The sequence below is a fragment of the Xenopus tropicalis genome, chromosome 4 (genome assembly GCF_000004195.4).
Source record: "Xenopus tropicalis strain Nigerian chromosome 4, UCB_Xtro_10.0, whole genome shotgun sequence".
Taxonomy (NCBI): Eukaryota; Metazoa; Chordata; class Amphibia; order Anura; family Pipidae; genus Xenopus; species Xenopus tropicalis.
Window position 1 is genome coordinate 72,863,059 of NC_030680.2, and position 72,089 is coordinate 72,935,147.

Below are 72,089 nucleotides of genomic sequence, written 5' to 3' on the forward strand. Positions count from 1 at the left end.
TTTCACCCAGTTTCAAGTTAAACTTAAACACATTATTGTTTTCCAAGAGTGCCAATGCTCCTAAAATGGCTGCTGGAGCAACTTCTGTTTGAGAAAAATAAAGAGGATTCATGGAAACGAACGTCCGTTTAAAATCGAAATATAGCAATGCTTCAACTCGAAAAAGTCTGGATTTTCGAACATAAACTCGAAATTTTTGCACTAATAAGTCAAGCATTATCGTGACATTTTATGAATACAGCAATGATCAAGTTTAATTCTAATTTATACCATCATCGAGTTTATAAGACTTTCAAGGCCAGAAAATGAATTTTAGTAAATGGGCCTTAAGTTAAGTTTTGTCAGCATTACTACTGTTTCTGCAGTCACTATTCGTAATGGTCCTGGAGCTTATTTAACATTAGGTTAGTTTAGACCTGGATCTTGCACACTTTTGCCCTCAGACCTGCCTCAGTCTTTCACTTGTAGTCTAGATAAGTGTTTATTCACATTTGTATTGTCCTACTTTTACTATTTGCCATTACTGCATTTATCCCAATATCAGTCATGGTCTCAAAGATGATTCACAATTTAGATGCCTTGGTTGTGATTGAATGTGACAGAGGACCTACTAGTCTTGACTTTGGATTTAGTCAATTGATTTTCAGTCTCGATTTAAACCAATTAAATAGCAATACATTAGTAATTTTGACATTATTTGGCATTCAACAATAAAATAAGTACAGGTATGGGATCCCTTATCCGGAAACCCGTTATCCAGAAAGCTCCGAATTACGGAAAGCCCGTCTCCCATAGACTCCATTTTAATCAAATAATTCAGAATTTTAAAACTGATAGTAGTAATAAAACAGGACCATGTAATTGATCCAAACTAATATATAAATAATCCTTATTGGGGGCAGAACAATCCTATTGGGTTTAATTAACGTTTTATTGATATTTTAGTAGACTTACGGTATGGAGATCCAAATTACGGAAAGACCCCTTATCCGGAATACCCTCGGCCCCAAGCATTCTGGATAACAGGTCCTATACCTGTACTAATAGATGTGGGGGACAGTTTCATTCAACCAATAATGTGATGGTCTGACATAATGATCTCACATGGCTAACATTAAATATAAACAGATTATTGTACAGCACATAATTACCTTATAATTTACCCTCTTTGTTTAACGCCAGCACTTATCCGCTTGTTATGATTCCATTTGAATTATGTGCAAAGGTTCTCTGTTGTAAGTTAACAATAAACGTGATATAAAGAACTGTATTTGTGTTAAATTGGTCAGACTTTTCTTTGTTGAAAATGTATTTAAATACACATGAGCTTTATTCTACCCACACATATACTCCTAATGAAATAAAAGAAGCTATACCTTATAAGCATAGCATTACAGGGCACTCAGACCTCAACACTGGGAGCAGTTTGAGTAACCCAGGCACTAATTATACCAACTTTACCAATCAATTGCCATAACATTTACACTTTGTAACTTCTGATCCCTGCTGGACTGTAGATTCAGTTGGTGTTGTATGTATATATAATCTGCCATTTCAGATTAGGCGAAAAGTCTAGCTTTAGAAACATTTCTTACTTTTTCACTCATTGAAAAGGCTTTACGTTTAACCTGCTTTTTCTTTCACAAACTTGGAATCTTCTCTTTTCCAAGGTCAGTTCTCAAGATTCTCAAGATGGCTTGCTATGCTTCTGCATTCTTACATTGCTGTTTCTTTCTGTTTTATATTATATATATATGTATATATATTTATCAATCCAAATGGTGTCCGCACTCCAAGGCTCAATATTCTGCGGGGTGCATAGCCAAAATTATGTCTGTATAGAAAATAATTATCTGTGGCCAGCACACCCTTCAATGTTTCATCAAAAAAATTTTTATTGTAGATATATTGTTAAAACCAACGTTTCGGTCCTTATTAGGACCTTTCTCAAGGATCCTTGAGAAAGGTCCTAATAAGGACCGAAACGTTGGTTTTAACAATATATCTACAATAAAAAATTTTTTGATGAAACATTGAAGGGTGTGCTGGCCACAGATAATTATTTTATATATATATATATATATATATATATATATATATATATATATATATATATTTATACTGTATATATATGTCTATAACTAAAGTTATTCCTTTCTCTTGTGAGCATTTGGAACATAATGAGGCAATCTACAAGAGTTTTCAGCCCTGCTAGTGTACTTTTAATATCTATGATGCCCTGATACACACAATGGGACAAGCACAACCTTTAGGATCATTCTGCTGTCATTTCAAGATTTTTAGGTGACCAAGTAAGGAGGTCCATCCTCTTACATATATATGCAAAGGTTTTGACTGCTGTTGATTTGTAGCAAAACAGCACAGCAATATTTGCTCAGTTCCTTTTCTCAAACCTGACATTCTTTTTCCTTAGCAGATAATTAGCCCCAGTTGAAGCAGAAATGTCAGATTAAGATAACAAAACCAGATTTATTTTGCTTGGAAACAAATTTCCTGCAGCAGTGTTACAGCGCGCCCACTGTTACACATACCACCTTAACAGATTTTGCTAGAGGATTTATGAAAACATATTAATTAATAGAAGCAAGTCATAAAGTTTTTTCCCTTCCCACCTCCATCCCCCCCACCACCAAAAAGAGTAATAATCAGCCAGCTGCTGGCAAGATCCTTTGCACTGGAAAGAATTCCTTCCGACACATTGGCTCCCGCTGCTGCTGGCACAGCTACTGCTGCTGTATAATAGTTAATTATCACTTTTGACAAGATACATAGAGTGCATATTATTTAATTTCACATAACAAGGACATTTTTTTTTCCTTTTGACTTGCCAGCAGAAAAAGTAAGTAGTCATGGAAACAGTTGAACAGGTACTGTAATTTTTTTTTATTGAGATGATGTTACAGACTTCCTATAGAACTAGGCCCTTTCTGCCATTTTATCTCTATACTTTACTAACTTCATTTTGGTCCAAACAAAATAAGCATGGAACTGTGCTACAATCATGACATTATTTGGCCAAGTGTGTCCCTGTATGCTTTTATATACAGTATGTTATTGCCATATTGGTAATTTGTAGAGTATAATCATAATTCACTGGATTTATACCTATATTAGTGGAATGCATTAAACTGACGTCCAGGATCCGGTTGTTGCTGGAGAGGGATTCTAACAAGTTAAACAACTGAGAGGGGGGTGCAGTTTAATTAACCAACCGTACATGGGAACAATGCCCATTGCCAAGTGAATCAGAGCCTGCTGTTAATTATATCAAGGCAATGCGTGAATAAAGGAGCTGGTTTGTTCTTACTGATTATTTTGCACATATATTGAAACATCCACAATGCGTTATTACTTAAGTATTGTCAGTTTGGACATATTTTATGTTGCTTTATACAGCTCCATGCATTGGGTTTATTTGTAAACATAAGTGCTAACAGTTGCCAATAGCAACCAACAAGCAGTTAGCTTTAACCAGTCTACAAGTTAGGGAGAAAAAAAAGATTTTATTGGTTATTATGTGAGAAAGCACTGGCACTACTTACCAGCTAAGTAAATGAATAAATGAATAAGCCCCAATAAGGTTGTGTTCATAAAGCATACTTCTCATATATCTTTCTTGCACTGACATTTTTGAAAAATCTTATTATAAGCAAAGAATTTAGCAATCATTTTTTAATCACAAGCCTCTTATTAGGGTACTGTAGTTCCTAACCACATAAAGCAAGCCAGGACAAGTTGTTGCTAAACCATAAAACATAAGCACCTGCCATGTTTAGAGAATAAAAAAAGGTTACCAGAGTGAACCAACCTCTAGCACATAAAGGCCATCACCCAAACCTGTTTTCAATTATAGAATATTTTTTTTTTGTCTCTTTAGAGCATAAGTAAATGTTTTTGGAGTTTAAAGATGTGAACAAGTTCAACATTTAGCGCATAGTAAAACCAATGTCCGTCAAGTTCAACTTCTTCAAATGAACCCCAGTGCCAATACACATTCATATCTGTCTATATACTCACATTACACTATATATACCAGTATCTATACTATACTAGCCTTGGATATAATGCTTGTTCAAGAAAGAAGAGTAAAAAGAGTTCTTTTTGTGAAACCATAAGAAAATATTATTTGTAGGCACAGTCCTTGCTGCTCATATTTATGCATAACTAGGCAATTTCTCTTGGAACGTGGACCACTGTCGCTCACAGTCATGTTATAACTTGTGTAATGATCTCCATATGTCATTATTAGTAGGAAGGTTACAGTAACCACTGCAGTCTTATTACATAAATAATCTATGAAGAAACCAACACTGTTGGTTCTTCTCTAAAATAAGACACTGCATTACAATACTAATCCATCCAGGTCCCTAACAATAGCATCTCAAATCCATCATATTTCCCTCAGTCCCAGCGATGCCTCGGAACAGATTGCAGTATCCATTTTCTACGCACTTAATTAAAATTATAAATCAAAATCTGATACTGCGTGGATTTGCTGGTGGGGCCAGGAAGAGCAAATGAGAACAATAATTGGCCATTGCATCGGCTTGTGCTCCTGTCATTTTCTACAAGTGTTTTATGCTGCATGAATTAGCTGAAATAAAACAGCAACTGAGAGAAGGTAAAAAAAAAAAAAAAAAAAAAAAAGGAAAGGAAAGTGGCCTTCGGCTGTGCCATTTCACTGCTCTTATCAAAAGTTAGGCTTTCGGGATGCCTCTGGAAATTCATCAAGGTTCCTTATCACCTCTGAGATTTGGACGTGACTCAAGGCCGGCTCTCCAGATTTTATTAAGTACACACGACTTTTAACAGAATCATTCACTAGCACCTGCAGTGTTTTATGTCTGTAATAAAAACGGAGGTAGATCTAATTTGTAAGAGCATAATTTATGGTGGGTTGTAATTGGATTCACTTTTTAAAAATTAGCTGAGAAATTTGGCAGCAGCAGATGCATAAGAGGCATTATACATTCCAGCCATAAAGCTAATAATTTAATAAGTGTCACACCAAATGATTCATTCATAAACAAAGAGGGGAAGTGCAGGAAAAGTCTACAAGTGGTATTTGGGGAATGGTGTATCCCCCAGAGGACTTATTACCTATGCGAACACTGGCAATAATACAACAGACAAAAAGACTGATAAAATCTCCATGGCCACTTACTATAAGATTAGAACTGAAAAAAAAAAAAGTGCAGCTCATGTATTGTCTGTTTTAAGCAGTGCGTATATTTGTGGTTTTAACGTTATCAAAGGGATGAAAGCCACTGTAAAAATGATACGCTATTAAAATTCTCCTCTATAGCACTTTCCGTTTGTTTTTCTCTGAACTGGCAAAGAGATACATTTTTCTGTGACAGCTCCTGCAGCTATAAAGGATCACTGCAGGGCAGGCAGTTCAAGGTGCAATTCATTATGCAGGGGCTTCTTTAATTAGAAGTCTTTCTGAATGTGCCCTCCATCCCTTTCATGTTATGCTACGTGCTGTGGTAGTTTAAGTAGAACCCCAAGGTATCCTGTTCTGTCAGTGATCTGAGAGGCACACAATACTTGCAATAATGTTAAATTGTTAATGAACTAGCAGCTTAACATTTTTATCTGTATAAATCCCAACTGTAAATTGATCCTATTATCACATAATTGTTTCATTTAATACACAAGATAAAACAGCACAGTGTTATCTTCTGTCAAATAAGAGCAGGGCTGCCATCAGAAACTTTGGGGCCCATACAAGTTATGGTATGGTGGCCCCCCTACATTAATACAAGCACACAGTACCAAAATTTTACACTACACAAATGATTGATATGTAGGTAGGTATTTTTTTTTTTATCCAGTTACTATGATATAACCTAACAAATCAGCTTACTAAAAAGCAAGTACAACTATAGAGGAAACAGAGCCTGCAAATACTGGGGGTGGGGCTAGGAATTATAGGTGGTCCCATGGGACAGATAAAAAGCTGCTATGTATGTTTATAGAAAAATCTCTTGTTTTCAAAGGTAAGGGGCCCAATGATCTTGCTGTGGGGCACAATAACCAGTCATTCCACTGCTGAAAAGTTCATGTAGTCAATAGCTCATATAATTCATAAATAAAAAGCTCATAAACTGATCCCAATATAAAAAGCTGATGCTACCCTATAATAAATACTTCATATAAATAGTTTCAATAGAGTCAGTCAGTTCATTGGGGGGGGGGGGGTCACTGGAGCTTGCCCTAAGTATACCCTGTCAACCAGCCAATCAGATCAATGAAATGCAAACAAAGCAGGAGAGGGACGGCATTCACAGTACCATTTCAGTGTGAACTTGCTTTTTTGGCTGCCTTCAAGCTGGTGTCCAATCCCCTTCAAAGAAAGAGCAGTGAGTGTTTTAGAAGTGCTGATCCACAGCTTAAGTTGTCTGTAGCTTTAAAACTAAACAATTAAAATAATAAGCATCTATTCAGTAAATACTGCCGTTTTATATTTTTTACCTTGAGCCACTATTTATGCCACTACTTATGATTTGCACCAGCTCTTCTGAGAAACGCCATCTCTCTATGCAGCCAGTTCCCAGGCTTCCCCCCCCCCCCCTCCTCCAGAACAAAGGAACTGATGAATGTAATTGAATTATAAGGGGGTTTATTTATTTAAGGTAGTACATTGGCAAGCAAAAATTGTAATGCAGGGACATGGGAGATAATTTTCAAAAGGGCAGTGTGGGCATAGTATAATAGCTGCCCCACCTTCTATGTGTTTCTGTACCTGGGAGTGTGGCTGATATGTAAACTTCTCTAGCATTGGGAAGCAGGAGCAGCAGTGCTAGAGCAGCAATATTACATGGTTACAAGTGATTTGAGAAAATATGGGAGTGTACTGTATGTTCCACAGGACACATTTAAAGAGCACCTGATTTGTGTGATAGATTATTTGTACCCAGTTATACACTGTAGTTATACATGATCCCCCATTTACTGGGTGCTTACCGGACATAAATGCCATCTGCTCTTAAAACTTGGTTGCCGCCACTAAGCCGTACGTGTTGTGATTCCCACACATGATAAAGATATAACTTGTGATTCTACATCACTCATCCCAAAAAGTATACAGAACTATATAAGAATTAAATAACAAATTTACACATCACAATTTCAATATGTATGTAAAATTAAATGAGATATTAACCTGTACAACCTTGCATTTGGATATCTTATGTTGGACGCGCCTCATTTTCCAGCCCATACCTTGTGTTTATTAATATGGTAGTCATGTAAGCACTTGTGAGTGTCCTTTTATTAAATAATTTGATTATTGAAACTTAGCAGTAGCTGCTGCATTTTAAACCCTAGGCTTATACTTGAGTCAATAAGTTTTTCCAGTTTTCTTAGGTAAAATTAGGTACCTCGGCTTACTCGGATCGGCTTATACTCGAGTATATACGGTACTTATTTTTTACCTTTCCTTGTCCTTTAAGGAGTAGTAATGTTTTCATTTGTGTTCCCCCAGAAACTATATTATGTCCCATGATATTACACAAATTTTAGCTCAATTGAAAACTATAAATAATACATTTTATTTTTCCACTGTTCATGGCTTGTTGGCAGGATATGGAACATCAGTTAGAGAATGAATGCACAGACAGGGAAACAGTTCTCCAGTCAGTAATGATCAGTAGATGAACCATGCCCATCTTTGCACTGACACAGGTCAACCATAAGGAAGAAATAGTAAATATATGTGTTAATCATTTTGCTTTAAAATTTAGGATAGAGCAAATTTGAATTACAGCTATACATCAATGGAAACATATGACAAGCCTACAAATACACATTTCTACTAAGCAAAGGTTTTGTGTACATTTTAACTTAAGATGTTTAAAGCTTTAATTAAATAATTATATATTTAATTAAAAAAAGCTTTGTGAAAAAGGATTTGCAAGTTGCAGTTTACCTTTATAGGGATGTGCAAACCTTAATTTACACATATTAATGTTTATGCGCATGCTATGAGAAAAGTGAGAGCAGAAAAACTCACTGGTCACATGGGGTTGTTTCAGAGTCATATTCTGGCAATACTTAAAAACAAAGCACTTAAAGAGACTGAAACAACCCTTAAGGTCCAGTACTTACACAGTGATGTTTTATTAGACAAATGTTTTAGTTTAAAAAGCCTGTATTACAATAAAAATAAATGTAAAAAATATTTGAGCCACTAATCAAAAAATCCATGTAACCACCCATAGTCATGAACGGTTATGCCTGCATAGTCAGATAAAAAGCTGCTCAGCTTCTGCCTGGTCTTCCAAACAGTTCGGATGCTCTGAAAAGGGCACAATAAAAGACTGACATTTAAAAATGGCTAAAATCCAGGAGTAAAAAAAAAAAACAAAGATGAAAAAAAAGCAGTGGAGCTAATTCTCATACTAAAAGTCTCTATTATATTAAATGAAGATATATGTTTGGCTGAAAGTGTAATCCCTTTATTGTGTATTGGTTGTGAAAAGTTTACAGATGTTGGCAATAGTGTATTGGTTGTGAAAAGTTTACAGACGTTGGCAATAATGAAGTTAAATACACAACCTCACAAATTTACAAGCGAATCTCTGGAACTACTTTTTATGTACATGTGCAATTTATGGCATTAAAGTGAATTAAGTCAATGCCTTTTGACATACAGCCAAGCAAAAGACAAAATTAAATTGATGTCCCAGTTGTTCAAGAAAGCATCAGCAATGCAGAAGTGCAAGTTTTTTGGGATATCAGAAGAGGAACGTTCCAAAGCTTCCTTTGCCATTTCTTTTAAACTGGTTCCCAACTATGGAAACAAATATCTCTTGGGACGTTAGGTTGTTATCATCTGCTGTTACAATTCCCAATGTGCTCAGCCTCTTCTTGTGTAGCTGGGTTTTTCTTCTTGTGTTAGCAACCAGTTCAGTAGCGATGACCTGATTCCCTTCAGATTCTTCACAGTCAACTGCATATTCACATTCAACCTCCACTTTAGCAAAGGTCGGATTACTTTTATCTTCTTCTAAAAGATCAGACTGCCCAATTGCCTTGTCTTCTACACCTATAGCTTCATTTAGGTTTGGTTGCAATATATTAGAATTAGCTTCTTCCTCTATCATGTTGGTATCAAGAAGTTCACCTGTACAATAAAATGAAACGCTCAGCATGTACAACGTTTTGTAACTATATGACTCCATATACCACATAAAGAAATTGCTAATGAACTGTTTCTCAGATCACAAAGGAAATGTTTAATGCATGGGTTTTAAATATGTATTCTGAAATTCAAGACTCTGATGCAATTGATGCACAGCATGCTTGAAGCAGGTTAATTACTACAAAACCCAATTAGCAAACAAATGTTTAAATGTCCACCAGAAGTTGTGTAATTTTTCTGTTGACTATTTTTTGGACAAAAAGAATGACCCTTAGGCAAGCTGACTCTATTGGCAAAGCTGATAATTGGTCAATACTGGTAGAAACCAATACAAAAATGCGATGAATATTGCTAGTGAAATTTTTAACTGACCCAAATAACAAATTTAGTTACCTTTTAGTTCCTCATTATGCGAGTTCTTCTCAAAGTCTGGAGATGGTTTTACCAAGACAACTGCATAGCCTTCGTTATTATGTATGACATTATTCTCCATGATTATTTTAGGGATCTCATAAACGACATCAATAAAGTCCTAAAAGCAAAGAATAAATATCCATTGTTGTGCTGTGCAAAATCCCTTGTTCAAAAGCCTTCTTTGTAGCCCTCTACATTTTAAATGCTTTAATATTAATAAATATATTCAAATGCTAAAATTAAACCCATACCTTAATAAGAATGCCATCTCTGCAGTGGTGTATGCCATTTCCGATTAAGGTGCACTTACTGCCAGGGTAGATTTCCATTCCAGCACCCTGCAATATGATGATAAAAGGTATGTAAGTATATAAGTAAGCGAATAGATTGTAATAGTCTAAAAGCCATTTTATGGGATATCGACAGTAAGTGTCGTTGTCTTAGATCTAACATTACCACATTGGTCATACGTAACTATGTACTAAAAAAAAAAATTCTGCACTAAAATGGCACTGACTGTCATTGCTTTTTTGTGATAGAAAATAAAGGTGTTATGAATAAACTTTTCAGTATGCTTCATGCATTGCCTCCTCTTAACTGTCACCCTGCTTTGCAGTCATGTGTGGTTTCATTCCCACATAAAGCAGTTTACCCAGACACTGAAAAGCCACAGAATAAGTAGTAGAATGAACTTGACAGGTATATAATATGAAGAAATAAGAGTACCCCTTGCTTAGCAATGTAACAGACTAGGATTACACATGAGTGCATGTATATGAATGGTCAATACCTTCGCTCCATATAAATCACTGTACTTCATCAATAACTCTGCAGACTTCTTCACAGTGATTCCAGTAGTTTCACACTGCAACACGCAGTTGTCCAGCTCTGTCTTTCCACTATGGATAGCTTTGAGGGTAAAAGGTTTAAAAAAAAAAAAAAAAAAAAAAGACAATTTGTTAGACATCTATGAACTACTGGATTAAAAAACCAAAGCCACTAATCATTTAAAAATGATTATTATTAAAACATTAAAATCCTTGCCATTTAAGGTCCTTTGTATCAATGTAAAAAACTTGAGATGTATATGTGTAAAATCCAAAGTTCTTTGCATGCTGTTTATAATTTTGCCGTAGAAGTATTTGCCCAATGCGTTTACATTACGTATCGGATCCCCAATGTTCCTCTATGAGGGGGCTGCCATATTTGTGCAGCAGGAGTCCATTATCATTAGAAGCTATAACTGACAGGCTGAGAAGGGACAGTCAGGTTGGCAAAACAATCAGGTGTAGGAACTTCAAGTAACAGTTACTTAAAAAAAACAGCCCTATCAGTACATTCATATTTTGAAGAGTAGTTTTTTTAGTGTCAGTATCACTTTAAAAGGGATACTGCAATGATTTTTATGGCAACAAATTTATTTTTTTAGCTGTAATATTTGTGTGTAGGCAGTCACCTCAGTGCATTGTACCTGAGTCTGAGCTTTTAGAAAGAGCCAGCGCTACACATTAGAACTGCTTTCAGGTAACCTATTATTTCTCCTACTCCCATGTAACTGGAAGAGTCCCAAGCCAGACTTGGATTTCTTACTATTGAGTGCTATTCTGATATCTACTGGGAGCTGCTATCTTGCTACCTTTCCAATGTTCTGCTGATCGGCTGCTGGGGGGAAAGGGAGGAGAGGGGATATTACTCCAACTTGCAGAAGGATCCTGCCGGCGAAGCTCTATTAACTAACTGATGAGTTTTTAAAAAACATGTTTGCCCATGACATTACTCCTTTAACATATGTCCACCAGAGAAAGTCATCGTTTTAGTGATGGTTTCACCACCATCACCAGGAAAACAACTAAATAATACTAGTATCAATTTCAGTGGCAATAATAAGAAAACATTACTTAAATGAGAACTAAACCTTAAAATAGCTATAAATGTTTTGAGATAAATATTTTATATACTGAAATTGCTGCACCAGCCTTATGCTTGAGCATCTCTAAAGGAATGAAATCAACAGTAATGATCCAGGCCTTTAAGTTGTCACAGGAGCTCCCCATCTTGGATTTTGTTATAAGTGTCAGTGACACTGCGCGTGCTCTGTGGACTCTGGGCAGCTGTTGAGAAGTTAAGCTTAGGGGTTGGCTAAATACACTAGTTTCAGACCTGATTTAATAACTAATCAGCCTTGTATGTTGACTTTTACATTCTATCATTTGTGTCCACAAATAGGGGCAAGGGGAGGCAAGTCCCCCTGGAATTTTGCAAATCTCAAAGAATAGTGTAGGCAGGGCAAAGCTGCATATTAACCCATGCATTCTATATATACAGTATATTGTGAGTCGGTCCCTAAGCTCAGTAGCACAGAGAATGTGTAGTGAATCAGCAGAAAAGTAGATGGGGAGCTACTGGGGGCATATTTGGGGGCACAGATCTTCATTACTAAAGGGCTGTGGGTTGCCTTGGGCTGGAACAGAAGCCAACAACATAATATGCAACATTTCTACCCTACATCTTTGCTAAGCTTTAGATCTTTAAAATTATTATAGGGCTCCAGAGAAATCCTATAATAGCAGCGATACTGGCAACTTACTGACGTCCCTCTTTTAATCAAAGAGCAACATAACCACACAGGTTAGTTTCCCAGTATAAAAATATGAAATTTAATTTCAATCTATAAGTTAAATGGTACTGGCATCTCCCAGTGTAAAAAGAAAAAAAAAAAAGTCATTCACAGAATGTGCTTAAATACAACAATAAAATGGTGTGCAGGTTTTTTTTTTCTTTTTATTTTAATGGCTGCTACTGTGACCTGGTCTGTTGCTCTGTTTTGTGGTTCTCTGGATGCAGTACACACTGATGGCTTCATGCCTGGCACACTTTGCTTTATAGCCTGCTCAGAGGCAGGGATGGAGAATAGCCCTAAAAATCAACCTCCCAAAACATTCAGAGATTGGTGACAAAAACCATAAATCCAATTAAAAGCATAAAAGCTTCCTTAAATAACATAGCAAAACTGCTACCAGAAAGTAAAATTAAGGCCTGTGGTGACACAGGGTGGATACATGACAGGACAAAATACTCTGCCAGTTGTTAGTTCTTTTTCCCATTTCCTTAATGAGTGCAAGCAATGCAATCCATTCTGCAAACGAAATATTCTTTTGTTTGCCCCTGCACAAGAGCGAGAGGTCCAAACAATTTCAGGACTTGATTCATCACCCCTGATAGGTACAAGGCATCTAATAGGCCCTCTAGGTAAACCCATTTCACAGACCCTGGAGAGGACCATACACCACTGCTAATAGACTGGCATCCATAGCCATGGCAAGGGGGAGAACACCTGCCCAAGGAATGAAGGAAAACTTGTGTCACTTAACCACAGAACAAAAGCAACATAAGGAATGAGCCATCGAGCCTTGATGAAAGCACTTGAAGCATGTTAATCCAGTGGATTCGGCTGTCTTTAAATTACTTTGTAGCGGTGAATAATGACCATATTAGCGGTGACTATTTTCAGGGTATATTTACAGGGTAAATATGCTAAACTAGGGCTTAATATCAGCGTTCTCTCCAGGGCATTTTTGCCAGGCAACTCACCTGGAACTTTTTTGTGGCCATCCTGCCCCTCCTCCACCAACACCTCGCCCAGAAAAAAGCCTGTAGGACTGCACAATATATTTTTGGAAGCGCACGGTCCTACTAGGTTTTAAAAAGAATGGTTCTATAACATGCAGGCTGAGGAGGGAGAGAATAGGTTAACGGGATGTTTTTTTTTTCTGGGGAAAAACTGAATATATATTTTAAATGATCAACTCCTCTAACTAGTCAGGCAAGGTGGCTGCATAGCTTTGTTATGATTTTATTTCCAAGTGTGGAAATTTTGCTAACTGTACAATTCTTGTAATGGACAGAAATGTTTATAGTAAAGAAAGCTATTATATAAAATGCATATGGCCTTGCAAAACACTTTCATTTTAAGTGCTTTTTTTTAGGAATTGAGGATACCATTTTTAAAAGTGCCCTGGAAAATTAACTTCAATGTACAAAAATGCTTTCATCAATTTAATGGATAGCAAAGAATTGTCAAACACGGACACCCTCTGATTAACTGCAGAACAACCCAAGTGTTGTATAGATTATTCCAGAAGCAGTAAAGTCTGCCCTAGGGACCGGTTGGTATAAAAAAAAAAAAAAAAAATTCCTGCTTCAAAAAAGTGTCAGTTTCTTCCTTTGAAGATGCTGCATAGTAATTTACTATGGCCTCGGTAGTTAATGAAAAGAAAATAGCTTTTACTGTTCTGAACCTGGAGTAAGTAAAACCAACAATAGGTTAAGATATCTGAGAACATACCAAACATTATATGTAGTTATTGCTACAATATTCATTTTTATCCAAGCCTGAATGAAGACTTTATTCTCTTCTCAGTCATGCTGTTCACAGCTTCTGCTAATAAGGGACTTGTTAAAACAGGGAGCAGTGGTACTGAGAAAAGGGGTTTAAGAACAGAGTTATATGCTTTGGATTTACAAGATATTAGTTTTCAAAACAGAAACAATGTGTTTATTCTCAGACCAGTGTAACAAACATTCTAAAGGGAATGTTAAAAAAAAAATGACCCTGCACAGGATGTTTTTAGTAGGGAATTTTAATATATCAGATAATTTATATCACAGTATATAATAGTCCCATGAAGTACAGCACTCAACAGGTTATAAAATGTGAGAGAGATACTGCTATACCATATAAATATGACAACAAACACCACAGGCCTACTATAAGCTTCAAGGGGTGGTTCAACTTTAAGTTAACTTTTATTATCCTGTAAAATGTCCTGTTTTGTTGTTTTTGTTTTTTACAGTTTTTGAATTACTTGCCTTGCTCTTCTACATCATTTCAGGTTTTAAATTGGGACTTCCAGTGTCTCATTTAAAGCACTTTCTGGTTGCTAAGGTAAACAAGACCATAACCACCATATAGTTGCTGAAACAAGACGCTAAATAACTGAAAAACTACAAAAAAATGAAATAATCACTCTCTACATCATACTAAAAGTTAGTTTGAGGTTGAACACCCTCCTGTAATGGAGAACAATCATAAGAATGAAAAGTAAAACAAGCTTAATTAGATAAAAACAAACCTGCAAAAAAATAAATAAATAATGTTACTTTTCACTATCCCCATCTAAGCATTCTGCAATAGAGATTTTTGCTATCATGATACTGTAGCTTTCCCTATCGAGAGAAGAATATATGTGGCAATTTATATTGAACTCAAAAAATTAATTGTACTCACTGATAATGCCTTCCACTGCCTCATGCTGTACAAACTTTACATTGGAGATTTTGATATGAGCCCCATTGCAGTCCACAAAACTATCCCCTTTGCCCCTTTTTTCTATGACAACATCATCTGGGAGGCCATATCCTGTAGATAAAAAAAAAAATTAAAGTTATCAGCAAACAAAAGCTAAATACCAAAACCAATAGTTTATTATTTAAGAGGAAAAGACTAAAGATATTTGTCTGCATGTTTCAGTACCACATTAAAATCTTTATAATCTGTAACATAATATATTAAGGCAAACTAAGCTGTTAAAGGATAATGATTTAACACATTTTTAAAACAGTGTGACTAGACTCCATTTGCATTACCTTCTATCTCTATTGAGTCCATAATGTTGATCAAACCATATATAGTGTAAAGGCCAGGACAGATTATGACAAGATCTCCCTCATAGCACGCGTTCACTGCCTCCAGAGGATCTCTATGGAACTGAGCAGGGGGAAAAAATAAATTATAGTTATAGGAAATATCTAGCCGAATCTATATTTTAAAACTTCTATTAAACTTGACAAATGACAAACGGAAAGGCTGCTTGGGTGGGTTAAGCAATGAAAAAAGCAAGAAATAACTTGGTTTTCGCTACTAGTGACTTATTTTTTTGTGGAACTGGGAATAAAAATATAATGAATGGCTTGTTGATAGTTTCTCTTCTAATTACTTAATAATATAATTAATGAATCTTGCCCACAAATGTGACTTGACAGTACAGTACCATGTATTCTTCTATTTAAAGAATCCTGGCAAAAATGAAAATATTTTATTCCCTATGGCAAGATAGGATAATCCTTATTCATCAGACATAAAGCAAGTGATTTCTATAAGAAAAGTTATGTGCTGTGAAGGCAATCTGCAGATGTAGGAAGAGAACATCATGTGCAGGTAGAAATTAGTATAGCAAATGCTTAGAGATTTTTAGAAACTGAAAATCAAATTTCAGAAAAACTCCAGGTTGAGAAAACTAGTGAAAAACATGTCATTTGGTGAAAACCACATGATAGCTAGACTAGTCCACACTTTATTATGAAACCTGCATTTTTTTTATAGCATATTATGTATAAACATATACCTCTGGTAAAATACAAGAAAATATTGGCTCCAATGTTTAATTTGATTTTTTACTTAAGATCTGTTTTAAAATCTGCTGTAAATTCAGTATTATCTAGGAATTCAATAATTCTGAAACACTTACTTGTTAAATAATTGTTAGGTTCAAAAAGGAAACTAGTACAAAAAAAACGGAGTTAACCTGAATTTCCAAATCTTTGTTCCCAGACTCTGGCTGAAGTCTTTCCCTTGTTAGACACTGCAGTGTGGTGATGGACATACTTGTGGATACAACATGAATTACCTTCCCACCAGTGGGTCTGGGCCCTTTGGCTTGTACATTGTACGATCCAGAATTTCTCTGGTAACAAAAAAGATATCTGCAAGCAAGTGAAAGAAAAAAAAAAATCAAACTCCAGAAAACAGGCTTATGATATATACCTTGAAAAAAAATCAAACAAAAATACCTCAGAAGTGGGTTTTCAATTAATTTCAGCTTCCTTTTCAGATTTTCCATTTCATCATCCATCTTCATCCCCTCAACCATGGACACATTGTCAAGCTCAGATTCCGAATCAGAGTCTTTATTGGATAAATTGTTTCGGAGGTTGGTGAATTGCATATAAACTTCTTCGCACTGCAACAGAAGGCTGCGGTACTCTGCCACAAGGCCTGATGGTATACGGTCTTCAAGGATGTCATAATGCCTACAAAACCAAAATGATATATCCAGGCATTAGTTGTCTGCATTATAGGACTAGAAGTTCCACTAACAAACATTTCAAAAAGTCATTTTATTTTAAACAGATGCAAGATTGTTGACAAAACAATTGCAGATTTGACACTGAATGAATTAATCTTTAATTGATAAGTACAGTTTCAAAGCAGTATATATTATGTGACTTAGTGACGTGATGATTGACCTTATGAATCTAAATAAATTTTTGGATAGCAGTTGCAAACTACCAGTTGGAAACTACAAGTACCCTTGTCAGATGGGGACACATACTATTTAAAAGAAAAAAAAAAAGAGATAAATTTAAGTCAGATTTTCAGAACGGAGATAAATTCAAACAATCCTGTATAAAGCACATTAGATGCCTAATAAAATAGAATTACTATTTTTGTAAAGGAGGAATTCAGCCACGAAACTCCTTTATTATATCCATCTCACCAGCTCACAGTCTACCCTCTAACAACACAGAATGGTACACAAAAGGCTCTTGCTGTAATTTATCATGCCAGCATCCACCTCCTATCATCTTAAGAAGGTTGGAGATGTGTATGTGTCTCACAAATACTGTGACAAGAAAAGTTATCTTTGATACAAGAGTCCTCCTTCCTTCTGCTTTGCCATCTGTTGGACTGTGCACACATCTTTTTGACAAATGCCTTTTGTCATTTGCAGATTTAGGTTTTCCCAGCCTGGTATAATTTTCGATGGGTGTTGAAAACACTGAATGGACTAAAACTGTCAAAGCAGGTTTCACTGCAGAGAAACAAAACTACTTAAACATTAAAGCCTCTCTCTGCAAGAGAGAACTGCAAACACGCTGCATCCATAAATAATAGAATTATAGTCAAATAGATTAAAGAAACATATAGTTAGGAATATGGTAGAGAGCCACATTCATTTATTTCATTATGGGAAAGTGAGAAATAGGGTAACCACTACTAGAGGTACTACATGGGCTAAATATGACAAACAGGGAAACCAAATCTATTCCATGTTTGATCTTTGGGAGGCAGATAATTATTGGATAGATTAAGAGTGGGCAGATATTCACCCAGCATAATGGATTCCTGCTTACATAACAGCCATAACAAAAGGGGAAGGGGAGAGGGTTGTATACTAGTAATTTAATTATCTACCTCGAAGGACCAAAGATGGAGTAGCTTCAGTTTCAGTTTGCCCTGTTCAAATTAAAGAAATAAATCATAGATTTTTTTATGATTAAACCAATAGGCAAAGAGTATGTTCAGCAGAAGCCCTATTCACTAAACTCATGCTGAACTAGAGGTATACTGTTCATTTAACAGGCACTATCATGCTTTTGTTTTCCTCTTTACTACTCAACAGGTATAACTAGGCACAGCATGCAGATATGAAAACATTGTATATGTTGCACAAAATGTAGTGTTGTTTTCATTTTTTTCTTATAGTTAAGCTGCAACCTCTTAGGTTGAGCATACAGCATTAAAGTTTTCTCTAAGCATTAACTAGAACACTTGTCCTCTGTGCTGTCTTTATTGTTGGACATAATAGGCTCAAATTATTTACCCAGTATTTTAAATTTCACCACTAGATTGTAATTGGTGCTGCATGGAAAACTGTGGGAATGTTACGTATGTCTGTTTTAAGCGCTGGGTCCTTAGAGATAAAACAGAAGTAAAAATAACAACACATACAAGTCAGATAACTAAACATGACATAATTAAGAGTATAATGCTGCAATCTATTAAAGGAATATTGCCTCCTTGTAAGAGCAGGATAAACTTCAAATCTAAGTGCACTAATCTTTTGTTAATATAATATGTTTCTGAAATACTGCAGTGTTCACAGAATATTGTTTTCTTGCTTTTGCCCAACCTCTCTTCTCCCATTTCTGCACATCTTAATTATGATAAGCCACCTAGGTATTGTCACTAGCTCTTTAGCCACCCCCAGTAGACAGCACACTTTGGATGCCTGCCAGCTCCTTGCTCAGTGTCTTCGAGTTGAAAAAAGAAGAAAAAAAAAAAAAACATTTATATAAGTAATTATACACCCCCCAATAGAGTACCATCTTTTTCACCATAACTATTCTGAGAAAGCAGAGTACCACTACAGGGCTGGCAGACACTATCTAGCTCCAGTTAATCTGCTCTTCCAAGCATTTGCTGACACAGAGAATGTATAATTAAAGCTGATTCAGACCTGGATACAACTACGCATGCTCAATGTCAGCAGTTGCTTGTAAGAGAAGATTAGGTGGCATTGTCTACCTATACTAAATAAAATAAGTATCTTTTTTGATGAAATTTTCCTGGTGTGCATCAGCATTTTTTACATATACAAAATAAAATATAATTATATAACTATAGTATGTGTACCATAGCCATATAATTTGTTGAGTTAAAACATACTATACTCTTAGAAGGCAGACTGCTGTGTACCTAAGCCTATAAATGAAAGTCGGGCACTGTAATCAGGCTAAAATGGAGCCAATCCCTACTTATTTGTCTCAATTTTCCCATAGTGATCTATTGGAAATGCCCTGCTTAAAGCAGACTTAATGGCGAAAGGACTCATATGCTCATTTCCTCATATTAAATCACTGGGGCTGTCCTATAATATAACACATATATTTTGGAACAATAAAATATTGATTCCCTTGTAATTATAATGGGTAATTTTGCAGATTTTTCACTTAGTGGTAAATAATGCACCATCTCTTCATCATTGCTCCCAATATAGTGCAGTGCCAGGTGCCACCTTATACTTTAATCAGCAGTTATTTAATATAATTTAAATAACCTAAATTAAAAAATATCTATTTTTATTTCTAAACATTCTTATCATAAGTTAGATACTTATATCAACAGATATAAATAGTTATTCTGTGTGTGTAAGCTTGAAGTGTGCAGACGCATACATACAGTTAATTTATATTTTAGATATTTTAGTGAGACTTTTGTGCAGTGCAGTCTGAAACAATATTTATGTTGATATGTAGTGCCACCCAGTGGCTAAAGATCATTGTATGACTACATATTCTTATTCAGAAGGAATAAAGTATATTAGCCTTGAAAATTTTAACAGGCGAAAGCGTCTTCCTTTACAGATGCATGGGTCCCATTAATATGGTACCTTTACTTTAGCAAGGACAATATGTCCACACTTGTAAATGTAGAAACATTATAGTGAAAGGATAGTAAAATTGGGATTGTTTTGAAGACCTGCAGCCCACTATAAATCATTCAAAAGCGAAATAAGTTGGCTCTGTAGTGTTATACCTGAATGAAAACAGATTTGTTCCATACTCAGTATTACTGACTTACTTATTTTCCCAAAGGTGGAATCAGTAGGCATTGGTGCAGTTCTGTTTGTGTTACTCTGCACCATAATTCTTAACCAGGGTTGTATCTATTGATAATTTTGCTCTTATCTGAAGCTCTCCATGATTCAAAAGAATATTAACTTACAGGCGTAAACGAGGCTCCACGCATCTAACAAAGTAATCAAAATAATCTTCCTCTTCCTCGTCCCAGGGCTGCCAGATCTGCTGGTAGAAAAATCTGCACAAAGAATTGCAATAATTACTTATTTTATTTGGTCTTCAGGTCTGAAAGTTCAAATCTATTAGTCAGGTAAATAGAAAAGGTATTGGTGAAATATACAAGTGGGTAATTATCTGATATCTGGAAAGGAAGTATAATGCTTAATACAGAAAAAAAACAGTATACAATTATTCTAGTTTAAAGGGTAGCGGCAGACGGGGAGATTAGTCAATTTCCCGAAATCGCCCAAACTGTCCTCTCAATGCAACTTCTGGAAATCATAGCAACGTGTATGCCTTCCCACTGGCGATTTACCGTATATAGTCGAGTATAAGCCGATCCAAATATAAGCCGAGGTACCTAATTTTGCCTAAGAAAACTGGAAAAACCTATTGACTCGAATATAAGCCATGGGCAGAAAATGCAGCAGCTTCTAAGTTTCAATAATCAAAATAAATTCCAATAAAATTAGGATCTATCAATCTTTCTGAACAAATAAGTGCAGGGAATGAGTATGCAAGATACCAGCCCCCCCCCCCCCCCCCCCCCCCCCACCACCACCACCACCACTGCCTCTTATAGCAGGGTCACCTGGAGAAGTAATCACTCATTAATACTTGCCTTGCTCCTCAACCTGTCTATCAAAAGGAGCACATCATAAACTGAGAGGATTCAGCTCCCCCTCCCTCTCCCCCTGCCTCCCTTACTCACTTGCTCCTAGCCTCGTCAACTAAAGAGCATGCAGGCTTAATGGTTCCATTACCTGCTCCAAAGAGCTCTCCCCACTCGCCATACAATGAAATAAATAGCAGGTCGGTTTGAGCTTTCCGGTGTATTCCTCCCTGCTTGTAAAAGCTCTCCCTCCCCCCTCCACATTAGACACCGACACAGGAGCTGAAAGCAGGGAGCGTGTGATGTCACGCCAGGGGCAGAGCAAGGAATCAGGAAGGAGCGGTGCGCAGAAGAGAGCACAGGGAATCAGGTAGCAGAGGGTACTAGCTGGATGGACTCGAGTATAAGCCGTGGGTTAATTTTTCAGCACATTTTGGGTGCTGAAAATCTCGGCTTATACTCGAGTATATACAGTACATTCTTGCCGGTGGGATGGCATTGCGGCACTTCCTGTCTGCCACTGCCCTAAAGGAGAAGGAAAGGTAAAATTCCCTGGGGGTGCCAAATGTTAGGCACCCCCCAGTGATTTTAATCACTTACCTTTTACCCCGGGCTGGTGCTCCTGAGAAAACCGTACCAGCCCAGAGTACCTGCGAGCGAGTGTTTCCTCTTCCTTCTGAATCCCGGGGCCCGTGCAAGCGCAGTAGAGTGAAGAAGCTGGATTTTTTGTTAAAGTTCAGCTTTTCACTCTACTGCGCAAAGACAGAAGAAGGAAGAAGAGACACTCGCAGCTACCCAGGGCTGGCGCTGTTTCTTCTAACAGGAACACCAGCCCAGGGTATAAGGTAAGCGATTAAAGTCACTGGGGAGTGCCTAACATTTTGACTTAGCCTTTCCTTCTCCTTTAAGTCACTATGCAATTCACAGGTCTGTTGGCTTCTTCATACTGCACACATACTATACCACACCCTCAGCAAGTTCAGCATACTTTAGGAAATATACAGAGAAGAGTTATTCAAATGGACATTTCTAAGCTACTAACCTGACATGCTCAATAGCTAGTGCCGTCTGGTCATATAACCCAGATTCATCAAAAACAACACGGAGCTCCTGCAAAGGTACCCTCTGATCTTTCACTTCCAGCAAGTCGTTTATACTTTCATGGGTGATGCTACTGACACGGGACTCACACAGGAAAGGCTCACACAGCTGCACAATGGCATTAAGGCTGGAGAATTCTACATCTGTTACCTAGGATTGTGAAGATATCAACACAGTTTATATAAACTTTATGCAGATATAAATTATAGCTGAAAATTACATTTTACATTTCCATTTCTTTTCAAATTAAAATATGTTGATAAAATGATAGCAATCTTAAATTATTACATATAGAAGAATACAATGAAAGCAGTTTCCTGGATAGGTTGAACTGCATGACATTATGGAAGTGACATACTAGAATTTAGTGTTAAGAAGATAAAAAAAAAATAAGTGAATAGTATAAAAAAAGCCGCCTAATTCAAGTTTCTGCCTATGGCAACTTGTGATAAACTTGACCTCCTTATGAGCTGTCCCAGGATAAATGCGGTCCTCCTGCCTATTTATTTAGGTTTTATTATAGATGCAAAATTAATACATCAGTCTACATACATACATTAATGCATACAGTAGACTTCTTAAGGCCAAGATTGTGTTTATAGACGGATAGTCTACTTATTGGGAACAAAGGGTGTAGTGTGTATTTTTTCTGCTTACCAATATTATTATTCACAACACTTCAAATTAACTTCATCAGTTCACCATATGTTGTATATTAACAGTACATGGTATCACACTAAAAAGGGACAGCCCTTCTGATGCTCATTGTTCCACAGAGCCCTCTTGCACTAGGGGTTTTCAGTAAGTTCAGCACATGGTCACGAGGTTCTGCTGACAAAGGTTGCTTGCTGTGATCCTGTCACTGTAGTCCTGTACTGACAGAGTATCTTCAGGTTTGGTACATTATAGAATGGCCCATTCTTAACAACTTTTCAATGGGTATTTTTTTTATTCATTATAGTTTTTGAATTATTTGCCTGGTTCACTGAACCTAACAGGCAAAAAAACTATTGCTCTGTGAGGGTATGATTTTACTGTTATTGTTAATAACAGTAACATATGCCTGTCTCTCTTTTAAACCACTGTCTGGTTGCTAGGTTAAATTATACCCTGTCAACCAGATACCTGCTGCAATAGCAAACTGGAGAGCTACTGAACAAAAAGCTAAATGATTTAAAGACCAATTGCAAACTCTCAGAATAGCACTCTCTATGTCAGTGATTCCCAACCAGGGCTCATGAGCAACATGTTGCTTACCAACCCCATTGGATGTTGCCCCCAAACCAGGTAGTTATTTTTGAATTCCTGAGCAAGTTTTGGTTGAATAAAAAAAAGATTTACTACCAAATAAAGCCTCCTGGTATGCTGATAGTGTGCATAGAGGCTACCAAATACCCAATCTTAGCCCTTATTTGGCACTTCAATGAACTTTTATGATGCTTGTTTTGCTCCCCAAGTCTTTTTACATTTGACTATGGCTCACAAGTAAGAAAGGTTGGGGATCCCTATCTAGCAGCTGGATGAAGCTACAGTTTAGATTAGACCAAGGCTGGCGATTTTCTTCTATGAACCCAAACCATTTATCAAGATACCCTGTTCCTACTAAGGGTAAGAGCTGCACAAAATCTGCCCCTTATGCTAGCTGGCCTAGCAACCCAACAAAGACAGACTTGGCTCTTACCTGGGCACTTCCTCTGAGGTATTCTCCCTCAGGCCCTTGGCTTCACAATACTCCCCAGTCACATCAGCAAATGAGGCATTTGGTGCATTCCTTCCTTTTAATCCATTCAGGCCAATTCCCTCTCTGATTGACCTTGTGGGACCTCCTTCTGCTAGCAGAGGGATCCCCATCCTTTTTTTCACATAAACCACACTCAGATGTAAAAAGTGTTGGTGAGCAAGACAAGCATGAAAAAACATCTTTAGGGTGCTAAATAAGCACTGTGATTGGTTATTTGGTTATGTGAACTGCTAGCCTGCAGGAGGCTCTGCTTTGGAGTAAAACTGTGTCTCAGGTGTGTTTTCAAGACTTGTCTCCAAAGCAGAAATGTAAAAATAAGCTCCTACTTTGAGGCCACTGGAAGGAACATCAATGGGGATGGTGAGAAATATGTTGCTCATAAGCCACTGGTTCAGAAACAGTGAGTTAGCCCATCACTTACTATGGGGATTTAACCAAGACAGGTTTCCATAAACTCAGGGATGAATAAAGAATGCAACTGCAACCGTCCAAGTATTTGTGAACTATATTCTATCGTCAGTGCAGCTGTTTCAGACCCATAGAATCTAAACTAACTGGACACAGGAAGGTGATCTACCAGAATAAAAAGTACAAGATGAAGTGCAAATGAAGTAATATTTTTGCAAATACATGCACAGGAACAGAAATAAAATCTGTATATATTTTATATATATTTAAACCAGATATTATATTTCAATAGGCTGAAAAAGTGTTTTTTTTTTGGCAGTTTCATTTGTTGGGAAGCTGTCAATGGGAACCTTTAAAAGGGCTGACAGGCAGAAATAAAAACCAGAAGTAAGTGAGATTCAGCAATTTTTTTGTCCGATTTAAATTAAAAAAAAAAAAAGATTGGGTTGCCACAAAATTAACTATGGTATGGTTAGCTGAGTAACCTTGTAACAAGGTTGTATAAAACATACCTCTACAAGAACATCAAATACGTCAGTGTGCCAAATTGCCTTCCAGCCAGATGGTTCAATGGCCTTTTCCAAGTATTCTGCTATGAATTCTTTCACCTCAGAGGGTTTACAGTCACCTTGAGAAAAGAAAACATTTTGTAAGCGGTTGTTTAAAGAACACGTCAAAATCGAAATGTATTCATCATATTCTGAATTTGCATTTTTACAAGATCAGACTAGTTACTCTAATTTTACCCACTTATACTGCAGCTTCTGTTGAAAAGGAAATGTGTGTATGCCTGCTGGGCACAGCACAGTAATAATCTGCATAGTTTGGGAACCAGATGTCATTGTGCTTCTACAGTACTGTCACATTATATCCATTTACAGCTTACACCACAGAAACCACAAATTGGCCTAAATGTTTCAAATCACAAGCAATACTTGACTTTCTCAGTCATAATGTATTAAACAGAGGATGATCTGATGAGGTTAGGTACTATTAAATGGAAATGAAAAAAATTGTATGTCATGAGAGCAAAAGATAGAAAAGGCTTTTAAATATGAAAACCAATTATATCTCGCCCTTAATAGATAGGGGCAACAGGATTTTTTTCTTTCTTTCTTTTTTTATTATTATTAATATGTTTGCTAAATTTCTTTACAAACTGTGAAAAATTAGAATATGTAACAATGAAATCTATTTAAAGGACAAGAAAAGTGAACCTTCTATTAACTATTATGTTTATAGGACAGCTTTTCCACTTGGCACAAGCTGCTAGATTGCTTCTGACTGCAAGCATTTCTTGAAGCTTGGAATTCCTAGCTGGAGTCTTAACTGTGACTATACCCGATGGTGCCCATATCTATGCAAGTCGAGTTCAGTGAAGGCCTGCAGTCCTTAGTTACACAGGCCCATTAGTGCCTACTTCTACAGACCATTAAAACCCCAAATACACAAATGAGTAGTTCAGGACAACAAGCCCGGCTTGCAAAAACTGCATTGACATCAGATACAGCCACAGCCGGACTCCAGCAGGGATTCCAAGCTTCAGAGATGCTAGCAACAAAACCAGCATCCAAACTTAATTCTGCAGCCCTTAAGAGAACAAACAAAGGCAAAATGTTGTAGTAGCAATACAATGCATGTGATTTTATCTGAATGCCACTATGTTAGATTGAATTGATAGCTATTCCAACTAACAATAACAGCGAGACTGTACAATATCTTAAAAAACTTATACAGGTATGGGACCTGTTATCCAGAATGCTTGGGACCTGGTGTTTTCCAGATAAGGCTAAAGCCAAAAAACACTACTCGCTACTAATACTTCTCAATCTCTCTGCTGCTTTTGACATTGTGGATCACCCTCTTCTCCTCTAGACTCTCCGCTCTCTTGGCCTTCGTGACACTGCCTTATCCTGGTTTTCATCTTCTCTCAGATCAGTCCTTCAGTGTCTCTTACAATGGTGAATCATCTTCTCCCTTGCCTCTTTCTGTCGGGGTTCCTCAAGGCTCTGTGCTGGGCCCCTTACTATTTTCTCTCTATACCTGCTCACATGGCAAATTAATCAATTCTTTTGGCTTTCAGTACCACCTCTATGCTGACGATACTCAGATCTATCTTTCCTCTCCTGATCTCAAACCAGAGCTTCTAACTCGCGTCTCTTTCTGTCTGTCCGCTATCTCCACTTGGATGTCCCAACGTTACCTTAAATTAAACCTCTCTAAGACTGAACTGGTTCTCTTTCCCACAACCGACGCCCACATTGTTCCCGAGGTATCTATAACGGTTAACAATTCTACCATCACCCCATCTTCCCAGGCCCGGTGCCTTGGGGTAATCCTTGATTCTGCCCTGTCCTTCACTCCTCATATCCAATCACTTATCAAATCATATCACTTTCACCTAAGAAATATCTCCAAAATACGACCATTTATCACCCAAGATGCTGCCAAAATTCTTATTCACGCTCTTAAAATATCTCGCCTAGACTACTGTAACTCCCTATTAATTGGCCTTCCCCTCCAAAGACTGTCCCCACTCCAGTCCATAATGAATACTGCTGCCAGGCTCATACACCTCTCCAACCACTCCTCCTCTGCCATGCCACTCTGCCAATCCCTGCATTGGATTCCCCTACCATCCAGGATAAAATTCAAACTAATGACTCTCACATTTAAAGCAGTTCATAACTCTGCCCCACCCTACATCTCTGAACTCATCTCTAGGTACCATCCAACCCGCTTGTTACGCTCCTCTGCTGACCTGCTCCTCAACTCCTCTCTCATTCCCTCCTCACACACTCGCATTCAAGACTTTGCAAGGGCTGCCCCCCTTCTCTGGAATTCGCTCCCACAAACTCCCACAGGCTTTCTCCCAATCTCTCTGCCTTCAAGAGATCTCTAAAAACACATTTATTTAGAGAAGCTTACCCTAATCTAGTTTAGCAATACCCTGTGCCACACCTCTCACAACTCTGGTCATGCCCATTCCCACACCTTGTGTCTCAACCCTTTCTCCTTGTAGATTGTAAGCTCTTTTGGGCAGGGCCCTCTTCACCTCTTGTATTGGTTATTGATTGCTTTATATGTTACTCTGTATGTCCAATGTATGAAACCCACTTATTGTACAGCACTGCGGAATATGTTGGCACTTTATAAATAAATGTTAATAATAATAATAAGGGATCTTTCCAAAATTTGGATCTCCATGACTTAAGTCTGCTAAAAATCATTTAAATATTAAACTAACCCACTAGGATTGTTTTGCCTCTAGTAAGGATTAATTATATCTTAGTTGGGATCAAGTAAAAGGTACTGTTTTATTATTACAGAGAAAAAGGAAATCATTTTTAAAAATTAGAATTATTTGCTTATAATGGAGTCTATAGGAGATGGCCTTTCCGTAATTCGGAACTTTCTGGATAATGAGCTTCTGGATAAGGGATTCCATACCTGTACACTGGATCTCCAAGGTATTATAGCTATTTATTCTTAAATATCAGTGGTTAAGGATGAATCTGGCTACATATGGATTAAGAATATTGGCTAGCTGACAAAACTGTGCAGCAGGTCACTTATGTGACACAAAGTGGCAAAGGTCCTATTTTCTCTCTTTCTTGCTTTCTATGCAATAGAAGTGGCGAACAAACAAATAAACATTTTTTGTTGCGTGCCTAAAGCCGCATGGATCTTTAAAAAAAAAAAAAAAAATCAGCCCATAAGAAAATATGCATAATATATTAAAATTTAGGATAAAAGTAAATCCATAGATTGAAAAGAAACATACTAGATTTGCCAAATGTATTGTTTTGAGCCAATCTTGGATTTGTTAACTAGAATTTGTCTGATCTGACACTTTAGTAGCTTCAGGCTAAACATGCTGCTTCAAGCAGCTGCTGTTCAAACAGTTAGGAAAGTTAGCAGAGGCAGGAACATTTTGTCTGAAACTACTTTCCCCACTGCACAGCCTCTCTATATTACAGCCTTGCAGATGCGCTTTTCCCTTTTACTGTACTGAAATGCTTTTAGGCATTTACTTTTCAGCATTTGATGTAAATCTATTATCCGAACATCATGTGGACAACAGACACACAGTCTTAGCACTGGGACGTACAATGGACTCCCACTGCAGGAATTGGAAATGAAAAGAACCTTCCCAAATGAGCAACTATGAACAATGTAAGCTAAGCCTTCATCACTTTTCTTCAAACAAGCTTGTCAAATAAAGAAGTTTGGGGACAAGTGGCTAGAAGGCAAAAAAAAAAAAAAAAAAAAAAAAAACATGTTCAATGCTTTAGATGTGCCAAAAAGCTGCTAAATGTAGGAAAAGAAGTACTTTATTTTTGTAACTTAGCAAAGGACATCTAATGAAAAGGATCTATGTGTGCTGCATTCCAAGTAATACAACAATAGGTATGTTACTACAGGTATTTCTGTATTAATAGGCTTTGCAATCATTAAATCTCAAGCTCAGAAGTTAAAAGCACCTAATACTGCACAAATTTATAAAGCAGAGCTACTTACAGTAGATGATTTTTCAGTTGCTTATGAGATTAGCAAAATATAAGGCATTAACAGATATTAAAGGGGAAGGAAAGGAGTTAATCTCAAGCTGCCGGCATACCTTCAGTTCTCTCAATAGTTTTACTTAAGTCTCCCCATATTTCTCCTGTTCAGATGATCAGAAGCCAAACAGGAAGAAAAAATGCTGAGCTGTGTAAAGAAAGTTCCCATAAGGCCTCACTCCTGCACCAAGAGCAAGACCGGTGTACCTGCTCTGTTAGTTAGACTATGAGATAGCTTCCTGCTGATTGGCTCAGATCCACATTACTAAGGGGGGAGGAGTGAGTTCTAAGTATTCTTGAGGGAGGGGGGAGCAGGAGAGGGGAGAGAGCTGCGTGTCTCTGGCAGAGGAAAACAGACACAACGATTCTTTTGACAGAGAACTCAGTGCAGCATTTCTGTAAGTGCTTATGGCTGTATTTACATAGACCTTTCTGATAAAGCTTCCTTAGAAAGGTAAAAACTTTCTCCTTTAATGTAAGATAAGCTATAGAACCCAAATAAGCACTTATTCAGGCCAACATGCCAAATAATTAGCTAAATGCAATTTGGTCAGCCATGTACATGGTCAAAGCAAATAATATTTGACAGCTGATCCTGTGGACTGTACAGTTAGTATGAACCACGTTTATTCTGTCTGAAGTATTGTTCTACATCAGCACTAAGGGGTTGCACATTTGCAGCTCCTAGATCTCTTGTACTTCTACCCAGAGATAAGTAAACGGCCCCATGGACTTTAATACTTTTTATATACTTTATATTTATTGTAGAACACTGTAATTTCTTGACTTTTGTCTATTTGTCTTTGACAAATTGGATGCTGGGGTAATAGCACTGATATACAGTACAGCGATAAAAACTCCTTTTCTAGGTACCGTAGTTATCCAGTAAGTATAGCTGCGCCCACTTGCCAAACAGCAGGGGATGACCATGAACAGAACCTTTTCAGTAGATCCATTCATTATTCAGGTAATAGTAATAACAGTAATCTATAGGTATAATAGGCATGCTATATAAAAACTTGCAGAATTGAATATGATAATATTCTTACCAAGCACATAGTCTTTGTAAGCCTCAAATCTTTCATAGAAAAGGAGGTTGTTGGTTTGGAACAGGTCAGGAAATAGCATGTTTCCAGCTGGAACAGTACGAGCTATGACTTTTCCCAACCTTTTATAGCTGCCATAGTCACTCCCGCTGTCGCCCTCTTCCTGGAACAAGACTAGGGAAAAAAAAAAATTAAAAAACAAAGCTTTTGAGAACATAAAATAACTACATCCACCCTGTGGTCAGTTGGAAGTTCATTAGCAGTGCAGTTTATTGCTTCATCAATATTAGTTCTTCACTAATTGCCCATTATTCAAATTCATTCTACAGAAGTTCAAGGAAAGGAAATGATCTTCACTTCACGGATTCCAAAAAAAAACCTCCTCTGTATGGCAAATGTCATATTGACTAGATAGCATTAATTAATATCTATAAATGTAGTCATTATATTGGCTTAAATATCATCATAAACCATGTTTTAATATATTTTGTCTGTTTGACCTAATGTGAGAATAGTTTCAAATGTAAATCATTTTCTCTTCTAAATGGGCCACAGCTAACAATACAACTGTGGCTCTTAGGCTGATGCCACACCAGGCGTAGGGCTGATTTTTTCGGCAAGCGGAAAAACGCTTGCCGAAAAATCAGCCCTACGCCTGCTACTTGTGCCTGCACCCGAATGAATGGGATACGCTCGGGTGCAGGCACATGTAGCCGATATACGCATGAAAACGCGAGACTTTGCATTCTCACGCGTTTTCATGCGTATATCGGCTACATGTGCCTGCACCCGAGCGTATCTCATTCATTCGGGTGCAGGCACAAGTAGCAGGCGTAGGGCTGATTTTTCGGCAAGCGTTTTTCCGCTTGCCGAAAAAATCAGCCCTACGCCTGGTGTGGCATCAGCCTTAGTTTTCAAGGAAAGATTAAATTAGATAGGTCAAAATGAGGCACAGGTGACAATAGATTTGGCTTTTTTCTCTTCCTTTGCACCTCCAGCCAGTTCTCTGCGCTAGGAGCACTTATATTATTATGTTATTTAGCAATCAAGTTAAACAGTCCTTTGGAGGGCTCATAAACCATTTGGGTTAAAAAAAACAATTAATTTGAAAACTCTGTCACTGGAGTTTGACATCCCAGTTCGATATTAAAGCACCGCCTGAAACAAGGGATACATTTATCAAAGTACGACTGTTTCCGAATACAAGTCTCCTCAACCTTAATGATTTGTTTGTGAAACCACACGGTGACTCTACCTACTGTAAGCTGATCAGAAAACCCTGCACTACACTGATGAGCCTCAAGAAAGGTGAAACCAGTCTGTAGTTGGGAATCTGATCAGCTATTATCCTGGCTTCTGCTTTAAAGGAGAAGGAAAGGCAAAGTCACTTGGGGGTGCCAAAATGTTAGGCACCCCCAAGTGACTTAAATAGCCTACTGTCAAGCCAAGCTGGTCCGACGGGTAATGTCACCCACAAGCACCTCGCACTAGGCTGGAGGCTTAACCTGGAGATGGGACAGGAAGCACAGCAGTGGAGAGAGGCTGGAAGGCCGAACAGCGAAGTACCAAAGGAGTAAACAGAAGGGTAGTCAAATGGATCCGGGTCAAGGGCAGGCAGCAGAGGTTCAAGACGAGGTAACAGGCGTAGGGTCAAATTCGCAGAAATATTCAGAAGTAACAAACGCTAGGCACACCGAAATGATAACCGAGCACTGATGGGCTGTTGCAAAGGCTATTTAAGGCGTCCCGCGGCGTGACGCGGCGTCATGACGCCGGCGCGTGCGTAACGACGCGGGCGTCAAATCGCGCGCACGTTGCGTCAGTCGCGCGCGCGTAATGGCACGGGCGTCAAATCGCGCGCGCATCGCGCACGCCGCTTGCGTGAGTGCGTCAGACACGGCGCCGTTGCGTGCCGGGACGCAAGGCGGCTCGTGCGCTCCACACAGACCCGCCGTACACTAGGACCCGGGACTCGGCGCTGGTGAGTAACCTTACACCTACCTTGTACCCCGGGCTGGTGCCCCTGTTAGGAGAAAACAGCACCTGGGGTACCTGTCGAGAGCGCTTCCTCCTTCCTACTTGCGCTGCTGCCGAATGTCCCGGACAATCGCTTGCGTAGTAGAGTGAAAAGCCGACTTCTCTGTCAAAGTTCGGCTTTTCACTCTACTGCGCATGCGTGCGGCGAGACAGGAACGAGGAAGCACTGGCAGCTACCACGGGCTGGTGCTGTTCTCTCCTAACAGGGGCACCAGCCTTGGGTAAAAGGTAGGCGATTGAAGTCACTTGGGGGTGCCTAACATTTTGGCACCCCCAAGTGATTTTGCCTTTCCTTCTCCTTTAAAACCCAGTGGGTGAGCTTTAACCTATAGGATAAACCCATGTAAATGGGATTTTTTTTTTTCCAAAGAGTTTGGAATTCATTCCCGGAGTTCCTTTTGTTTACTTGTATCTGTATGAGGCAGTCTCCTCAACCTTATTGATTTGTTCCTGAATATAAAAAAAATTGTATTCGTAAATTTTCATACTGTGCGTATTTTTTGCATTTTTTTCTTTAATTTGCACGTCTTTTTCGTACTTTGAGACAAATTTTAGGCGACAATCGCATTTGTTGCGTCCAGTACGAAATTCAGATTCATTAAAGCTTTGTTATCGTGACTTTCCTTGGGCCAGGTTGGAGCCATTGAGTCCTATGGGAGGTTTCCAAAAACATGCACAGAAGGATCAAAGTCAGAAAGGTTTTCCCGCCATTTACAATCGTTTGGATACAAAAATTTTGTGACATTCGGATCACCAATACGATATTATTGTGACTATTACGATTTTTTTTGTAAGCATTTTTGTGACATTTCCGATCATCAGAAATAATTGTATCTAATCCAAGTTTTACCCATTTCAAGATTCAAACTCGTACTTTGATGAATCTGCCCCTAAGAATGAGCTGTGCACTTCCCTAGGTTTAGTTAATGATTTAATCTGACCAGCCTGTGTGGTGTCTCAAACAGTGAAAAGGTTTTGGCGCAAGAAGTAACAAAAACTATAGATTACTTAATTTAAAAATACAGTAATATACAAAAAGTATGTTTGCAAAAAAACAGAAAAAGGAGTATATGCTACAGTGAATTTCCCCACTTAAAAGGCTAGTGTGCTTATGGTTGTGTGCATCTTATAGCCAAAAAACCCAACTATTTGGAACAATAAAGTGGGATTGACCATCCTTCTGCACATAATAAAACAGTAACAAGATTTTTATATGGTTTACCACTTGACCATAAGACCCCTATTTCCAGGAAAGACAGCATCATGGCACAATATAATACATTCCTTAAAACTAACAAATTTTAAAATGCAATCCCACAACACAGAAGTGGTTTAATTCATTCACTTTTTATTACTATTATGGCACCTTAAAACTCAAGAAAAAAAATAAATGTTAAGCATTATGTTCTATACTGATCAATTTCACAATTCTGCCAAACTATTTACAGAGATTATGTCTGTATACATCTTAAGACCCCCTTACATTTCAGCTTTTTTTTTTATAGTGAGTCAAGCTGCATTATTTGTATTTATTGGCTTTCATAGGTTTTAAAGCTATTAATATACTCTGGGGTAAAGGATTTCTGCACTGATGAGTTATAAACAAGGCAATAAATCAAAAATAAGAGAAAACTGTCCTTGAGTAAACTCATTCTGGATATACTTGAAGGGCAAACCTTAGGTTGCGCAACAGTGCAGTTCCTGTACTTTAAATTCAAATATAGTACTTTATCTATAAAATGAACTTTCAGTATGGGTCTTATCAAAATGAACCATATAAGTACATGCAGTGGATCCATAAGCCATCAAAGCAGGGGTAATTTACAAAGTGCATGGCAGAGTACTTTTCTTAATTGCTGCAGGTCTCTGCACTCTAAAGTTGTGCTTGAAGACCTACAGTACATGTTCCCCATCTATACAAAATATCCTGTGTTTATTAGGCATAAGGACTGGGCTGCCTTGCACCCCCAGAAATATGGTTGCTAGATGGCAACTGTGGCAGGCACAAAGCTTTCCGTAAAGAGCAGAAAAGGACCAGAGAGAATGATGGCCCTATATGCAAAACCTAAGTCTAAGAAAGTCTAAGAACTAGGGATTAAGCTTCTCCTGATTGGAAATGCCTGGAACTGTTGAATTAGTTTATAGAGCTGCTACAGCAAAATAGGACAGGGGGGGAAAGTAACACTATTTTTTATGTAAAAATATACAATATAAAAATTTGCCCGGGAACCAGTCAGCTGTTTACAAGTGATCAGTAAATGTTACTTTTTGATTGGCGCTATAAAGCTAAAATTTGCACCTTTAATTATAAAGTCTTCAATGCGTTAAGTGAACGTGAACTACACTGGTAACTGAACTGACTAGTGGCTAGTTCAACATGATTTGACAATGAATAAGATATGTTTGCAAAATATTTTTAAATGAGAAATATTTATGGGTTTTGTTACTTCCTAGATTGAACAAAACAAGCTAAGAAAATTAAAACTAATAAAAATTAGGTTTTCTTTTCTGCAGTGTCCTGGATATTCTGTTGTTAGAGACAGTTAGATATTACCCTAACTATAAAGTGATGCTGACACATTCCTATGAAAATCCATAGGATAATGTCTGTATTACTAAAAAGGTTTCTGTCCCTAAATGATTTCAATATAGCCAGAACACTACTTACTGCTTTACAGCTCTCTAAGCTGTTAGCAGTCAGTAACAAATCAGTGCTTGAGTGGGGCCATATGGGACATGCGTGCTCACAAACTAACTTAACAGTTACATCCCATGTGGCCCCCCTCCTAACTAACTGACTAATTAAGAGGTTAGATAGCTGAAAGCAGGAAGTAGAGTTCTGGCTATTGTGTTAGACATCTGCTCAATCCAGTTTATAGATTACATTTTTGCCAACTAAAGGTGGCCATACACGCACCGATATTATCGTACGAAACCTCGTTTCGTACGATAATCGGTGCGTGTATGGCATGTCGGTGAGTCGACCGATATCGCAGGAAGCTGCCGATATCGGACGACTCGCCGATCGGACAAGTTTGAAAATTTTGATCGGGCGCCATAGAAGGCGCCTGACCAAAATTCTCCCTTCAGAGCTGAATCGGCAGAAGGAGGTAGAAATCCTATTGTTTCTACCTCCTTACCTGCCGATTCAGCCCTGAATGGTGTGTGGCGGATCTGACGATGTTTCGTGCGACCGACGGTCGTACGAAACATCGTGAGATCGCCACGTGTATGGCCAGCTTAAGTATATTAGAAATATTTTTTAATTTTGCATAGTCTATTTTAACCAGTTTCATTTTTACACTGAACTGTTCCTTTAAAGTGATACTGACAGCAAAAAAGTACTTTTCAAAATATGATTCTACATCCAAACATACCTATAGGTCATGCTGACCATTTTTTCATGAAAGTTCTGTTTTTCTAAGTAAATCCTATTAAAGATAGCTGGACCCGACTGTCTGGCAAGCCGACTGTAGCTTCTGAAGCTGTCAGACGTGGAGTAGCTGACGTCAAAAAACTGGGAGGATCCTAACGTTACTTTAAGCAGAGTAACTAAACATGACCATGTGACCTCCCTTCCCAATGCCTGTGAGCCTGCAGCATTTACCCGTGGATGTGTTCCCTCACTGTTTGTGAGTTTGTTTTGCAGCCAATACTTTTTATGGTTCTCTTTCCACTTTCACGCACATTCTTGCAGTCCCTAGCCTGCTTCAAAATGCTCTCCCCCTCCGCAGCATTACACGCACAGAGAATTAGCAGACGCCGTCAATCTTTTAGAGTTGAGGTCCGATTCCAAACACAATACAAGCTTGGAGAACGGTTACTTCAGACTCACTCTGATTGATGGTGTCTGCTAATTCTCTGTGCGTGTAATGCGGAGGGGGAGACCTTTTGAAGCAGACAACGGACAGCAAGAGGGAAGTTTATTTCTGTGTGTGTAACAGAAGGGAGAAGGAGAGCCCCCTAAAGCAGGCAATGTGATTGGTTGATTTTTTTTCCCTTTATTTATTTTTTTTTGATGGAGGCGTTTACATGGCAGTGCAGAAGAAAGCAAACATGGCTGCCTTGTGGAGCAGTAGTTCATCTGCTCCTAATAGTAATGTGAGCAAACTGGAAATTTTTTAAATAACATTTTAGAAGCTCATAACATAAACAGAATAGCGGGTGTAAAAAAAAAAAATGGGTTTAATAGGTGTCAGTATCGCTTTAAGGGTCCTGTTGAAGAATCACACCTACCACAGACCAGCATGACCAAATGAAACAGCATGGCCTCTACAGGTGTTTAATGCTGTTAGAAACATTTTTAGAAACAATATAGTTTTGGAGGGCACACCACAATTACTAGAACTAAGTTACTGTCTTTAAAAGGCAAAAGAAAAGGGTGCAAATGAGACTCTGCTTACTAAACCCGCATGGGGCAAACAGCATTTCAGTACAAATCAGTCAATTGCTCAATGCACACCTATTTAAACCTCAGAAGAAAAAAAAAAGAACAGCAAATGTTTAACATATAATGCTCTTTATATAGTAGATGTTCTGCATACTTTTTTTTAGCCCAAAAGATGTTGCTGCCTAACATTGTAACATTGTATAGCCCTCCTCCCGGTCTGCACCAGTTTGCCTCCAAATACTGGCCCATTCACATTATGTTAAGAAGCAGAGAAGTACATTAAGGTTGAAAGACACCATCTCTCGCAGCAAGTGAATGTAAAAACTTAGCTTGTGCAGTTGAAGCTTTAGATTAATCGCATGAGCATTTTGCCTTCCATGCAATTTCAAGATGGCATACAGCAACACGCTCACTGTTAAACTGGCAGTGCAATAACTAGTCTACAGGCAGGCATTTGCTGTCCAACCACAAGTTAGAAATTGCTCAGGTGGGAAAATATGGCATCCTGTTGTTATTAATGTTATTATGTGGAAACATCTTGTGAGGATAACCTTCCTGCTTCCCGCTAAATGTTTTTTTTTAAGACAGGTAAAGTCAGTGGGGAGGTTGCCAAAGGTTAGTATATAACCAGTTCAGGTGGCCATGACTACTGCTGGGAACCCATGCCCAAAATCTTTTACCCCCATATGTAATAAAAGGCACTAGGTTTGCCCAGGAGCAGTTACCACTAGCAGCCAATAAGATTACTTCTGTTGATTGGGTGCTATGGACTGCTCCTGGGCAAATTTAAAGCCTTTTATTACATAACCCCCTTAGTATGTTATAGAATGTCCAATTGTAAGCAAATTTTCAATTGGTCTCTAATATTTTTTTTTTTGCCTTCTACTTCTCTTTGAAGCTTTCAAATGGGGGTCTCTGACCCCAGCAGCCGGAAACATATTTCTTTGCAAGGCCACAGTTTAATTGTTATTGTTACTTTTTATAACTTATTTTTCTATTCAGGTCCTCTCTTGTTCATTTGGACCCAAGCAACCAGAAAGCTGCTGATGGACAGCTGCTGAACAAAAGTGAAATTAAAAAAAAAAAACTACAAATAAAAAATAAAGACCAATTGCAAGTTGTCTAAGAATATTACTGTCTCCATCATACTAAAAGTTAACTTAAAGGTGAAGAACCCCTTTAAAGGACAATTAAAGGTTAATATAAATTAAAAATAAGTCTAAAGGCATTCTTTTAAGTACTTACTGCATATCTAAATTCCCAGATCCCTGCTTGCTTCTGAGATATGGTGCTGGCAGCCTACAGCAGTGTGAAGACTACAGTGACATCACTGAAATCTCTCTCCCCTTCCTGTAGGCTGCCTTCCTATTCTCCGAGCATGTGTGTAACTTGATCCTGTCTCCTGTTCTGAGCTACACATGCCCACCAGCCAATCAGAAGCGGATCTGCCGGGGGGGGGGGGGGGGGGGGAATGAAGCACATGTGCAGTATGAAGCAAGGAGGGAAAGGAAGGGAGAATACCTTTTTAAAGATGGCTGCCTGTTCAAAAAAACAGATAGAAAATGTGAAGTAAGTGTGACGGGGTACATATTTGATTAGGTGAGCCAAAAGTGTGGCGTTTTTACTAAACAACATTGTCTTTCCCCTCATTAAATTTGTTCAGGTACCTTACACAGACTTTGCAGAGAACTCACAGGAGCATGTGGGTGAAACAGTGAAGTACAGCACAGGCACACACAGGAACTAGACTTGTAGAGAATAAACTTTTACTAAGGGTTAACACAGCAACATAGAACAGCACATTGCAAAATGGTGGCTTAGTCTTCTAGATACTCAGTTACCCAGTGCAAGAGCAGGAAGATCATGTGACTAGCTGCTCTCCCAAACTTAAGGAAGGTGACACTATATTACAGGCGTTATATAAAAGTTAACTAATTGAACTTGTGATTTTAAGTCCAACTTTTTAAAACAACCCTACCCATATTAAAAAAAAAATAATAATAACCTGTATGTAGGGGTAGTAACGAATAAATGGCATCACTACTGTATGTTTTCTAATAGCTGCAGCATTTTATCTAACACCCATGTATGGGGGTACGCTGACAGGTCTTCCCAGGCTTGATTTTGCCATTGAATCGAGGACAGCATTGGCTCATTGATGCAGTCCTCGTTCCGACAGCTCCTATCCCCTTCACTGGAATATGAAAGGCCAAACGATAACGTTAGCACAATATCGCCTGGCCAAGGTGGGCATATCGGGGAAAAGATCTGCTCATTTGTCGAAATGACAAACAAAAGGATCTTATATAGTGTATGGCCACCTTAAATCAAAAGCGATGTAAACAGTTTTTCAAAATTTTGAAAGCTCAGGATAGGGCTGGGCGATGTAACGTTTAATACCGAATACCGGTGTTTTTTTTTTTTAAAACTATATTAATTTTTCAGATACCGCAATACCGGGGTGTCAGGGTACTCACCCGTGCGCGGGCCGGTCTCGCGGGCCGGTCTCGCGGGCCGGTCTCGCGGGCCGGGCCGGTCTCGCGGGCGTCCCGTTGTCCGAGGGATGTTGCGCACGCCCGTCCAGGTGCGCACGTACATGTCAAAGAGCGCACGTCCGTGACGCGCTGACGGCGCCGGTTCTGCGCATGCGTGGGGGGTATTTAAAGCTATCAAACGCCTCCTCCTGTGATATGTTGTCTGCGGCCTTGCCTGATTTACCTTACGACTTTCTGTTGCCGATCCTTCGCTTGACTGACTCTGATTTTCAATACTGCAGTAATTATTCTCTAATTTATTAGGAAATGGGGTTAACACCTAATCAGCAGGAAAACAAAAAGCAAAATGGCACACAGGGCTAACGGGAAATAATTCCTTGTTAGAAAGTCTTTATTTGCGAAAAAGATGCAACGTTTCGAGGCCAATCAGCCTCTTTATCATGCTTGATAAAGAGGCTGATTGGCCTCGAAACGTTGCATCTTTTTCGCAAATAAAGACTTTCTAACAAGGAATTATTTCCCGTTAGCCCTGTGTGCCATTTTGCTTTTTGTTTTCCTGCTGGTTTTCGTGAGGGTGCCGATCCCTCTGGCAATGTGCACCGGGCGGTCAAACTTGGAGAACTAGGGTGAGGCCTCTGTTGTAACTAGTTAACACCTAATCATACATGGAAAAAAAAAATACCTCAAATACCGCGACACCGATATAATTTTGAAAAATACCGTAATATAAATTTTTGGTCATACCGCCCAGCTCTAGCTCAGGACCCGAGGTTTTCCAGATAAGGAGTCTTTCCATAATTTAGATCTCCTTACTTTAAATTCACAAATAATATAAAAAGTAAATAAACCCATTAGGACTGTTTTGCCTCCAATAAGAATTAATTACATCTTAGTTGGGATCAAGTACATGGTAGTTTTGTTATTACAGAGAAAAAAAGAAAAATTTAGATTTGAAATTAGAATTATTTGATTAAAATGGAGTCTATGGGAGATATTCTCCCGTAATTCAGAGCTTTCTGGATTACAGATTTAAAGGAACAGTAACACCAAAAAATGAAAGTGTATAAAAACAATATATTATATACTATTGCTCTGCACTGGTAAAAGTTGTGTATTTTCTTCATAAACACTACTGCAGTTTATATAAATAACCTGCTGTGTAGCCATGGGGGCAGCCATTTAAATTGAAAAAAGGAGAAAAGGCACAGGATACTAAGCAGATAACAGATAAGTAGCACATTCCCATTGTATTCTACACAGTTTATCTGGTATCTTCTTATGTAACCTGTAACCTTTTCTCCTTTTTTCAATTTAAATGGCTGCCCCCATGGCTACACAGCAGCTATTTCTATTAACTATAGTAGTCTTTCTGAAGCAAACACGCAACTTTTACCAGTGCAGGGCAACAGTACATTATATTTTAATTATTTTAAAACATTTTTATTTTTTAGTGTTACTGTTCCTTTAATACCTGCATAGTGCTACACTTTTTTGGTAGCACAAGTGACAAACACCCAAACAGATTTTGCATTAACTTTTCAATTATGTTATCATTTATCTGTATTTTTTGTTGTAACGCTTAGTCAATACTAACTTCATTAGCCTTGAAGTTTACAGCCAGAACTACTTATAATGGCAGGTCATAGAGTCTGCTAGCACAAACCAGCCTCAGACCCACAGAATAAATGCAACCTCAGTCAATGAAGTCATTACATACTGTCCTTTCTTTTCTGCTTTTCAGACAACATTCATTACAATTGTAGCACAGATCCACTTGCACCCACTTTGGCAGAACAGACTGGCAGTGACTAATGTTTTCCTTTCATAAAGATGCTTAAATGGAAACATTTGTCTGGAGGACCTAACATTAATATAACAGAAAGATTCACCATTTCGTTTTATTGCTAAGTTTGTCCTTGACTTCAAGTACATGAATATGCAGTTTGCATCCAGGCTATAGAAATGTCAGGAACGTAACGGAGTATAAATAGACAAGAAATATTAAATACCCTGCAGTGCGGTTAATTTGATGAGAATGGATTTTAAACAAGCACTGCTGCCCTTATTAAAACTGGATTTAGAATGGTTATTACATTAAAGAGTGTAGATTTATATATGTAAAAATGAAATTAGTGGAAGTGTTTGTATATTCCATTAAACAGTTATGTGGCTAGTGTAATGCTAAATACAATTATTTAGTGTAATTCTGATATTGAAGGTTAAATAGTTTGCAGTGGGTGCTCATTGTCAGGCAACACCCTCACACTCCTCTGCAGCATATCAGGCTTGTTTCACGCTGGGTTTTTGACACATAATTTTGCCACAGGTCAACTCTCACTGACTAAAACAGGTGCAGCAAGCAGCACAGTGGGGAAGGAATGGGGAACAACAATAACCTATGGAATATGTTTGTCTGGCAGCTTTCTTAACATCAAAGGGCTCACATACACAGGGAGGGCAAACACTGCAGAGTCCTCTCTCAGATGTCCATGGACAGATAGTAAGATATGTCTGCTATTATAAGGTAATCTACATGGACCATCTAAAAATTAAGTGAAATGCTTCTTTTTTTGCTCTGGAAACAAACAAGTAAGGTCCTTTCTTGTTTTAATGAGTGACACCATGCATGCCTAAAGCTGGCCATACACGCACCGATACTATCGTACGAAACCTCGTTTCGTACGATATTCGTTGCGTGTATGGCATGTCGGCGAGTCGACCGATATCGCAGGAAGCTGCTGATATCGGACGACTCGCCGATCGGCCAGGTTAGAAAATTTTGATCGGCCGCCATAGAAGGCGCCTGACCAAAATCTGCCGTCAGGGCTAAATCGGCAGAAGGAGGTAGAAATCCTATTGTTTCTACCTCCTTATCTGCTGTTTCAGCCCTGACTGTGTGTGGCAGATCTGATAAATCTGGACACGGGGACAAATGCATGTTATGTTATTTTGGGGGCTGTACAGAATAATTTTAGATAATTTTTTTTTAAAAATGTACTTTTTTTTTTTTTCAAGTCTGTGTCCACCCCACAAACTTCTGACTATCATTGCTTCATTCTGAACTTCAGACATTCCTGCCTAAAGACATCATTTAATTAAAAAAATGGCCCAATCCTAATAATTCATGCTGTCAATCTAATTTGTTATTTTATTAAGACCACTGTTTATAATATATTGCTGCCAGTATTATGGTGAAATGTTGAAAACTATGAGCTAACTCTAAAAACACACTAAGGTATAAATTCAGCAACCATGCAGATAAAATTTGTTAGAAAAGTGATAGGTACAACTGTTTGTTGTAGAAATTACATTAAGAAAATCTTAACTCATGGGAAGCAAAGACTTATTAACCACATGCTTTTAGACAGTAAAATTCTGTCTATTAATTTTCTGCTGATTTTTATCTTATGTCCCAAGGCTTAACCTTACTGATCTTGCTGCCACTGACAATACTGTTCCTCTAGACATGCAATACCAAGTGACTTTCCTGCTGCTATTGTATTGTTCCATAGCTAGTGCTGCCATGTTCGTGTAACTTAAAGGACCAGTATCATAAAAATATTTAAGTGTTTTAAAGTAATTAAAATATAATGTGCTGTTGCTCTGCAAAAAACTGGTGTTTTTGCTACAGAAAAGCTACTATATAAATAAGCTGCTGTGTAGCCATGGGGGCAGCCATTCAAGCTGGAAAAAAGGAGAAAAGGCACAGGTTATATAGCAGATAACTAGTAGATAAGCCCCATATAATGGGGGTTTATCTGTTATCTGCTAAGTAACCTGTGCCTTTTCTCCTTTGAACGACTGCCCCCATGGCTACACAGCAGCTTATTTATATAAACTATAGTAGTCTTTCTGAGGCAAACACACCAGTTGTAGCAAGGCAACAGTACATTATATTGTAATTACTTTTATACACTTTCATTTTTTGGTGTTACTGTTCCTTTAAGAATAGCACCATGCCTTAAGGGTGTAGACACACAGAGCTACTAGTAGCAGTTACTTGTAGCGGCTACTTAAATAGACCATGCTAATCATTTACTGATAACAGTCTCAGCATGTGTTTTAGCAGAGGCAATTCTCAGTATTGTCTATGGCAGGGTATTTTCTGACGTTTAGTAGCCTTGAAAAAGTAGCTGCTACTAGTAGCCCAGTGTGTCTTCACCCTTATACCAACTGAGATCCTGAATGACTAAAGGGAGAGAGAGGCATTCAATATGTCTGGATTATTAGGGGCCAAAGCAATGGCTGCATCTCCTCCCCCAGGACCCCCATCTGTACTTCCTGATTGTTGCCTGGTTATAATATTCCACTGTTGCCGACAGCTGACCGACCCCAAGGCTCTGCCAATCGGGCTCTTGGCTCTATGTTTACAAACAGGGGAATTAATAGGCGTACCTGGCGGGGGCTTGAGTTCCCTGTTCTTGCCGTTGTTGTATTAAACTAGTATGCTTGCTGCAGTGTAAATTCGCCAGCAGCTGTTTTTACCTTGCTTAACATCCTGCAGCTCCTCCGAACACCGATCGCTGGTCAAATGAAAAAATTCATCTCCTTCTTGCGAAAGCGGAAACGGAGCCTCTTCTTCAGCCATGAATTCCAGCTGTAACCCCGCCATATAGCCAGAGGATACCGCCTCCTCCCTCCGCTCGGCCTCTCCCGCTTCCCGTCACTTTCAAATTTACCCGGTCTTACGCCCAGACTGGCTATGTCACGTGTCTATGCTTTCATTGGCTGCTGGGGCTTGCGTGCTAATCGTTCCAGAACAGCGACATCTTGTGTTGGATTGTGGGGACAACATGAGGGTGCTTGGGACGTTGTTTTAGGGCGTCTGCTATAAAGCTTGGATTTCATATGAGCAGTCGCCAGTACTAACGTTCAGAGAACGGTATCAATCGGTGGTCGCGTCTATGTAATACAAGCATTGCAAGCGCCACATGTACAATGCAGTGACTGCAGCAGAGTATGCTTTCAGCAGTGCTTCATAAAAACTGTCAGGCTGGCCTCCCTCTTTAGCTCAGAACTGTAAGGGGGAAGACACATGGAGCTACTAGTAGCAGCTACTTGTGGTGGCTACTAAAATAGACCATGCTGATAGTTTACTGATAACTGTCTGTGTGTTTTAGCAGAGGCAGTTCTCAGTATTGTCTATGGCAGTGGATTTTCTGGTGTTTAGTGGCAGTGAAAATGTAGCTGCTATTAGTAACTCTTTGGGGCCCATTTACAAAAGCATGGACGCTCGAGCGTTCATGCAAACGCTCCGAGCATATTTTCGCTGATTATTTCCGGCGTCCGCACAACTTTTTCGTACGCCGCACAACTTTTTCGGACGTTTGCATGAAAAAATTGGAAAGGTTTTACCGCTGTTCGGTACGAAAATTTTGTGACTTTCCGATCGCCAACACGATATTATTGTGACTAATATGATTTTTTCGTAAGCATTTTCGTGATATTTGCGATCTTCCGAAATTTTCGTTTCCAATTCGATTTTTTCCCATTCGTGATTCGGATTCGTGGATTAGTAAATGTGCCCCTTTGTGTGTTCACCCTAAGGGGCACATTTACTAATCCACGAATCCGAATGGGAAAAATTCGGATTGGAAACAAACATTTTGCGACTTTTTTGTATTTTTTGCGATTTTTTCATCGCCGTAACGACTTTTTCGCAAATTGTTGCGACTTTTTCATAGCCATTACGACTTGTGCGAATTGTCGCGGCTTTTCCGTAGCCGTTACAATTTGTTCGTATATTGTCGCGACTTTTTCGTAGCCGTTACGTTTTGCTCGTATATTGTTGCGACTTTTTCGTAGCTGTTAGGATTTGCTCATATATTGTCGTGACTTTTTCGTATTGAGCGCTCGTAAACGGCGGGCAAACCTTTCAGACTTTGCATGATTTTGGAAGCCTCCCATAGGACTCAATGGCACTCTGCAGCTCCAACCTGGCCCAAGGAAAGTCACGATACTGAAGCTTGAATGAATCCGAAACTTTCGTACTCGGCGCGACGGCTACGAAAAAGTCGCGACAATTCGCGCAAGTCGTAATGCTACGAAAAAGTCATAACGGCTACGAAAAAGTTGCAGCAATTTACGAAAAAATCGCACAATATCGATCATTACAAAAAAAACGCATTCGGACACTTTTCGGCCGTTCGTGGATTAGTAAATGTGCCCCTAAGGGTGCAATTCAGGCATAATGCTTATTAGCTTACCTGTATATCATTGAAAACCCAGATGGAAGGTTAGTTGGGCTGAGCTTAAGCGTGTGCATTTCGGGGGGCTTGAAACACAATAGCCTGGCAACCACTGACTAATAGCAATGCAATAATAATTTTAGCTCCCCATTTTAGCAATTGTGTTAGAGTCTAAGTGGAGACTCACAGGGACTAATTTTTCAAAACAGCAAATTTGCTTTAGGACAGTAACACATGGAAACCATAATAAGTGTTGCAGTCATTGTTCTACCTGAAAGTGACTGAAAAAAGCCAATCACTGATTGGCTGTTATGTGTAACTGCCCACTGGCAAATTTGCCCACTTTTGATTAATGAGCACCTGTACAGTTAAAGACATTTCTGCTATAGTCAAGGCTTAGGTAATTTAGGTGCCAAATGTGCTTCTATCTAATGATTTAGTAGGGTTTATAATATGTTACATGTATCCGTAAGCAGCAAATGGTTGCACATCCCACCCATGTCCATTTGTATTCTTGTGTAAAGTGATAATATTTTAGTTGGTTAAAATGATGTATGACTATGAAGATTTTCATTCATCCAGGTCATGGTATATCTAGTATAAATAAATCTAAAGCAACTGGACTTGTTAAGTAATCATTGAAAACGTTTCACTACTCATCCGAGCAGCTTCTTCAGTTCAAATGACTGGTAGGGAATTCCCCGGCATTTAAACCCTTGAGGGTCGTACAGTCACATTCCCTACCAGTCATTTGAACTGAAGAAGCCACTCGGATGAGTGGTAAAACGTTTTCAATGATTACTTAACAAGTCCAGTTGCTTTAGACTTATTTATACTAGATATTAAAATGATGTAGTGTACAGTGTCAAACAAATCTGCTGCCTTTCCACCTAAATATCATGGTGTGCCTGTATTTGGTTTAGAGGGTCTTGGGGACTAGTATTGCAGTTTTCCCAGGTCATGACTATATTTTCATAAGACTAAGGTTGCATAGGCAGCCAAGTATAGTATAGATCAACAAACATTAGAGCCTGAACCTGAACACGTACTATTTGGAGTATGTAGGTGTGGGGCACCTACTTTGGATAGAGATGGATAGTGCTGGACAGCCTAAGCTCAGCAAAAAAGTAGATAGGGAACAATTGGTTTACTCTTTAGAGGCACAGATCATCACTGCAAAAGGGCTGTTGTAGACCTGAGCTGCTAAAATTTTGTTGAGCCACCTTTTGCAGTAATTACACTTTTTGTAATATTTTGACCTATTCTTTAAGGCAGAATTGCTCCAGGATCATCACATGTTGGTTGTGCACTTCACTTTTCAAATTGTCCCAAAAATTCTCAGTTGGATTGAGATCAGAGCATTGACTGAGGCATTGTGTAACATTAACCTTTTTTTGTTCTTTAGCCACTACGGCATTACTTCAGCCTTGTATTTGGGATCATTTTTCTACTAAATTATGATTTTTCTTCCAAGTGTCATTTTTAGCAGACTTCACCAGTATTAGCAGTTGAGTAGTATTTATTTCATTTATACTTCATAATTCATTTGTTTCATTTACTTTTTCATGTTGCCACAAGGTGTCTCCATAATATTTTCTATAATTTTGCAATATCTATATGTGAAAAAAAAAAAATTCTTACTTTACTGTCTTAAGAATATATTGTCACTGACTATTGATTGATGATCTCTACCATATGTATCCCATGACTGATAGTGTGGGCATTTGTACATGGGGGGGTTAACAAACTATTTAAAATGAACTGCTGATTTATAATATATCTTTATAAGTCAGCTGCTGTTGTTGATACAAGGCAGGACATTTGCACACACTGCATTTAGGCTACTATCTCACTAAGGAGCATATTTATTAAAGTGTGTAAAAAACGGCATTATAACATACAAATTTACACCACCATTCGTGGTGTTTCACAGTGTAAAATACGGCATAGTTATGTACTTGCGTTAATTAAGGCATGGCGTAAAACCGGCATGTATGCTGCATTATTTTTTACAGGGATGACCACTATTACATAAATGTAATCTGTGTATTATTTATAGTGCATGTTCGTTTTATTACTTCCGTGTTTTTAATGTGGTGCATTTTTTCTTCTGTGTTGACAGGTTTAGCTGGTTTTTGAAGTTTTGCTTTTTTTACCTAATTATGATCCTAATTTGTTTTTGAGCTGTTTTATTTTAGTGTATTATAGAAAGTAAGAGGTTTTATTTATTGAATGAATTAATGAAGATTACTATATTTACACCCATTGAAATGAATGGTCTCCAGCGTATGCATGTAAATGAATAAGATTGCCATGCTGTTTTCCGCGAAGGCGAATAACGGCGGGAAAAGAGACGGTTAAAGAACTACGCGAAATTAGTGGTGTACCTTTTATTTTACACCACGTTTAACTCCGATAAAACAGCATAAATCATTTTCCACAACACAGAGCATCAAATACATTAGGAATACAATACAGAGCCACACAGAACACCCTAAGAATGTAATGTAATCCGTATGCCCCAGAAATACAGTCTAAAGCTCTCCATTAATATAATGTAATCAGTATATCGTAGGAAACGGAATACAGAACCTTTTTGTATGTCAGGAACCCTTTCTTGTATTTTTAGCATGCTCTCTGTCTGCATCTTGTTTAGGATTAGAAAGCTAAAACACACAACATCGACTGGACAGAGACAAAAGGCACAAAGATGAACCACTAGCATTCCGTAAAATTGTTGCTACAACTCTACTTCAATGGATAATAAAGACACAAAAATTGGCCTAGGTGCTGTTACCCCATGTTGCTAGACTAGTAAATGCTACCTGCTGATTAGTTGCTTTTGGTGACTAAACCTATAGCAAATGTTGCACCTTTTACTACATTACTACCCAATGTTGTTTAGTTGTGTTTCAAAAAACACCTGATTCTGTGCAACTCCCGGCCATGTTCTAGGGGTTGCAGAGTAACTGTTCAAAATTGTGTGTCTCTGATGCAATATTGCACATCCAGTTATCAAACCATCTGTTCTGCTTAAGGTAGAAATACAGATAGCAATGCTATTTGGAACTGAAAATCGCTTTATGGTTAACTGTTGCTAGCCATGATTCATTTGTACATGTAACCATGGAAATTTTTATGTTGGTTTTCCATCACATCATATGTAGGCAAAAACCTTTGCTTTGAAAGAACAAGGTTTTGGAAAAGGAGAACTTAATTCATCCTTCTCCGATCATTTGCCCTGTCAATAACTCATCTTGTCCTTCCAAAGTGCATTGGAACCTGGTGTAATATATTACCAGGGCTCATAAAATATGCAAATAAGTGCCCACTATATCTGAGGCTGGGGCTATAATATAGTAATATAGTCTCCTGGGAGATTGCCCCCTTTATCTACAGTAAAATTATGTTGGCTGCCATAAATATACAATATATATATTGTTATACATATTTACTGCATGTGAAATAGCAATCATACGGTAACACTATCGGTGTTACACAGAAAATAACACATTTGCTTCTTAATGTAAATAAAAATTAGAGAAATTTTAAATTAATAATAAAATATATTTGCCCATCACCAACAAAATTAAGCTTTCCCTTTCCCTTGTACTGTTTCAGAACTTCAGTTTCAATCAGTCTCAGCCAGTGATTGGTTGACCAGCAGCTAGAATGGCAAGGTAAACTCTATTATGAAGCTTTTCTGTGCAGTTTTGCTTATGTTGGGGAATATGGCTGCATGGCATCTCTCTGGCAGATCTCCTCGAAAGTTTTAGATAAACTGAATACAAACCCTAATTTGTATATTGAAATTTGTTCAAAGACCCCTCTAGTTGCATCATTAAAAACCATAGGAAGCTAATGGAGATGAAAAGGAGTAATTATGGCTGCTGAGCCTGTAATACCTTAGTAGAGACTTGGGGAAATAACGCACAAGTAAAACAACAATATATTTATAGAAAGACATTTGGCTACAATTATGTATACAATTTTCATTGTATAAATAAATATGATTATTTGGTGGTCCTAAAATATAAATACATTTTATAATTATAATATATAACTAATGCTGCTCCTGGAGTTATAACAAATATCAAATGTGCTTTCTGTAATATGACTAGCTCATCACTGAGTTTTAATAAGTACCTAATCACTTGAGCAGTACAGGTTGTGCTGGAGCTTATCTCGGACAAAGAAGAGATTGCTGAGGAGCACAATGCTTCAGCAATGCAGCTTACTGTCATATCTAGACAGCTTTAAAGGCTACTCTTAATTCTCTGCACTGTTATTTCTTAAGCTTGCCTTAGTGCAACTTATCTTCTCGTATGCACGTTACTCTGCGGCACAACTGCTTCTGAATGGGTTGTTAAGCCGATTGCTGTTTTGATCTATAGGAGATGCTTAGAAGTAGTTTTCAGATGTACAAAGGTACTGTAGGGAAGCTTTTGATTTGGATCCTCAATGCTATACTTTTTTTTGGATTGCCTATATGCTTTAGAGCTTTTGTTAAGCATTTTAAGCAATACAGATTTATTTTAGTGATTTTATCTGTTTCTGTACTGGAGCTGCACTATATTGAAAATAGGAAACAAAAGAGACTTAGAATGTGGTATTCACAGCTTTCTGTATTACTTGATTTTTGTTCACCAGCTACCATATGAAGAATAGATGCTAGGATATGTTCTATGATATATTATGATCTATGTGCGAATGGCTGCATCTCATTATCTACTGATACAGAGACATGAGACGAGATCACACAAAATCAGTAAATGTAAGAAAATGTTACTTTTGATCACTTCTACTATGACCTTGAAGTAGCCTTCCTTCTTATTTAAGGAGTATTACTGATCAAAAAAAGATGAAATAACTAATGGCAGCCCTACAGCTTTTAGTAGTATAGGTTCAATTAAAAAATGTCAGCAGTTGACTGAAATACCTCTCTGTAACAACCTGCTCTTTATGTGAAAACCTAACATGCTCAAACTGGCCAGGGTTTTATTAGTGTAGAGGTTTACCCATGGACTAATAAAGAATTAATATTTGATTTGGCTTTTGGGTTAGTCCCACCAGTTTTCTACTTTAGCCAAGATTAAGGGGGAGATTTACTAATCCACGAATCCGAATCCCGAAAGGGAAAAAATCGTATTGGAAACAAAAAATTTGCGACTTTTTCGTCGCCGTTGTGATTTTTTCGTATTGAGCAGTTGTAAATGGCGGAAACACCAATCCGATTTTTTCACGAAAAAAACATACGGAAAACATACGATAGAGTCATGACGGTGATGAAAAAGTCGCAAAAATACCTATCATTACGAAAAAAACGCATTCAGACGCCTTCGGACCATTTGTGGATTAGTAAATCTCCCCCTTAGTCTTCGTCATGTTTAGTTGTATACTTTTTAAATGTATAAACACTACCGATTTTTCAATAATATGGGTAAAAGGTACATATGCTTATACTATGCATAAGAATAATAATACATACTGTGGATGCATACCAAAAACATGACCCATCACAGCATGATAAAAGATTATTTAATAATTATATGAGTGCCAGTTTCTCCATAGAACTTCTGCAAAGCAATTAAGTTCAGCTTCCTATATACTTGCTATTATGGTTAATCAGCAAGAATGGTGTACGCCTCCTAATTACTTTACAATTATAAGACAACGCAAGAATAATCATGACCTATTTGCATGCAGCTGTCTACAAACAATATGTTGCTCAAATGTGTTACACTGGTACTTGAGAAATGCAGGGAGAAATAATCAGCAAATGAACAGCTGAAGTTGGGCTTCTTAACTTTCTTCTCTCACTAAGAATACATTTTTTTTCTCTTCACTGGTAGTGGGGTGATTTTTTTCTATGTGTAAATCGATGATATTTTTATTACTACTTTTTTTAATGCAAAGCCCCTCAATACTACCACTCTACTTGCTCCTTAACTGGCATTCCCCCACCCTACTTTTCCACTATTCATGCCTTTCCCCTGTCCTGATCTTTCTTTGTTCCTTCACCCATTTCTTTTTTCTTTTCTCTGACGCCCCCCTTTTGTTTTATCCATTTGCCTTCCACTCCTCTTTCTATTGTACTAAACCTATATCTCTTGAAACTGCCTCACCAGCAAATTCTCCTTTGGCTCTCCCACCACATGGCAAATGTTATCAACTACTTCCAGAAACAGAAAGATGTGAACTAGGTAATTATTAGCATTCTTCTGGATCATCTACACATTGTGCACCCGGGAAACTATAGTGCAAGGTTTCTTTCTTTATTTGTACATCTGGATACCTGCCATGTAGTAGGCAGTACAGAAGTAAGACAAACACTTTCACCTGCCAGTGACAGGTGGATTGCATTTCTGTAATTGCACCCATATATAAGTTGGTAGAGTGTCCAACCGATGCCTGCAATGTTAGCCTAAAAGTTCCCTGTATTTAACACCTGCCTATGGGTATTTACTAATCCACGAATCCGAATGGGAAAAATTCGGATTGGAAACAAATATTTTGCGACTTTTTCGTATTTTTTGCAATTTTTTTCGTAAATTGGCGCGACTTTTTCATAGCCGTTACGACTTGCGCGAATTGTCGTGACTTTTTCGTAGCCGTTACGATTTGCTCGTATATTGTCGTGACTTTTTCGTATTGAGCGCTCGTAAACGGCGGACAAACCTTTCAGACTTTGCATGATTTTGGAAGCCTCCCATAGGACTCAGTGGCACTCTGCAGCTCCAACCTGGCCCAAGGAAAGTCACGATACTGAAGCTTGAATGAATCCGAAACTTTGATACTCGGCGCGACGGCTACGAAAAAGTTGCGACAATTCACGCAAGTCGTAATGGCTACGAAAAAGTCGCGACAATTTACGAGGAAGTCGTAATGGCTACGAAAAAGTCGCGACAATTTACGAAAAAATTGCAAAATACCGATCATTACGGAAAAAAACGCATTCGGACATTTTTCAGACGTTCGTGGATTAGTAAATGTGCCCCTTAGTGTAGGTCTTCCTGTACTTTGTGCCTGATGCTTCAGCATAGAATTAAAGATACCAGAATGCAAAGTGAACCTAGTATTTCACCTACTTTACTAAATTACCCTAATGTCAGGTTTGATGCTGCCTTAAAGGAGAAAGAAAGGCGAATAAAGGGTAAATCTCAAGCTGTAGGCATACCTTCAGTTCTCTCAATAGTGCCCTTAAGTCTCACCATATTTCTCCAGTTCAGATGATCAGAAGCCAAACAGGAAGAAAAAACCCTGAGCTATGTAAAGAAGTTCCCATAATGCCTCTCTCCTGAACCAAGACCCAGACCGGTGTACATGCTCAGTTAATTAGACTATGAGGAAGCTTCCTGCTGATTGGCTCAGATCCACATTCCTAAGGGGGGGGGGAGCTGGAGAGGGGAGAGAGCAGACACAACAAATCTTTTAATAGAGAACTCAGTCCAGCGTTTCTATAAGTGCTTATGCTGTATTTACATAGACCTTTCTGATAAAGCTTACTTAGTTTTTACCTTTCTTTCTCCTTTAAAGAATTTAGTTTCCCGATATACATGAATGATCTATTTCCATTCTGCCACACAACAGTCCAGCCATTTTGGCATTGTTTATAGAACTGGAGCTATACCACTATCCCACCAGGCAACTACTCTGCAACTACTCTGCAGTGGCCCCCCTGCAAAAAACCTTCAAAGGGACCCAGAGTAGCAAACTCACCTGGCCCCCGACTTAACACTTCCACTTCACCCCCTGCCCACTTGCCTATAAATTCCCACTCCTTGCCCACTCTCCTACCTGGAAGCAACTGTGGAGTGGAAATTTACAGAAAAATGGAGGAAGCAGACCCCACGGTCCGAGCCCCCCTGTCCCCCAGGCCCACCCTGGGGGTCTGCTTCCTCTATTGTTATACCACTGCTACACTGCCCAAATTTGCCATAAAAAATATTGAGGAAAGAATTATAAATGCAGAATGAATGACTAGAGAAAGCTTGGAAGAGGATAAGTCTGTGGCTATATTGGGGCTTTACAAGTGTTTAGGGCACATCCCACAGGCAATGCATTATTGTTGTCACTTTATACTAAGAATTTAAAGGCCTCTTTCTCTTTTGCTCATTTTAATATGTACTGTAGATTACAATTTTCAAATCATTTATAATGGAGATTGCATGTCTTTATTTGGCTGGAACTAACTATATGTTTGAACATTGAGATAGATTTGTATAGCAGGAAAACTGACTGTAGTTACCTGGAGATATAGATGAATTGTCCAATTAACTTTTACAGATACACAGAAATTACAAACAAAGGAATAATTACTCTGTGCTACATGTTCCTTAAATGTCTATAGAATATCTTTTGGTAATATATAAATCTTACATTCAGTTCTTATAATGTGATATGGTACATTAATTATTCAGTTGTTTTTCAAATTTCACATTCTCCTAAAGGACAATTAAATCCTAAAAACAGCACCTTGGCTCTAAATTCAGGAAAGGAAGAAGAAATGATGTGTACATACATACACAGAAAAACACAAATATATATTTACTGTATATATATATATATATATATATATATATATATATATATATATATATATATATATATATATATATATATATATATATATATATATATATATATATACATTCTTGCAAGTCTTTGGTACAGCAATTCACAGGGCTTATTCAAAAACATAGTTATAAATTGCACCAGTGCATTCGACAGTACAGCCAATCCAGTCTTTCCTTTCACTTTCCAACTTGTAATAGATGTTCAATAAGAGTTACTGTTTGGTAGCTAAATTTGTGCAGTTTTGCACCTTGTCTCTAAATGTCCATGGGGCAAACCTGTAGGGAGTAATTCTTTCTAAATTTGATTGCCCACATTAAATCACAGGAAGCATGACAAAATGCTGGGAATTGTAAAATAATTATAGTTTTATTCTGTCTGGAGACTAAAACTTAAACACACACCATCCATTAATTCTTAACAGATTTCAAACTGTTCTTTACAGTCACACATTCAAAGAATAGTTTAACACTTGGGATCTTTACATCTTGATTTTGTTTTCTAACTTGTTGGTGACTGTTAAATTCTAATTGCTTATTGGTTACTATAGGCAATATAGTAGCAATAAATATGCTCCTCAGTTACACAATTTCAGCTTATTACTCGTGAACCTATAAAGTGTTCTCTATCCCATCTTTGCCATCAGCCTCAAGTGTCATTCCCTCTACAGCTTTTCCAGGAACTTATAATGAGTCACAACACTTTCTTGGTCTCTGCCAAATACCCCAGTGCCTACACAACCCTGGTCCTCCACACTTCAACCCTAACCTGCAGGGTATCCACTGGAAAGCTACTCCTGCTCACTCCTTGGTGGTGCTCTTAGCTGCCCATACTATACAGACTACTACTGGTACACTACTGGTACCTGGAATTAATGTTTGTAAATGTGCATTACTAGGTCATCCATGTACATTTTGTACTCCCTACATGACAATCTTTCACCTTTGGCATATAAAGATATAGTCAGCAGCTTATTACATATACACTGTGGTACAGAGTGAAGATGATCCAAACCTGACGGGAAAAGAAAGAATCAGATTGCCTTCATTATATCTTTGTTTTTAATAAAAGGACTGTCTGCCTAACCCATTAATTAATCCTGTCACAAATATGCAGAATTAAATTAAAATGTAGCTAGGCTGATGGAATTGAGATTGCTAACGATTATACTTAATGCTTACTTTTTTAGAAGCAAATTTACTGCTACAACAAAGGAATACTGCAAGAGTGTTCACACTTGCCACAGAAAGAGCCGGAATAGAATTAAAAAAACAATTTCCACCAGGCAAACACCTTCTAATTGTTGATCAAGAAGAAGAAATGTGGTGGCAATAAAAATTATTTACATTTGAGAAAAAAAAAACAGAAACTACACTTCTAGTGACAGAGAAAGCAATTTATGCTTTTGTTTCTGAAAATACATGTAAATTGTCAAATATATATTTGGCACAAGGTAAAAGCTTTTATCTCCTTTTAAGTACGAACCTAAAGTGTTTGCTCTGATGTTTTCTGATGTATTCGACTGCACACCATTTCAAGCAATAATTAATCCTTATTGGAGGCAAAACAATCCTATTGGGTTTAATTAATGTTTTATTGATTTGTTTAGATACTGACACCAGATATTAAAACTTTTTTTTTATATCTATGATAACATTGTCTTAGCATGCTATTTATAATTTTTCCATAAATATATTTGCCCAATGCTTTTACTTTACTTATCCAATCCCATGTTCCTTTGTATGGAGGCTGCCATATTTGTGCAGCAGTAATCTGTTAGCATTAAAAGCTATAACTGACAGGTAGAGAAGGGACAGTCAGGTTGGGGAAACAGTCAGATTTAGGAACTTCAATTTACTCAATTACTTACAAAAGCAAACCTATCAGCAAAAAATGATCAACATGAGCTATAGGGGACTTTAAATATAAATTCATATTTTGAAGAGTAATTTTTTAGTGTCAGTATCACTTTAAGGTATGAAGATCCATATTATGGAAGACTCCTGATACCGGTCCCGGGCATTCAGGATAATGGGTCCTATACCTGGACTCCCAGAAACTCCTACAATGGAGAATGCTATGCATATGTCTCTACAGAGATTGTTATTTATTTATATAGCAGCAACACATTCTCCACAGCACTTTACAGAGAATATATAGCAGTTGTATAAATACTGCCAGCATTCATTATGTAGGGGTAAGAGATTGTGTTATTTCTCATCATGCTAGAGGATGCGAGGCTCATGTTAATTAATCTGATATACATTACAAGAGGACCAGATGCATTGGTTGCCTGTTATACACCTACAGTATTCAGTATCCTTGATCCAACATACAAATTTACTCTTATTTAAAATCACTGGAAAAGATGCACTTGCCAAGCTTTTCAGAGCTGGACAAAAGAGTGAATGAAAATTGCTGCTTTCCAATTATGTTTGTCAGCTATCTCCTGTCCACAAAAATCATCATTGATTATAATGATTACAGGCTGTATCCTGTGACTGCTATAAATCTCCAGTCAAAAAATTTTGCTGGAAATAATACAAAAATTCACTGACAGAAGTAATATAAAGCAATGGTATGAACAGAATTAAAACAAGGTTTCCTTTCACTTTTCTCTTTACTTCTTTTCCCTTGCCCCTATTAATTAACCCAGTACAATCACATGTCCAGAATAAGCACAACTGAGGCAAGCTTAAAGAGCACTTGTCACCAACAGGAAGGAGGAAGGGAGGACACAGTGAGTGCTTTTGAGAGCCAGCTGCGTGCCCGCGCCCTGTCTGCCGGCTGCAGTTATGCTTCATGTCGCTTTCAGGTGCATGCGACGGTCACCCGGAAGTGGCGACAGGCGCTTTTAAAGGTCCCAGTAACAATGGGGACCTATCAGGACATTTTACCAGGGGTGTGTAGACTTTTTATATCCACTGTATAAATGATCTGTGTTTATGAAACATGGGGCCCGATTCACTAAAGTCCGAAATAAGGAGTGCTATTTATAGCATGCGTTAAAAATCTTATCACTTCTTATTTTTCGCTCGATTCACTAAAAGGACACTTGTCATAATTAAGAAGCGATGTTCTTGGCGTTATTTATCTTGCGACGACATATTTTCAAGCAATATATTACGCAGCGCACAACATATTACGCAGCGTGCGATATTTTACGCAGAGCACAATATATTACCCACGTAACCATTACTTTCTGAAGACTACCGCTCTGAAAATTTTGCGCTCTGCGTAAAATATCGCGTGCTGCGTAATATGTTGTGCGCTGCGTAATATATTGCTTGAAAATATGTCGTCGCAAGATAAATAACGCCAAGAACATCGCTTCTTAATTATGACAAGTGTCCTTTTAGTGAATCGAGCGAAAAATAAGAAGTGATAAGATTTTTAATGCATGCTATAAATAGCACTCCTTATTTCGGACTTTAGTGAATCGGGCCCATGGCTTCTTTAGCTAGTAGGAACATTAAATTCTAGAGGAACACTTTTTAATCTCTGTAGCATGCCCTGCCTCATCTGCTAACAAAAATGTATTTTAGGAAAGGGCTTATCTCCACTGGAAGAATGTAGTTCCTCACACCTGCTGATGGAATCTTCTCTAAATATATAATAGACAGGAAGGGTTCCTATTCCTGCTCGCAATTCCTGCATTAAAGGGGTTGTTCACCTTTGTACAACATTCACAAATCTAACAGTTCACATTAACAGAACCATCTTTGCCATATACAAAGTTAACAAAAATGTGCAGCTGACAAGATATTCACAGAATCATCCCTCTGTTGATCCTTCACTTCTACAGACTTAAAGAGGACCTGTCACCCAGACATAAAAAGCTGTATAATAAAAGTCCTTTTCAAACCCATTATAAAGTAATTTAAAAATCCCAGCTGTCAATCATATATTGCTTGCCCCGCCTCTATGCCTTAGGCATAGAGGCGGGGCAGACAATAACTTTAACTTTCCATTCAGCACTACGTAGATGTCACTGCACATCTCACTTTCCCCCTCCCTCCTCATCATCTAATTGTGTAGGCAGTGCACGAACATGGGCATCTGGTCCCCCGTTCTGGCACATAAACAAGATTTTGGCATGACACAAAGCTTGCCTTCATAACAGTGTCCACGAAATGGTGCTTGCCTGCTTGCTTTGATTGAGTAATTCCAAGATGGAAGGAAACAAGATTTATGTTATTTATATAGAGTAAGTAAAGTTGATTTTGCTCAACTAACAATATAGAAAATAATTTGGAGTTATTTCTTAGGGTGAGAGGTTCCCTTTAACTCCTATTGGCTGTGTCTCCTGTCAGTCTGACACTGCTTCCTGTGCCTGTGATTTCATACCCCCCAACTGTCCCGCTTTGTGCAGGACAGTCACGCTTTTTATAGCGCATCCCGCTGTCCCGGATAGTTCCATGAATGTCCCGCATTTCCGTAATAGATTACGGAAATGCGGGGCATTCATGGAACGATCCATGATAGCGGGATGCGCCGTCTGAAGCTGGGCGCTCCTGCTCCTTGTGCGGCTTCTCTCCTTATGTGGCTCCTTCTCCGGCGGTGCCAGGCCCTTTTATAAGGTTGCACCCCGTGCGTACTGACGTCACATGTACACACGGGGTGCAAAGTTATAAAAGGGCCTGGCACCGCAGCACAAGGAACCGCATAAGGAGAGTAACTGCTGAAGAAGTAGGAGCATGTATTGGGGGGCTCTGTGTATGGGGGGCACTGTATATGAAGGGTACTGTGTATGGGGGACACTGTGTATGGGGGGAACTGTGTATGATGGGTACTGTGTATGAAGGGTACTGTCTATGGGGGCATTGTGTATGGGGGTACTTTCTATGGGGCAATTGGGGGCACTGTCTATGGGGTCAATTGGGGGCACTGTCTATGGGGGTACTGTGTATAGGGGCACTGTCTATGACAGTGTATGGGGGGTACTGTCTATGGAGGCACTGTGTATGGGGGTACTGTATATTGGGCCATTGGGGCACTGTGTATGGGGGGTACTGTCTGTGGGGGCACTGTGTATGGGGGGTATTGTGTATGGGGGTACTGTGTATGGGGGTACTGTCTATGGGGGGCACTGTGTATGGGGGATACTGTCTATTGGGCCATTGGGGGCATTGTGTATGGGGGGCAAAACTGGTACATAGTTCACTTATAACTGACTGCCTTCTCTCTATATTTGTATTTTGTATGTAGGAGTTGCTATATTGTTTTCCTTAGGTAGTACAGTATGTGGGTATAGCACATTTGTGTCTGATCTCACTTTCAACTATATAAAAGGAGTATTTTTAGAAAAAAATGGGGTGTGTTAATCGGGGCATGGCCACAAAGGTGGGCGTGGTAAAAAAAAATGTGTCCCTCTTTTCATCTTTCAAATGTTGGGAGGTATGTGATTTGAGTGCTGCAAATAACATAAGAGAATGTTGGATTTGTGATATGCTGAGTCTGTTTGCATATCCAGTGATGTCCAACTGGTGGCCCGCAGGCCACATCCGGCCCGCGGCCCCCATCTGTCTGGCTACTGTGACTGCCTACCTTTGTGTAAGCTTTAAATGGTATCAGAACTGAGATTAACTGGCCCCCTGCATGGTTAACACCTCAGATTCAGGGTGTAAACCCCTGTATTGTTTAAACATGTAATCCCCTGTACTGTTCACAATTTTTAATCCCTGCAGTGTTCACACCTCATGTTTGGACTGTAAGTACCCCCATTTTTCACCTGTTCACACCTTAGACAGACTGTAGGAGCAGTGCCAACATTGTGTCACTGTATGCTGCCTGTGTGTGCCATTCTCTGCCTGCCCTATGCTGCCTGTGTTTGCCATATAGAGATGTAGCAAACCTCACAAAAAAAGTTCGCGAACCCGTTCGCAAACTTCTGCCAAAAAGTGCGAACTTTTGCGAACCCCATAGACTTCAATGGGAAGGCGAACGTTAAAACCTAGAAAAGCCATTTCTGGCCAGAAAACTGATTTTAAAGTTGTTTAAAGGGTGACACGACCTGGACAGTGGCATGCAGGAGGGGGATCAAGGGCAAAAATTTCTCTGAAAAATACGTTGTTTACACAGCGTTGCGTTTTGTGCTGTAAAGGGCAGAAATCACACTACATTTCGAAACTTGTGTAATAAACTGCTTTAAAACGTCCGGCGTCTACATGCCAATCAAGACGTGTAAAGGTTACAGCCGGTTCACACGCAAAGACAAAACACAGCGTTTACTGCAACGCAAAAAAACGCAAAGAGCTTTAATGATACCGTCAAGTGAGCGAATAATAGTTTTTACTAGTTGCTTGTCACCTCGAGGATGGGGTGTGCTGTGTAAGCCAGTCAACTACCTCTCCAGCATTTTTGGAGTTCAGGGTACGTGCCTTCGGAACACTGGGTGATTTCCTAGGGCCACAGGATATCATAGCAGCACGGCCCCTAGTGCCTCTGAGTGGCGGCCTGCCTCTGCCTGACATTTTTTTTATTTTTACAAAACAACAACAACAACTTGGGTGATGTTTCTGGACACGGAATTATTATTGTTATTTTTAGATGGAATGTGAAAAAGCACACACAGCTAGGAGGCACTTGGTTGAAGACACTGGGCAACAAGGCCTGCAATGGCAATATATACAGTAGTGGATACGGAATATATTATTGCTGGTGGAAAAATGTAATTTTTGTGATTTTATTGCAATGCAATGTCACTACTATGTGTAACGTGTTTGGTGCACTACTATGCACAACAGCAAACAGCACTGGGCATGTTAAAGAACAGTAAGATAAATAAATAAAATAAATAAATAAATAATAATAATAATAAAAAAAAAAGTGATCTCTGGTTGGTGCTGGTGGTGAACTACTAGGAGCAGCACACCAGTCCCCAACACAGCTAGACTAATAGCACTGGGCTCTATAAATTACAGTAGCAAAGTAAAAAAACACAAATAAAAAAACATGATGTGAATGTGTGGTTGGTGCTGGTGCACTACTATGACCAGCACACCTGTCTCCAACACACACAGATGGAGCTGCAGTACACAATGAAAAGAAAACTAGAGTAACAGTAATCATAAAATAAAAGCAGTCCTTACAAGGACTATTGGATAACAGCAGATGACATCAGCAGGACAGCTGTCCACAGCAGCTACATACAGAGCAGTAGAAAGTAGATTACTAGTCAGCAAAGCTACCTAAACTGTCCCTCAAACCCCTGCACAGCTCTCTCCCTATGCTAACTCATCAAGCACACACAGGCAGAATGTAAAATGGCTGCTGGGCTTCGGTTTATATATGGAAGGGAGTGGGGGGGGGGTCCAGGAGGGAGAGCTGCCTGATTGGCTGCCATGTATCTGCTGGCTCTGGGGTGAGAGGTCAAAATTTGGCTCCAGCGAACCCAAAATTGCGAACATCGATAAAAGTTTGCGAACTTGCGAACACCTGATGTTCGCGTGAATTAGTTTCGCTACATCTCTATTGCCATACACACAGGCAGCATAGGGAAGGCAGAGTATGGCACACATGCAGGGTATGTCAGGAAGAGTATGGCACAGACAGGGTAGGGCAGGCATATTATGGCACACATAGGGAGGGAGAGTATGGCACACACAGGCAGTACTCTGCCTGCCCTATGCTGCCTGTGTGTGCCATACCGTGCCTGCCCTACCCTGCCTGTGTGTCATACTCTGCCTTCTCTATGTTGCCTTTGTGTGCCATACTATGCCTGCCCTATACTGCCTGTGTGTGCCATACTCTGCCTGCCCTATGCTGCCTGTGTGTGCCATACTATGCCTGCCCTATACTGCCTGTGTGTGCCATACTCTGCCTGCCCTACCCTGCCTGTGTGTGCCATACTATGCCTTTCCTAGGCTATGTGTGTGCCATAGTCTGCCCTATGCTGCTTGTGGGAGGTGAACCTGGCAGGGGTTTGTTCTGGAAGTTTGTTAGCATTTGGAAATAGTCATTATATGGTCTCATCATTATTATATTGGTCCAGTCATAATATGGTCCACCACGTAGGCCAGAAAAATTCTGGCCCTCGGTATCACAGAAGTTGGACAGCACTGGTCTGTGCCATTCAAAGGGAGAAATTAACCAATGACCTTTATTAATTTATATTACTGGTTAGAGTACACAAGCAACCAATTAATTGGTCCAGTAGGAAAAAAATAAGGGCAAAGCCTGGATGTGATGATGTAAGCATATAGGAAGTGTGTCAGGTTCAAAATAGGCTTCTCCTATCCTTTCAGAAAACTGATCAGAGAGACAGAAGGAGGACTGATTTAACAGGTATAATAAGTAGCTTTTACAGCTGCCTTTTTACTTTCTATTATGGAAAATGGATTTCTAACACAAGGCTTGTCGGTAGTTTAAAATGATCTGTGCATTGAAGGTGAACAAACCCTTTAAGGCTTGAAACTTCTCTTTGGTGCTTCACACCCTTTCTAAATCAAACCTCCCAACATGATTTATGGTTTAGGTTATTTCAAAGATAGCATTATGTCTTTATTACCAACGTGATGCCTCATATATTTAAAGGGACATTTACATTTTATTTTGAACTTCCTTGAGTTTTACCATTTATTTAATCCAAATTAAATGGTTAAAATACTGTATTTTGTCTTGCTTTAGGGGGGTGACCTTGCTTAGCTTTCTTTGCTGTTTCTATGTTGATGAGGTCCCATGTAAACTACAGTAAATGATGATCGGTTTTCAGACCTTGGCACAAGTTAGATAACACAGTAGCCTGATTTATACCTTTTATAAATCTGATTTATTACAGCACTTGTCAGCTTCATTGAAACCATTAACCACAACAATACACATTTAATAGTTTCCCTTTTCTTACATGTCACCTATTTAAGGCCAATGCCACACCATGTTTATGGCAGAATTTTTCAGCAAGCCGAAAAACACTTGCCGAAGATACGCGCCATACGCTCCTACCTGTGCCTGCACCCGAATGAATGGAATATGCTCAGGTGTAGGCACATGTAGCCAATATCTGCCTAAAAACACAAGACTTTGCATTCTCTCACTTTTTTATGCGGATTTTGGTTACATGTGCCTGCACCCGAGCGTATTCCATTCATTTGGGTGCAGGCACAGGTAGAAGCAAATGGGGCGTATGGCGCACATTTTCAGCAAGTGTTTTTCGTCTTGCCGAAAATATATGCCTTACACATGGGGGCCCATTTACTTACTCACGAACCGGCCGAATGCGTCCGATTGTGTTTTTTTCGTAATGATCGGTATTTGGCGATTTTTTTCGGAAAATTGTCGCGAATTTTTCGTTGCCATCCGAATGTTGCGTAAAATCTGGCGATTTTTTCGTAGCGTTAAAACTTGCGCGAAAAGTCGCGCCTTTTTCGTAGCCATTCCGAAAGTTGTGCAAAATGTTGCGATTTTTTCGTAGCGTTCGGATTCATTCAAGCTTCAGTATGGTGACTTTTCTTGGGCCAGGTTGGAGCTGCAGGGCTCAATACGAAAATCGTAATGGCTACGAAAAACTCGCGTTTTTTCGCGAAAATCGTATTGGTAACGAAAAAGTCGCGACAATTTCCGAAAAGTCGTAAAGGCGCTGAAAAAATCGCAACAAATACGAAAAAGATGCAAAATGTTCGTTTTCCAATCGGAATTTTTCCAATTCGGATTCAAATTCGTGTCTTAGTAAATCAGCCCCATGGTGTGGCATTAGCCTTAGATTTGCATTTCCCCAGCTGTGCCTTAAAGGGTTCTCTGATAAAAAAAAGAAGTCAAGAATTAATACTGCAGAAGTGAATTTTGCTGATTTATGGAAAGCTGCTTGTTTTTTATGTTTCCAGAATAATGATTCACCCTTCACCTGCTTTATTGTATGATTCCAAATCAGGTTTTAAGGCTTTTGTTTCGTTAGGTCACTGTTTCTGTCTATACGCATGATCCACTGTGTGGGGAGTCTCTGTTTTGTAACAATACCCTGGATTCTTATTATTTCACTTCATGAGTCAATTGCTTGATGGTAATGAGTACATAACATTTCCATTAATGTAGCAACTAAAAGGTGAATGCAACGAGTAGTAACAGTAGACTGAAACAGAATAATGGGAGTTGCTGAAAGCATTCGTTTACCGCAGTATATTAAGCGTATTAAAGCTGATTAAAATCCATGTCTTCCTTCACAGATATTCATAAACATAAGTGACCAAACCAATTCCACGTTCACATTTTCCGGTCTGAAAATGTCTCCAGTTTAAAAATGTTAATGTAAAAGACATTTATTGTCACAAGATGTTATTAGGCAATTTATCACACAGTCATTTATTTCTGGTAAAGTCTGCTCTCTGGGAATCTGCATAGAGGTTCAGGGAGACAAGCTTTAACCAGAGATGACAGTAGTGGCATTTCTGTGCCGCTCTGCAACTTGAAATGAAAATGAAGAAGAATGTGGAAGGTTAGAGCAGCAGCAGGTGTGTAATTGGCAGACACAATAATCAGTTTCAAGGAATATCTAGAACACTTAGTATTCAGGATGTATATGCCTGAAGAGTGAGCAAAGGTGATGTTCATAGTCAGTCATGTTAACAGATTTTTGGGCATAAAAGACTGACTCTCTCGTTTCTTATACCGTGATACTTACTGCACAGATATCTTATACAGTTGTTTGTAATACACATCTTGGTGAACCACTACATCCAGATCTACAGCAGTACAGGTATTGGACCCATTATCCAGAAAGCTCAAGCCCAGATTTGTGGTCAGGCCACAAAGGCTCGGACCTAGGGTGGCACAAAGGGGCATGCAGCCTAGCCGCACTGAAATTTGCTCACATACAGAGCAATGGGTACCGGATGCACAGAAACTTTAGTGTGTCCTCACCCCACTGGTCTGTATGTGAGTTAAGTTAAAGGGGGTGGCCTCGGGGTGCCCTGTTCTCAAATCCGGTCCTGAGAATGCTCGGGACTGGGGATTTTCCAGATAATGGATCTTTCCTTAATTTGTATCCATACCCTAAGTCTATTAAAATTCATTAAAACACTAAATAAACCCAATAGGATTACTTAACCTCCAATAAGGAATAATTATATCTTACTTAGGAACAAGTACACGCTACTGTTTTATTACAGGGGAAAAAGGAATCATTTTCAAAAAGTAAAATTATTTGATTAAAATGGAGTCTATGGGAGATGGGCTTTCTGTAATTTGGAATTTTTTGGATAACGGGTTTCTGGATAACAGATCCCATACCTGTATTTAATTTAAACTGCAAGCAATGCAAGGATACTTAATACAATTAGATAAAAGGAACTAGAGGAACACAATGCTTTCAAGAACAAGATATTTCTCTTCAAACATGAAATTGCCTTTTCTTTTAGTCTGTTTCGGATGGTGAAATATAGCCACTAGGTCCTGCTGTTGAAGGATAAACGCACACTCGCATTTATTGCTTTTCAGTCCCCTGATACTCATATGTGTACAAGAATGAGATGCTTCCAGGAAATGTAATTTCAAAATAGTGATATTTCTCACACTGCCAGGGATTCAATTAATGTCCAAAGAACAGATGGAAAAAATGGTCGCTTCATCCAAAAATTTGGCTTTTTACAACTAAACAAAAGGGATTTGGCCGAATCCACTATTTTGGGATTCGCCCGAACCCCAAATCCTTCATGAAGGATTTGGCCAAATACCGAACGGAAGTCTTCAAAAAAATGCAAAAAAAATGTTTTAACTGAAAAAATCCATGTGGGAAAAGTCGTAAAAATAAGCCACATAAACTTTTTCAAGAAACTCAAAAAACCCAAAATCTCAAAAAAAAATCCTCCAGGGAAGGGAAGGGACATCTGCCATTGAATTCTACATGATCTCAGCAAATTTTAGTTGTCGGATTTTCGGATTGAGATTTATAACCGTTTTGACATAGTAAATCTTGGAAAAGTCTCAACTTTTTTTCTGCAACTTTTTGCGCTAAAAATTTTAATCAGAAAAAAAATCTGATGGTAACTAATGGGCCCCTTAGCCAGCATACAGTATCTAATAGTTAAAATGATTCCTGTGCCACCAATGGTCAGCAATTAGGAAGTGAACCCTAATTTTATACACTTACATTCTTTATGGGCCACTGTCCTGTACACCAGAGAAAGAGTTTTATTTAGTATTGATGTCAGTGAATTCCTACTGTCAGTGAACTATAGAAAGAGCCTGCTGAGTGTTCCAGAATTTGTGCACACAATAATTAAGCATTTTTTGCTTTCTCTTAAAAGTTAATGTATGTTAAATTGTGTCTTTTTTTAAGAAAAATCTACCTTTCAGTTCATAGTATATCAGATGATATTTTACTGGAAGAAGTGTATAATCAGGTGGGCATACCAAAGCAGAATCTTTAGCAGGACGTGTAAACCCTACATTTTCCTATACCATGTATATAAGTTGGGCACATCTCCCCCATCCAAACCACATTGTATTGCATATATCCCCTTTATTCACCAGCACTATCACATTTTCCTAAAACAAATAGCAGCTATCTGCAAACAGCACATGTGAAAAATGCAGGCTTACACAGGCAGAACTTACTTTGAAAAAAAATCCTCTTTGGTTTGTGCCCTTTAATAGTTAAACTGAATTTAGCACAGGAGGGTAGGAGAAAAACATGTTCCTCCAGCAGAGTGCACAGCTAGAGCAAAGTTTCTATGGAAACCAGCAGTGCCATCTCTTTAATGGCTGCTAGTCTGAAGGGTGTGTTTGGTAAGCTAAGTTGCTAAGAACTGGGCATGCTCAGTTATCCAAGAGCCAAAGTCAGTTCCAAAGGGAGGGGGCCGGGTGAGTTAAAGAAGGAGACTAAATCCTAAGTGATTAAGGAGATGCTGCAGCATTACTATTAACCTTTGGACAACAAGAGTGGCAGGTATTAAAATATTTAAAATAGGCTGTTTACTGATTACATTTTCACGTGAGGAGGTTTACATGTTCTTTAAGGAAAGAACCAACCCTTTGTGAAATATTACAAAGGGTTATAAATCATATCCTTACTATGTGTGAGAATGCAATCCTATTTAACATTGCAATCTTTGAATACAGATGAAGGGAACTCTGATATAATGCAGTTTCACTGAACAGCCATTATATTCAAAGTTAAACTTCTCACCCTGCTGAGATATTAGGCAGGGTGCTTACGAGGCAGAAGATTATCACTGCGCAACATACAAAGCAATGTAAATGCCTCTGATCCCCTGCAGCATAAGAGGAAAGAAGATTAAAAACATATTAATAAAAGGAATGATCATGTTGAGAAAAGAAATGTTAGAAGGTACAGTCTGAAAAAGTATAGCACAAGGAATTATAACAGTGTTGTCAAGTGCCTCTCAATTAGTGTGCCATTCACAGACTGTAGGCTATGGTCGGACACATTAAGAACTTAATGGTGAATGCTATAGCAGTTGTTAATGGAAAAATATATAGGCAAAGTGAAAAAGGTTCCTCTGAGCTTGCAATTTTTCCTTTGCAAACTATTATTTGCATTTTATATATGATTGCTTCCCCAAAGATATCTAGTCTTTCTGCTGCCAGAGAAATAGTTTGCTTTGTATTCAATTAAACTTTGTTTTATTGAATACAAACCATTTTGGTAAACAAACACAAAAAAGACTCACTAAAAAAACAGCTCTATAGTTAACCTTGTTCCAAAGAGACATGTACAGAGAAAAAAAAGGAAAGATATATCATACAGTCAGTGTATCATAATTGTTTTTAAATCTCTATATGTTTTTGAACTAATGACAACCACCACTCTAGCCATCATTGTTCCAAAGACACAGACAGAAAGAAAGAAGGGTACATTTACCTAATCATATCAGTGTAACCACAACCCAGACATATTTCTTTCCTGAATTTATGCCTTAGGGTGCTTGATTTATGGATTTAAATGGTTTTGAATGTATTACCAATTGTAATTATTGAACAGAAGAATATGGATGACTAAATCAACAACTAAATAATGTGTTTCTTGTAGAATGTGTTCATTCATGCTCAGAACATTCTGAAACATTTGCCTACACTCCAATAATAATACCTATTTGTAATAGAAATTATCTAAACTGGTTTAAAATAATGAACTCCCATCCTATTTATAGTCTTTAGAGTAATAATAACTGTAATTTACTACCTATTGTTCCACTTTCCTTGTTAATTAGCTTCTCCTCTTGTGCCAGATATCCAACTGTGACCTTGCGTCAGTCCTTGCAAGAGGCTTACATAGTATTAGTGGAAAATAAAAGAATTTGTATAGGCAAATTAGTGAGGTATTTAACAACATTCAAAAAGGACTGAATCAGCTTCTGCTTAATTCATTTCTGTAATTCATTTGTGTAATTTCTAAATAATTATTCCAAAGAATTAGCAGAGGTGTAGGTCATGGGAATTACATTAAGCCTTTATAGAGCACATTGAGTGTATAATGGGACAAAGGGATGCATGGGTAACACAGAGTGGTGTAAACTCGTTTATTTTTAACCATAGGTCATACCAATAACAGGTTAAAAAGCTCCCCTCAAATAATATGTTTTCATTTTAAAATATCTTGATAATATTCAAATGTACTGCCTCTGTTGCATTTAAATTGTAGCTGTCACTTCAAAGACATTGTGGTGTCATGTTTGGTTATCAAAATGGTTGGAAAATAGGCAAACAAATATGATATATTGGCAGCATTTAAAAATGTCATGATGTTTAAAGATGTTGGAACTAGAGCTACTCGTACTCTACCAACAGAGGATAGAGAAATCTCTTAGAATGTAATTAAAATCATGTGTTGGTGGATTTACCATATGTGATAGATTTAAACAAGATAATGAAGAAATCGTACTGTTTATTTAATTACAAATCCATGTTTTTTATATGGCTGTCCATATTCAGTGAATGCCTACCCTTCTCGCATACAGCTGCTGTCCTCTTCTACCCTCTCTTTGCACACAAAGGGGCATATAAATCAAAGGAGCATCATATAGATCACTAGAGGAGAAACTCTAGGCACTTATGTAGAATCATGACCTGAGAGGAGCTCAAATTTTGGCACTTAACAGTACTTCGGTTATTTTATCCTCTCTTAGTCAGAAACTAGGCCACGGATAAACCCATTTCTTTACAAACACAGACAGCTGTTCAGTAGAATCAAAAATTGTATACACTGCATGGAATGTTTTGTACAAAAAGGAATATAACTTTCTCAACAAATAAAAGAACTATGCAAGCTGAAAAATCAATGAATTATTTGTGGAAAATATGAGAAGGTTTTCATTTTAAAAATGCTTTTAGGCCTAGCAGGTAGCATTAAAGACATTTGGGCTCTTTTACGTCCAGTGGGCAGCTTGTGCTTTTCCCTAAAGTGAGTTGTGCCTAAAATCACTTTTTTATAGTTACTTGTGTTAAAATTTGCTCTTTGCACTCTCCTATAGTTGCACTTGGCTTCAGTCAGTCCTTCCCATCTTCTTTCCATATTGACTGGTGAACCCTGGAGCTGCTGCTACCTCTTGACCAGGTCATAGCTTCAGGGTTCCTTCAGCACTCTGTGTCAATAGCCTCAGCACAGTTGCAGTCATTCACACGCCAAACACCAGAAATTACACCAGTAAGCAGTGGAAAATTGTGGCGCAACTGTGGCAGGCACAATGCAGTTGCATCAAGACAATCGTCCACAACAATGAAGGACTTTTTGGAAAGATGGTGCATTATGGGGGAGAAAAATCACTGGGATTGCAATCAAAATTGTACTTTATTTAGGTAAATGAATGCACCCAATTGTGACAACAAGATATCCACAAAACAGACCAAAAGCAATAATAGTGCAGTACTGAGTCTGAATACAGGGAATTTCTGTTCTTTACATGCATTCAACATCTCATGTTTATGCACCAACATAATATGATGTAAGTTGTTCTTATTTAAGAAAAAAGTGGCTTTTTGATGTTTTTTACTGCAAGGACATTTTAGTTAGCTCCACAGTTTCTTTTAGGGTCATATTAACTACCTAGAAAAGCAGGTTCACTGTTCTCTTGTACATTCTACAGTTCCCATTGAAAATGTTTAAATTGCCCTTGTGAGACATTAAAGATATTAGTCTTTGAGATATAAAAAAGAAGAGGTAACTTTGTAGTCTCTATATAGCACAGACTAGTAGGGTCATTTCTTTCAGGTGACATAGAGTGATGAGCAATTCAGTTCCATTATGCTTATGGCTACAACTTCATTGAGGAATCCATAACTTTTTTGTGTTGTCCACAACTTATTTGACATGACCAGGATTTTTTTCCATGACCATGACTTTTTTTGACGCGACTTATATGATGCATTTGAAACTTTGTTGATGCGACTGCGACTTTTTCCTCACTTGCAAATTTTTATCTAGCAGCAAGCTTTTTTGGTAGTTTTGTGAAAAAAATTGCCAATGGCGAAATGCACAATTTTGCATCAAATCCATGTCTGGCACAAGAAATTCGCTTATCACTAGTGGCACGAATCAGATTTGTGTGATTAGCCTATAACAACCAGTTAGGAATTAGTAGTGACTGGTCAAATTCAACCAGAATAATCAAAGCAATATCTTATTGTTGTGGAACACTCCATTGGAGGAAATGTACACTTAGGGGCACATTTACTAACCCATGAACGGGCCGAATGCGTCCGATTGCGTTTTTTTTGTAATGATCGGTAATTTTGCAATTTTTTCGGCGTCTTTACGATTTTTGCGTAAAAACGCGAGTTTTTCGGCGTCATTACGAAAGTTGCGCAAAGTCGCGATTTTTTCGTAGCGTTAAAACTTGCGCGAAACGTCACGCCTTTTAAGTTTTAATGCTACGAAAAAGGCGCGACTTTGCGCGCAAGTGTTAACGCTACGAAAAAATCGCGTTTTTACGCAAAAAAACTTAAAGACGCCGAAAAACTCGCGTTTTTACGCAAAAATCATAAAGTCATAAATAAAAAAATCATAAATAAAAAAAATCGCAAAAAATACGAAAAAGTCGCAAAATGTTCGTTTCCAATCGGAACTTTTCCAATTCGGATTCGAAATCGTGTCTTAGTAAATCAGCCCCGTAGGGGCAGATTTATGAAAATGTGAGATTAGAGCTCACCACAAAAAATGTCACCCATTTCTATTCATTCCTATGGGATTTTTAGAATTGTATTTATAAAATGGTAAACTCTAGTTTCAGACAAAAATAAGCACCACTACTCAAATCAGGGCAAGCTCTTGCAAGTCTATTGGGAACGTGCAACGTTTCGGAGCACAAAAGCCCCTTTGTCATGCAAAAACTTCACCCATTGATAAATATGTCTCTAAAAATCCCATAGTAATCAATAAAAAGTGGGTTAAATTTTCTGTCATGAGCTCTAATCTCACATTTTCATAAATCTGCCTCTAACAGTTCTTAGAATTAAGTACAATGTTCCTGTACCTCAGTACAAATTAGCTGGAATAATTTAAATGTTGTATGTTCTAAGGAATTTGGTACAGGAATTAATATTCAGCCTAAACTGGCAGTGTGTTGTGGAAAAATTATACAGCTGGTTAATCCTTATAAGCGGCAGATGGGGTTCTTCATAGAGAGGTGCCAAACATCAAGTCCAGCATTGGTCAGTAATTCTGATACTAATTATAAAAATGGGTATTCATTTAGGATACGTTGTGCAAAATCTGTATAATGTATAAAGGCAACTTTCCATCAATCAGGCAGCTGCTAGATATGATTTGATGTAGTTAGCAGCATCACTGCACAGCTTGATACATAACACTTATTTTACACCACTTTTTATGTTGTTTTTTAATGTAAAAAATTTAGCCAGCCTACATCATAAAAACAGTTTATTAAACATAATTAGTAGATTTGTATCATAAATATTGGAAGTGAATGCCAGAGGTCCCTAAAAGGACAATTACACTTACAAACTTGTTTCTTCAGTTTAATGGAGCTCATGGCATGATCACTACATTTATTTGGAATTGAGTTTGGTGACCCTTAGGGGCACATTTACTTACCCACGAACGGGCCGAATGCGTCCGATTGCGTTTTTTTCGTAATGATCGGTATTTGGCGATTTTTCGGAAAATTGTCGCGCCTTTTTCGTAGCCATTCCGAAAGTTGCGCAAAATCTGGCTATTTTTTTGTAGCGTTAAAACTTGCGCGAAAACTTTTCGCGCCTTTTTCGCAGCTTTCGCGCCGAGTACGAAATATTCAGATTCATTCAAGCTTCAGTATGGTGACTTTTCTTGGGCCAGGTTGGAGCTGCAGGGTGCCATTGAGTCCTATGGGAGGCTTCCAAAATCATTCAAACGTCTGAAAGTCGAGTTTTTTCGCGCAAGTCGTAATGGCTACGAAAAACTCGCGTTTTTTCGCGCAAATCGTATTGGTAACAAAAAAGTCGCGACAATTTCCGAAAAGTCGTAAAGGCACCGAAAAAATCGCAAAAAATACGAAAAAGTCGCAAAATGTTCGTTTTCCAATCGGAATTTTTCCAATTCGGATTTGAATTCATGTCTTAGTAAATCAGCCCCATAGTGTCCTTAAAAGAGACTGCAATTCATTTCAGTATATTACTTTGTAGTATTCTGCCCTCCCCACTTTTTTTTTTTTTTAAGTATTTTCAATATTGATAATGTACTAGCAATACATTTGATTTTACAATTTGAGCAATTGTCATTAATATTCTACTAATAGTGGTTTCTGGCAGTTTTACACAGTACA

General features: G+C 38.4%; 1 protein-coding gene across 2 annotated transcripts; it reads right to left on the bottom strand.

Moving 5' to 3' along the window:
- Positions 1-7,557: 7,557 nt before the first annotated feature.
- Positions 7,558-43,272, bottom strand: shcbp1 (SHC SH2-domain binding protein 1). 2 transcript variants are annotated; one of them, XM_012961246.3, is made up of 13 exons: positions 43,013-43,086; positions 29,699-29,869; positions 24,600-24,715; positions 21,880-22,088; positions 20,151-20,243; positions 16,433-16,672; positions 16,168-16,345; positions 15,230-15,350; positions 14,871-15,002; positions 10,374-10,492; positions 9,835-9,921; positions 9,563-9,701; positions 7,558-9,151 (listed from the first exon to the last, which is right to left on the bottom strand). In XM_012961246.3, the coding sequence occupies exons 2-13, from the start codon at positions 29,775-29,777 to the stop codon at positions 8,763-8,765; spliced, it is 1,902 nt and encodes a 633-aa protein (XP_012816700.2). In that variant the 5' UTR covers positions 29,778-29,869; positions 43,013-43,086; the 3' UTR covers positions 7,558-8,762.
- Positions 43,273-72,089: the final 28,817 nt, after the last annotated feature.

Coding starts and splice junctions, on each gene's coding strand:
- shcbp1 (XM_012961246.3), bottom strand. CDS start 29,777: ATGCTATTTCCTGACCTGTTCCAAACCAACAACCTCCTTTTCTATGAA. Junction 16,673..20,150: donor GTGGAGCCTCGTTTACGCCT/GTAAGTTAATAT, acceptor TTGGTTTTGTAG/GCATTATGACATCCTTGAAG. Junction 15,003..15,229: donor GGACTCAATAGAGATAGAAG/GTAATGCAAATG, acceptor TTTTATCTACAG/GATATGGCCTCCCAGATGAT.